Source organism: Fundulus heteroclitus, chromosome 13 (assembly GCF_011125445.2).
Source record: "Fundulus heteroclitus isolate FHET01 chromosome 13, MU-UCD_Fhet_4.1, whole genome shotgun sequence".
Classification (NCBI taxonomy): domain Eukaryota; kingdom Metazoa; phylum Chordata; class Actinopteri; order Cyprinodontiformes; family Fundulidae; genus Fundulus; species Fundulus heteroclitus.
The window spans coordinates 10933436-11004852 of NC_046373.1; the positions used below are offsets into that span (position 1 = coordinate 10933436).

At 39.7% G+C, this 71417-nt stretch overlaps 7 protein-coding genes across 9 annotated transcripts in view; 1 reads left to right on the plus strand and 6 right to left on the minus strand.

Annotated features, from left to right (window-relative positions):
- The window catches only part of cdca7b (cell division cycle associated 7b), a 10850-nt gene extending 7534 nt beyond the window's left edge, over positions 1-3316 (minus strand). Inside the window, exon 1 of the mRNA XM_012860050.3 lies at positions 3196-3316. Within this exon, the coding sequence (XP_012715504.2) occupies positions 3196-3213 (18 nt within the window). The 5' untranslated portion in view covers positions 3214-3316. The remainder of the gene's footprint in view (positions 1-3195) is intronic.
- Positions 3317-9159: 5843 nt separating this feature from the next.
- LOC105924109 (ladderlectin-like) lies at positions 9160-10436 on the minus strand. The gene has a single exon (XM_012860001.3). The coding sequence runs from the start codon at positions 10378-10380 to the stop codon at positions 9895-9897; it is 486 nt and encodes a 161-aa protein (XP_012715455.2). The 5' UTR covers positions 10381-10436; the 3' UTR covers positions 9160-9894.
- A 5075-nt stretch (positions 10437-15511) lies between these two features.
- Positions 15512-17080, minus strand: LOC105924098 (lactose-binding lectin l-2-like). The gene has a single exon (XM_012859993.3). The coding sequence runs from the start codon at positions 17012-17014 to the stop codon at positions 16532-16534; it is 483 nt and encodes a 160-aa protein (XP_012715447.1). The 5' UTR covers positions 17015-17080; the 3' UTR covers positions 15512-16531.
- A 10746-nt stretch (positions 17081-27826) lies between these two features.
- On the plus strand, positions 27827-35453 carry LOC105924032. Of its 3 annotated transcripts, XM_036145045.1 has the most exons (11): positions 27827-28068; positions 29856-29944; positions 30323-30472; positions 30738-30874; positions 31054-31190; positions 31325-31418; positions 31646-31757; positions 31966-32192; positions 32334-32508; positions 33958-34088; positions 34676-35453. In XM_036145045.1, exons 1-11 carry the CDS (start codon positions 28058-28060, stop codon positions 34991-34993), a joined length of 1581 nt encoding a protein of 526 aa, XP_036000938.1. In that variant the 5' UTR covers positions 27827-28057; the 3' UTR covers positions 34994-35453. The 3 variants fall into 3 exon arrangements, with proteins under 3 accessions (XP_036000938.1, XP_036000940.1, XP_036000939.1); XM_036145047.1 differs by lacking the exon at positions 29856-29944; XM_036145046.1 differs by lacking the exon at positions 27827-28068 and having other exon boundaries at positions 29889-29981.
- A 15776-nt stretch (positions 35454-51229) lies between these two features.
- LOC118565531 (lactose-binding lectin l-2-like) lies at positions 51230-52521 on the minus strand. The gene has a single exon (XM_036145947.1). The coding sequence runs from the start codon at positions 52444-52446 to the stop codon at positions 51964-51966; it is 483 nt and encodes a 160-aa protein (XP_036001840.1). The 5' UTR covers positions 52447-52521; the 3' UTR covers positions 51230-51963.
- A 4515-nt stretch (positions 52522-57036) lies between these two features.
- LOC118565427 (ladderlectin-like) lies at positions 57037-57559 on the minus strand. Its single transcript, XM_036145866.1, has one exon. The coding sequence runs from the start codon at positions 57520-57522 to the stop codon at positions 57037-57039; it is 486 nt and encodes a 161-aa protein (XP_036001759.1). The 5' UTR covers positions 57523-57559.
- A 3688-nt stretch (positions 57560-61247) lies between these two features.
- LOC105923161 (ladderlectin) lies at positions 61248-62358 on the minus strand. Its single transcript, XM_012859062.3, has one exon. The coding sequence runs from the start codon at positions 62356-62358 to the stop codon at positions 61873-61875; it is 486 nt and encodes a 161-aa protein (XP_012714516.2). The 3' UTR covers positions 61248-61872.
- Positions 62359-71417: the final 9059 nt, after the last annotated feature.

Below are 71417 nucleotides of genomic sequence, written 5' to 3' on the forward strand. Positions count from 1 at the left end.
TTGCTTTATAGAAAGACAAAAAGTCTTTCAAGTGTCAGATGGAGAAGATGGAGAACTGGGCTTTTAAGAAATGTTTTTTTTCGTCCGGCTTCTTCAAGATTGACCACGTTGAAAGCTTAATTAAAAAGGAGAGAAAATAAAATCCCCATCGGTTCTTGAACGTTACACCAGAGGGAGACAAAGTCCATCAGTTGGCATGATATATCCTCACCAGGATCAACACAAAGGAGGCTGGCTACCACCAAATAAAACTTATCTTGTGGACCTTGAACAAGCAGAAATCCAGCTAAAGACCAAAGAAATCTGTATCACTACAGGCGTCCGGCGCCCAAGCTTGGCAGGACAGATAAGACCAGTAACCAAACAAAGTGAAAAAGGATTACAAAAGACACTTAACCCCTTGTTTCATTCACTCACACTTCACTTCCCTCTTTATATGTAAGGTTTTGTGCTGTATGAATAAGTCATAACTCACTTAAGACATTTTCTGCTTTTCCTTTATGGTGTAAACTTTACCTCCAACAGGCCCAGGGAACATGTCATGGGCGTTCACAATTTATGAGCCACTGTAATTTACGAGCTACTGTAGATCATTATTAGGCTCTGTCAGGTAGCATCGTAGACATACAGCCCGCCACTACCCCTCATACAGCTTCACCCACTTAGTAACTAATGAAAGGATAGAAAGGAACTTTTTTATAAAAGTTCCATATTAACTTGGTACATCAGTGATGGGTAATTCTTTGTTTAACATATTTTTCGGACTATAAGGCGCACTTAAAATCCTCATTTTTGTCTCAAAAATTAATGGTGTGCCTTATATATGATTACCGTTGTGCTTACTGACCGATTGTATGTGGTACAATGTGCTGAAAAATCTGTTAAAATGTGAAAGTATGACTTTGGTTAGCAATGAAGCCGCTCTGCTCAATGGTTATTCGGAGCATTACGGTACACTGTGTCACTACCTGATCGGACCCCTGAGCTGTCTACAAGACTGCCTGACTGTAATGCTGAAACTAGAAGTGCATTCATGTAAGGCAGTCTGCACCCGGAGTACGCGCTAGCAACAATAAACCTAGTAAGTTAATTCAATATGAAAGTTATGTTTATTTTGGCCTTATGTTAGAAACAGGGTGGTGTAGTCCAACTACTCTGTCCTCCCAACAGAGATGGATAGCTGTCCCTCTCAGGAGAGAGCTGTGTTAGCAGGAAACACACCAGACGCGTTGTAAAGCGCGGCAGAGCAACATACGCGCGTCCTACGCTTAGGTTAGCTTTTCATTTTACATCAGTCAAATTTACACTAGAAGCAGAACGCTACACCTAAATTAGATTGAAGTTCTAATTTCGGACGCGTATACGCTCCTGTTTGGTAGAGAACAAACGGGAAAACATCCTGTTCACTTCCGGGGGTATCCTAAAATAACAGTCGTCGGAAATAAAGCCCCATGGATGATGTAGTTGTGACAAGCTAATAAACTAAAATATGCGATTTCTAATCAGATATGGTCAAGACACGGAGATCAAAACATAGGATGCATTACTGATAATTTAATACCTTACCCGTATATTACTGATAATTTGTCTTTCTTTAATCACTTACCCATGACGACAGTTCTTCTCTCGGCAGAATCACGCACCGGCGTACTTTGCAGCGTCTGGTGTAAATTTACGCTTTTAAAAACACCCGTAAGCTGCGGTGCTTACTTTACGCGGTCAGCGTATTTTCCCATCATGGTGACCAGATTTAATTTCACCAATGAAAACTGGGGACTTCTCTGATTTTTTTTAAGCATTTTGTCTGAAATGTCTGAAATTCACGATTTGCCTTATAATCCGGTTAGGAGAAAAAATGTTTCAGTAGCCGTCTCCCTCTGATGCAGTCATGCCTGGTGTTAAATGAGCCTCTCTGCAAAACGCATGGCTGACTGTAAATATAGTTTGCCACCTGTAGGACCATGGACAGCTCTTGTATTCATTTTGGTGTTTTGTGGTAAATCAAAATTTAAGATGAGCACCCACCCCTGCAAATAATGCAAAATTCAAAACTCAATTCCCAAAGAGTACGAGGTTGGGCTGGAAAAGATGGATTTTCCCTCACAAAAACATTCAGCAATCATTTAAAACCATGGGTTTATAAAAAAAGTCTGGTCAATATGTTCCATTAAGTCCAAATAACATTTCCTAGAGTACCATGCATAACAATGATCATCCAGCAGACACACTTATAATAAATCTGCTGTGAAACAGCCCTGCAGTACTTCCATCACTATCCCTCCAATCCACACCAGACAGAAGTAGTAAGGAAAGAAATCCTATTGCTAAGCAGTCAGAAAGAAAGGATTTGTAGGAGTAAGAGTGTATGCAGTGCAACTACACTGACAAATCACATAATTACTTGTGGGGGGGACAAAAGCATAATGTAACAGTTACAAAATGTATAAATGAATACACGCATTAAACCAATTAAATGAGAAAATTTGAATAGACATCGTCACGGGAGCATCCATCAAGGCTTAGCTGTTAATCAGTGGCAACTTCTCTTTTTTTATAGGATGAATGTGCGCCCCATTCGAATGCCGATCTGGGCATCTGCCCATTTAGCCCATACAAAAAAAAAAAAAAAAAAAAAAAAAAAAAAAAAAAAAAAACACAGACAAACAAGAAACCCCAATGGATTTAAGCTAGGCAGAAATCGTCGAAAACTTAATCCTCAAACTTGTTTACCAATACCTAGAGCCTCTTGTGACGTCATCACGTAGAAATCACACAAAGAAGATTGAGCAGGGGTCTTTTCCCCCCTCAGTTTATATTTGGTGAAATGTTGCAGTACGAATTCATAATGCATTAACTAGCCGTGCTTTTATTTCAGCTGTGGGTTAGACTGAACAAATGCAATGATAAGCAGTTGCTTTAAAGGTCCGTATTGAACTTCAAATGACTGAACAGACTCATCTGAGCGTTAACTAAAACGTAGCTAAATACAGACCACAGATAACCAGGTAACAGGGTGTAAGATACACGCTCTGAACAATTATTAGCTTATTTATAGGCATTACTGACAACTTTCAAGCCGCCTCGGACATGCATGGAGATATGGCGGTGGAAAACCCCATTAAAAACAACATACACATGCTTACATTTCGGTACAGGAGACAAAAATACATTTACATGGGCTGTTCGGGTACTTACATTCGACGTGAGCGTCATTTTTATTATCTGCCTGAGTTACGGTTTGCAAGAGAGAAAGTTTAAGCTCGCGAAACAGAATCAATGAGGATTTTTTTTAAAAAAAGACCAGTTGAAGAGACCCAGTAAGTTACAAAGGGGGGGGAGTCATGACTTTGAGGGAACGGCACATAAAACGTCCTTCATGTGATGTAATCATAAATAACCTGCCAACATATTAGATACCAAAAAAGTAAACAAAAATACAACTGCCTCTCAAATTCATGCATAACAGTTCCTCGTATATTTAGAAGAACTCTCTCTGGAGACTCCCCTACTGAACTTTGAATGGTACAGTCCAGATTTTCGCGCGGAAACAGCAGAGGGGCGTGTTCAAGTCTCAGCCTGGCCTAAACAACAGTGCCCTCAGGTCATCAGTTATGGAAGCGAATGTGTCCCAATATTTTAATAATAAAACATAAACAGTTTTTTTTTTTTTTTCATTTTCAAAATGCAGCTGCATTATTTGACTCATAAATAGAAATACCAAACAACATGAAGAACAACATCATATCTTGACTCATAAATAAAATTAACAATTGATCATCCAAGCTGCATTTTCACTTTCTTCCTCTGTACTGCTTAAATTGTAAATTAATTAAAATTATGAATAAAATAACATTTACCATTTCATTTTCAAAAGGTGTCCCAGAAAAAAGTGACAAAAAATAATTTTGAAATGAAAAATGCATTAGCAGAAATGCTTTTTCATTTCAAAGACTTAGCTGCATTTTTTTTACTCAAATAAAATTAAAAACAGATCATCCAAGTTGCATTTCATTCTCTTCTCTATTGCTGCTTAATCTGTAAATTAATTAAAATGAGTAAAAAAAAAAAAAAAAAAAAAAAAAAGGCAGACACCCTGTCTACTTTTAAGACTAATGTTAAAACTTTCCTTTTTGACAAAGCTTATAGTTAAAGTGGCTCACGTTACTCTGAGCTACATCTATAGTTATGCTGCTATAGGCTTAGGCTACTGGAGGACATCAGGGCCTATTTTTCTCACTCTACTGATTTCTACTGGTCTCCAGTTTTGCATTGCTTGTCGTCATCTCAGCTTTTAACTTTTTGTTCCCTCACTTTTTTTCTTCATAGTAGGTACACCTGGTCTAGCGTTCTGTTAGCTGTGACATCATCCAGGGAAGACAGATCACCTAATGTAGAACAGATTACTGGATCAATGTGTGCTTCTGTGCTTTTATGTCTGTCTTGTTGTGTCTCTGCTCTGTCTTCTCTAACCCCCAGTCGGTCGAGGCAGATGACCGTTCATACTGAGCCCGGTTCTGGTTCTGCTGGAGGTTTTTCCTTCCCGTCAATGGGGAGTTTTTCTTTCCACTGTCGCTTCATGCTTGCTCAGTATGAGGGATTGCTGCAAAGCCATGGACAATGCAGACGACTCTCCCTGTGGCTCTACACTTCTCCAGGAGTGAATGCTGCTTGTCGGGACTTTGATGCAATCAACCGGGTTCCCTTAAATAGGAAATTTTTGACCAATCTGTATAATCTGACCCAATCTGTATAATATGATTGAATTTGACTTTGTAAATTGCCTTGAGATGACATGTTTCATGAATTGGCGCTATATAAATAAAATTGAATTAAATTGAATTGAAAATAGCATTTAATATTTGATTTTCAAAAGCCATCCCAGCAAAAGTGACCAAAAATTATTATGTCATGTCAAATTTGAAAATTAAAATGCATCAGCAGAAATGCTTTTTCATTTCAAATTCAAAGCAGGATATTTTTGAGTCATTGAGAAAATGACCAATAAATCTTCTGAACTGCATTTCAAGACAACGCATTGTGTAACACAACTAAATACAAAACTAAGAGGAAATTGGTCTTTCTTTTTCATGCCCGTAAATTCCTACTGGCCCTGGTGGAATGGAGTCCAGATGCCACAGACACAAGAGAGGTTTGTTATCCTGTTGGCGGTGGCAAATAAGACATGAGCATTATTCATGTTTTTGTTGATGATTTCAGAAAAGAAAGATTCCCTTAAAATTTTCAGTTGTAAGTTCCATGTAGTGTTTCGTCAAGGGTCAGAAGGTCAGAAGACATTGTGAGGGAATGGATTGAACTGAAGACAAAAAAAATAGGATTTTAAACTGAATTTTTAACTGAACTCGGAGCCAATGGAGAGAGTAAAGAGCAGCAGTGATATGGGCATGCTTGTGGGTTTTGGGGGGGGGAGTAACATTAGCATCCAGATTTTAAAGGTTTAACAGTTTAGTGTTTATTGATCAGTTTTAAGACAAAATCAGGAGTAGAAAATGAACAGTTCAAAGGTCAACAAGACTTAAAAATCAAAACACTAAATAAAACTAAATCCCCAAAGTACTAATTCACATCCTAAAATCAGAGCTGTAGCCCAAAGCTCTTAACAAAACATTGACCAAAGTCCTAAGGCCAACCAAACCAAAAAGGCTAGAAACAAATAAAGAACAAACTAAACACAGGTAACTTCCAAACAGTCAAGCTACAAACAAACTCTAGTAGCACATTCAAAGTTTCAAAAGCCACAGCAAGTCAAAGCTATTAAGTTGCATTCACATTGGCATGACAATGTTGGCACTTTTCCTTGCTGACATTATTGCCGGCCATTCTCACAGCAAGCACAGTGAGAAGTCAGATATACAGCAGTACAATGGCGCCATCTAGTGACGCCTTCACTTAACATCCACTCCAGCCTCCTCTCTCTTCTCCAGGCTTGCTACTCTGGACTTGTCTCAATAGTAATAAATAATTGGTTGAGTCATACAATTTTGGCCGATTGCAGAACCGTCATTATTATCATGTCTTCAGTGTTGAACAAATACATCTTCGTCTCGACCTCAGTCCTTCACCCCACATCACAGCCACATCATGTCCCTGATTGGTTGTTGCAGCATGACAGGACACAAAAGTTTAGCTTTTTCAACTCCAACAACTGCTGCTTTGCATCCCTCACAGGTTTCATGTTGCTCTGGCTTCGCTTTAATCGCCAAATTGTGCATTTTGCATCGCTAGAATTAACTCTGTGACCTTGCTTAGCGTCACTTTTGCAACACATCGCTCCTGTGTGGCACCTGTGCATAGGGATATCATGTAAAGCAGGGATGGGCAACTTCCATGATAAAGAGGGCCAATTTTTTTTCAGCACGACCATTGGAGGGCCACATGACCACGCTCTTCAAATAATTGGATATGAAAGACGCTGCAAATTATTCTCAATAAGAACAAATTTTAGATGAATTTATATCTGTATGTTTACTGCACCAACATATAACTATTTTCTGCATATAAATGCATTTTAATATGTCCTTAAGCAAAAGACAAACCGTTTGCTTTAAAAAAAATTGCAAAAAAGGAATTTAAACTCCTCCATATCAATGCATTCAGGAGCATGGGACATTTCAAATTTACAAGGAAAGAGGCATAAAACGGAACTTAACTTAACTCAAACAATAATGTGTCTATCCAGAAACAATGTGGGCTTTCTTACAATACCGAATGCTCTATAATTGTATTTTTGTTATTTTTTTATTATGCACATCTGTTGGCTTTTTATTCTGAAAAATCTAATGTCCCATGCTCCTGAATGCATCGACGCTCACGAATGCATCACACTGGTCTGTGAACACGGTGCTGTGCAGATGCACATTTGATCCTCCGCTTAAGACAAAGCTTTTTTAAGACCTCTATCGGTCAAAAGTATAATTACAAGGTTTTTTAATTATTATTATTATTATTAAATTATTATTGAGCTATTCGCGGGCCGCACTGAGTGATGATGAGGGCCGTGTGCGGCCCACGGGCCGCCAGTTGCCCATCCCTGATGTAAAGCTATTGCTCAGCCTGACACATTCACGATCAATGTGAATGCGCCTTTAAAGTTATCAAAACACCCCATAAGGTCGCAAGCTGATCAGACAAAGACACAGCCACACCTTCTGTGAAGAACTGGAAGTTCAAATAGGGAGGATTTGCCACATTTAACATGGCGGACGCTTTGACGCATCGCAGCATAGGCAGACCCGCCCAACGACGCGTCTACGTATGTGATGTCTATGGAATCCACAGTGGAGCCAGCAGGCAGGAAGCTGCAACTACACAAAAGGGAGAAAATAGAAAAAAAAAGGCCTCTGGCCATAACTGTAAACAAGGCGCTCCAATAGTCCAAATGTGAACTGATGAAGGGCGTGAATGGCTTTTTCAAGATCGCTGAGAAAAGATTTAACTTTAGCGAATAGGTGAAGCTAGAAGCAGTTTGCCTTTACCACAGAATAATTTTGTTCGGTGAATTTGAAATTGCTATCAAAAGTCACTGCAAGATTTTTGATGGAAAGACTGAAGTGTGTGTCCAGAGTTGTGAAGTTCAGAGCTGCATTTGGTTGGTTAGTAGAATTAAAGAGTATGAATTCTGTTTTAGATTCATGATAACCATGTTTTGATATCATCAAGACATGCTTGAATGGACAGTGTATCTGGAGAGTTCGGAGACACAGGCAGATAGATTTGTAAATCATCTGCATAAAGATGGAAAGACATATAATGATAATTTATCACAGAACCTATAACGCTGCCATGTATAAAGAAAAAAGCACAGAGCCAAGTATAGAACCTAGGGGATGGCAAGCAAGAGACATCATCAACCATCACAGAGAACGTTCTACTAGTTAGATATAACCTAAACTACTGCAGTACGGGTCCCTCAAGCCCTACCTGTTGAGTCAGATAGGTCCAGAGGATGGAGTGATCCACTGTGTCAAATAATGCAATAAAGTCCAGCATAAACAACAGCACAGCTTTTTTAGCTTCCAAGGAGAGCAAGGTGTCATTTTGCACTTTCAGCAGTGCTGACTCTGTGCTCTGGTGCTCTCTAAAACCAGATTTAAATGTTTCAAATATTTGCATCTGATCCAGAAATAACTGCAGCTGTGGGAAAACAACCTTTTCCAGGGCTTTATAAAGAACAGGCAAATAGGATATCAGTCTGAAATTTAACTACTGGGTCGAGTTTTTTAGTTTTTTAATTAGTGGTTTGAAACAGTTCAAACGGACCCTAAACTCAAGTAGATGTTAAAGAAATGAAGGATATGGCCATGTGTCAAAAACCCATTTAAGTACCCTTGAAGAAATAATATTTAAAGGAGAGTTAGAAGGGTTCAGCTTCTGGACTACGTCAGAAAGCTGCGCGAGTAACACTGGCTCAAACACACTGAAAATCAAAAACATTGAATGAAACATGTTGGTCAAAAAATAAATTAGTATTTTAAATCTAAATCTCTAAATGTCATGAAGTATTCTTGCCTTATCTGTATCATTCCACTGACCATCAGTCTGTAGCCATGCACTGAAACCATCCACAAACCTGACTGAGTTAGAAATGCCATCCTGTAAGTGCTTCTTTCCTCACATCAATAAACTGGAAAGACATATCACAAAAATATGTCTCAGGACCTGAAATAATACTTTGAGAGACCTTTACTCTAAATATTACACTATTACAAGAAAGTCTGACTTATGTGATGATTTGTCAGGGTCTTGATTTCACCCTTTCATGTTAAAAGGGGACCTGTCCAAGGTTTACCCCGCCTCTCGCCCATTGATAGCGGCAGATAGGCACCAGCACTCCTTGCGACCCCAATTGGGATAAGCGTGTTAGAAAAATGGATGGAACGATGTTAAAATGGTTAAAATAACAACAACAACAACAATAATAATAATAATAATAATAATAATAATAATAATAATAATAATAATAATAATAATAATAATAATTATTATTATTATTATTATAATACACAAAACTGGAGGGAAAATTGGCTATTCCATTTAAAGAACAATATCATCTTACCAAAACAAATATTCCTAAATGTTCTTCTTAATGCCACAGTGCTGCCAGACTTCTAGTGTGTAAGATATCAGTCATTGGGTAGAATTGGTTTTCAGGTCTTATAGGGTCCAATAGGGTCTTATTTTTAACAACTTAGTATGACCTCAACAAACATATAGATAAAAACTCACTTTTCTTTGCCTCAAATTTCGTTGATACACTGGAAATAAACATCATTCAGTTTCACAAATTCACTAACCAAGGTGCTCACTGTTAAAAATTTAGCCTTAAAACTTACACGTGTATCCGACCATCAATGTATTTTTGTTAGTTTTACAATGTGTTACTTTATCATGTTTTGTACTCAACCATAAACCAGTAGTGAGGAACTCTTGAATATTGTCTTCCTGCTTTAAAACTTTATTGGTTATTTTCTATGTACCTCAGCAAGGTTCCTCACACAAATGTGGTATTACAGTCTTTCTACACATTGTGTTGGTTAAAATCTAAACTTATTTCAATTCATTTTTTCAAAGCTGAAATGTTTTTCATTTTATCAAAAAGAAAAACATCTTACAAACCTTATCTAAAGAAAATTTTGCACAAAAAGATGCACTTCAATATATTTTCTGATCAATATGTTGGAATAACAAACTTAGCAAACTGCAAGCTGTACAAACAAAGGGGGGTTTATAAAGAATGCTAAACAAAAATCAAACTTTACGAGAAAAACAAATAAAAGATATGCTCAGACTGTTTTACTCCTCACGTTCAGTTTGATCTTTTCTAATCAACACATTTAAAACCACTGAGTGGATTCAGAATCACATTCTGGACACATATTAACAAGCTGGACGAGCTTTACAAACAAAGGCATATTTCTCAGTGCACCGTTTATCGTTCCATTTCCTGGCTGGGCCCCAGTTGGTGTGAACACATGATTCAGATCCTCCTGAATTGTTTGGCTCTCCTGCATTCCAGTACCTAAAGTTGAATTTAGACCCGTCAGACCAGAAGAATGTCCCTTCCCTCTGAGCATCAAAGAGTCCAATCCAGTTAGGTGCTTGAGCGGGATCAAAGTTTCTGATCAGCCTTTTGACAAAGTTCTCTTCTCTCTGACTGTGGACGGACACCAGGTTTGCTCCTTGAGACAGACAGTGCAGCTCTGCATCAGCCCAGGTCATCAGTGTGGCCACGTATTTGTAGCAGCGGCCATCAAAGTTGTACCAGAACACGGGGCAGCCGCCACGCAGTAGCTTCATCTCCTGTCCGTCTGAAGGAGCCACAGCAGCCAGAGAAAGACCAAACAACAAGAAGAACATCATCATATTGGAGTCTGATGTCTATATATAAAGATTTAATTCTTTGCAGAAGTTTATCCTTAGGGACGGATGCAAAAGAGAGTCCTGGAGAGACAGAAGTCAACCAGCTCTTTTTATATTCCTCAGAAAGGGCGTCTACCCCATACCTGTTAATAAGTTACTCTAATTGTTGTTTTTAATTCCCATCAAAGCTTTCCTTTATAGGAAATGTCTATCAGTTTCCTTTTCATGGAATCATGTTATCTTTATGGTTGTGCAGATCTAGGTCAGGGTTTTGATCATTACTTTCTCATCTGAGGGAGACAAAACAAACTTGATCACTAAACAAATAAATCAAATATGTATAATAGTAGCATTGTGTTTCATCAATATTAGTTATTAAGGTTTTGATATTGTTTTGGAACTTCAACAACTTGTCTCTGCACATATTGCACATGTTGACATTTATCTTTTCTGCCTAATTCACATGTTTTTCACAAACTAAATTCCCGTTAAGTCCAGCAGATGCTGTTAGCATGTTTTTTTGGCATCCCAATTCCATCATAGCAGAAGCAGAAAGGGTCAGAAAATGTCCTGACATGATCAAGGCCTTCCTGAAAATTTTGAGAGTAACAACTGACTGTAACAGGGAGGAGTTGTGTTAATCATAAACTAATAAATATGGTTTCAAGCCCCGACTCCAGATTGTAAACAGCCAATGAATCATTCTCTTTAACTCATTCAAAGATAAAAAAGCAAAGACTGAAGATAAAGTAATATCATATTTAAACCAATGATTACATGTATTTATTGAACTAATCTAGGTAACCTCTTTTTTTAATCTTTCTCCCATTCTATTAGATTTATTTAATAGATGAAAATAAGGTGCTTGCTTGATGTAGCATTATGTTAGAAGTAAATCTTCCTTTACACGTAGTTTGAAAATTATAGACATGTCAGTTCTCATTTGTACACACCTAATACACAAATTACCTAAGGATATGTTGTTCTGAGTCATTTAAAATGAGGTTTTGTATGGTCCAACAGAAATAATCTGTTGTAAGGAAGATTTAAAAAAAAACATGAATATAAAATGTGATGTTATACAAGATAACATACCTTATATATAATTATGTGTAAAAACTTGGGATCTTCAGATCCAATGACTCACCAATGTATTTTTAAATAATCAGTCTAAGAGTTTGTGACTAAACTCATCTCATAATCCCTGTCATTGATTAACTGACTTAATTACCCCCAGCAAAGTCAAAACGTTTTCTGTAACATTCTTAACCCAGTTTACCCAAAAATGGAGCAGCATATGAGGCTTTCTGGCAGAAACTCCAGTTGAGATAAAATATCTCTCACCATCAAGAACAAAGGACTCAACGTCTTGAATGTCATTGGTGAACAAGCTTCATACAATGCTCTTACCAATAGAGCCCCTAATGATGATGGACCTGATTTTTTTTATCTTATATACATGGTGTTGTTTTATTAGAAGAACAATATACCCAACTTCATCCACAGAGACTGATAAAGTCTTACAATAAACATTCATGTCAAGTTGCAGCTGCCATAGCTGGCTCTGAAATAAATTATGAAATTTTTTTTCCCCCACATGAATGTACAGGTGCATCTAAATAAAATATCATTAAAATGTAATCTTTTTTTCTTTTCTTTTTGGAAACGGCAGAGTTAAAGCCCGTGCCCTGGATCTGTCTGTGTGGTGGTGGCGGCTCGTGGCAGGAGGATATTTCATCAACTTGCACTCTATTAGTAGGCCCTTTACTGTAAAGGCGCACGTGCTCATTGTTGTCATGTATGTTGGTGAAGTCATCCAGGTCAGATATGGTCACATGTTGTATGATTCAATGATTTGACAAAGGGAGGTGCTGATGATTAGTCTACATTCACTGTATATCAGGTATTTAAGTTTAATTTCCTTATTCAGAATTTTTGTGATACATCTTAATTTTCCAAATAAATTAAATAGCATTTTTAAACAATATCCACAGCTCCAGATAAAGAGCCCGGTGCAAACTATGCTTCTGAATGTTTACAGGCATCCTAAGTCCATGTCAAACTTTTTTAATGATCTTAGTGACCTCCTATCTGTGATGTGTTGATTATGACTGTTTAATTATTGTGTGAGACTTCAACTTTCACGTTGACAACCCTGAAGGCAGAAATGCAAAAGAACTGTGTGACACACTTAGACACTTTGGTTTAACTCAACATGTTAAACAGCCAACGCACAAACGGGGAGATATTTTAGACTGGATCACCACTAAAGGTCTAAAGATTTCTAACGTCAATGTAACTGATGTTGCCCTATCTGATCATTTTTCTGTTACCTTTGAAAGCATAATTTCCAGTGACTCATTTAGCCAAAGGGACATCGTAAGAAAACACACCTTTAAGGACAATGCCACGGAAAATTTATCCAAGCTTACTCTGCTACTTCAATCTTATGCTGCAACTCAGTAGATTAACTAGTAGATAACTTTCAGTCTAAAGTCTCAGACATCATTGACTGCATTGCTCCAGTTAAAGTGAAGTTTTTTTCCGGGAAGCAAAAATCTCCTTGGAGAAATGCTTCAGCAGTTAGAAGTGAAAAAAGGGAGTGTCGAAAAGCTGAACGCAGTTAGAGAAAGACTAAACTCTTGTGCTTTAGATCTTGTGCTGACATATGGCATTTATTGTGAAGAATTAACAGTAATTCCTCACAACCCTGTCCTATCTGACCATTTTTTTATTAACCTTTGAGTTTAATTTAACTGAGTTCTCCATCCCCAAAAGAGGGTTTCATTATAGTAGTATAGATTCTTCATAAATAAAATTGATTCCATTAAAAGTAAAATCATTAGCATCCTCCCAAACATGATTACCACGTCCTCAGTAAGTGAGGCAGCATTGGTGGAATCTTTAAAATCTGATCAGTGTTTGGACTGGTTAGCCCCAATATAACTTTCCGAGTTATCTAACATTTTAGCTTCATCTTAAATTTCAACTTGTATTTCAGACTCAACCCCAACCAAGTTATTTAAGGAGGTATTTGGGAACCCCTTTCATTCCTCACACAGACATTAAGTAGGACCATTTGTGTACACCCATTCATGGGCGTGCACAGTATGATATTACATACACCTTACACCACTCTCTCCTGTGAGCAGTGTTCCCTCTAAGCTGCACGCAATCTCACACGGCATCTTGGTTCAGCGCACAGCAAATCTATGCTGAGCAGAAAATAAAACCCAAGCTGAAATGTAAACAAAATAATAAACCAAGTTATTTTGTACCATTTAGCAACTCTGGTGAAATGGTTCCACGGCAGGTGATGATCGGAGCGCACCACTGATTGGTGGGTGGGGCAGACGCCTTTATAGTTGGGCAGGTTGCGTCTTTGTTCTGGACTCCGTTAAAGAAAAAATTACAGAGCTACGCTGATTAGGAAGCTGCTGCTCTGAGTAGTTCTTCCTCCCTCTGTCTGTCAGGATTTGTCTACGGATGAGCTCAGAGTTTCGAGAGACAGCTGCCAGGGTACAGAGCTTCACAGAGATAGCTGGCAGGACTAAGCTTAAATGAGAAAACAGAAAGCAGGGTTCCAAAGGCACACAGATGACTGGCATGGAGAGGGTGTTGAATGATGACGGACTGGCACTGGAGTGAAACAGAGGGAGGCTTAAATAGGAAGGCTAACAGGTGAAATGAGTCTGACTGATTGATTGACTAACTACCAACAGGTGTGACTGACTGCAAGGGGGAGTAAAGTGAAAGCTGAGTGGAAAGGGGAGGAGGAAACTGAAAACTAACAATAAATAAAGTCAAATCATAACTAAAACCCAAACAAGGTGGAAAAATAGAATACTGATGGTAAACAAAAGTCGAATCAAAACTAAACCATTACACTGTCATACCCGGGTTTTCGGTTTCAGAACAGGTGATATCAGCCAGGTAACTAGACACAGCGTCCAACCAACCATGACTTCAATGCGAGCACGAGCATGAAAGAAGCCCTGATCAATGGAACGCAGATAACGTGCTTTACCATGGCAACGACAGGAAATAAGCCTTAAAGGGCGCATTTCCAGTGAGTGGAATTAGAAAATTTTAATGAAGGCATATGGAGAATATATAACCATAAGAAATAATGCTGTTGCTGCTGAAAAAGCGAGTTGGCTCAATATGAGAGTTATTTGATGGAGAAATAAAGCTGTTTTATCACACTTCACTAATTCAACACAAAAGGGGGAAGTGGGGAGGGCGCATTGATTACAAAAAGCATTGAAAGGACATGGCAGCCAATCTTGATGAAGTTTAATCAGGTATGGTTAAGTTCTAAGTTTTCCTGTGTTTAAAGATACTCAACTAAATAATTAATTGGCTATATTCAACATATGCAATTAATATTGGGATGGTGTGAGTTATTGAATTACTGAGATGTTCATCTTTTTGCAAGCATTGGTCACCCATCCTTCTAAAAATTTGTTGACATTGTCTTGTAAGTGTTTGATTTGTGCCAACCTCACTTTATATTAATCATATAGGCTGTATGTATATTTCCAGCTGAAGTAAAGGTAATGTTATTTAAGCGAAGAAATGTGCAGTAGCCCAAACAGTGTTGGAGGGAAAATAGGTGAATGGAAACTAAAATATATGAATAGAAAAGTAGAAATGGAAGTGCCAAAATTTGACACAGAATAAATTATTGCTTTTATTCTGTAAAGTTCTGTTATTAATCTCGTGGGTCTCTGACTATGGAACAACTTTAAACTTTAAAGCTCGACATACAGCTGCCTCTGAAAGATTTTCTGCATCTCCTATGTTATTAAAAAGCTGTTGTTGGTATATATAAAAAAAGAGCAGCACAAATAAATTGTTCAGAACTGAGAGTGTTCCCTCGTTGTGTTAGAAAAGCGATGTGCGGCTGAGAATATTGAAATAAATCATCTGAGGACCCCAAAGTGCCTTACATTGGTCAATCATTCACCCATTCACACCCTGACGGTGGTGAGCTATGTTAGTAGCCACAGCTGTCCTGGAGCAGACTGATAGAAGAGAGGCTGCACAACACCACATGCTTGAGCTAAATCTCGCTGCAGAAAATGTAAATAATTTAATGGATAGAAGAGTGGAACTCTGAAAGATGTGCACACCTCTTAGTTCTTCCTTAGTAGGACCCCTACTGTGAAATAAAAATAAGCTATACAGCTATACAGCTCTTTAAAAAAATCCAAGAATTTTGTCTTTTTCTTGTAATCGGGCTAAATCAGATTGATCTAAACTAAATAACCTAAAAGAAATTATTGCTGTAACTTGATTCTTTTATTAAACCATGTAGCTTGATATAACCTCAGGTTTTGGACAGGCGTAATGTACCCTCAGTGTGCTCGTGTGATGTTGCTCGCAGAGGTCAGGTGAACGCTCAGGGAGTTTGTGTGTTTGCTCAGAAACAAAATGATTAAAAGTGCTGTACAGGAACAGAAAAACATTACAGGCAAAGAAAAAAAACATTACAGACATCGGAAAAACAAATACATTTTTGACAAGACTTCTTTAATACATCAACAAACATGCAAAAAGACTTAATTGTTTCTAATAATAATAAGAAATAAGCCAAGTATATTCTTTGGGATTTCTGATCTAAAGTAAGTAAAGTTTTTCTATTCATACTTTCCTCAAAGCTACAACTTAAGGTCTCTGAACTGACCTTTGTAAACCACAGCTAAAATGGAAGACTTGTTGTTATTCAGGATAAGGTTTAACTTGAACAAGCTTCATCACTAAAAATTCTAAGAAAGCTACAGCTTGAGGTCTCTGATCTGACCTAGTTGTATTTACTTGAAGGTTATTCAAAACAATACTATATCACATGAGAAAGAAGTAAACAAGTAGAAAAGAGTATGGTGAAATGTTAAGTACTTCTATTTTAAATCAGAATATATGGATCTTTAGTTTGGACTTGCAAAAATTTATCTATTACCAACAACTTTAAATCTATGTTGGGCCATTCTCAGGAAATTACATTATTTTAGTTAGTAGCTTTGCCATGATTTTAATGTAAACCAACAGAGATTTCCTTTTAAAGCGTAAAAGTGCCTGTTAAAGTCTTGATTGCAAAGGATTCAGTTTAGATCAACATAACTCTCTTACTTTGGATCAAACAAATAAATTATTAAACTATGCGAGAAGCACAAACAGAAGGAAAACGCATAGAGCATGAATCATCGTTCCAGTTCTTCTCCGGACCGTAGGTGGTGAGGCCACAGTGCTCATTTCCTTCAGAGTTGTCAGGTTGTCCCGCACTCCACAAAGCATATCTCGCCACAGTCCCATCAGACCACATCCATTTGCCTTCTTTGTGGATGTCAGACAGTCCAATCCAGGTGTCTCCCTGAGCTGGATCAAAGTTCTTGATCAGGAACTTGACAAAATTGTGTTCGTCCAGACTGTGGATGGACACCAGGTTGGCATTCTCTGACAGACAGTAGAGCTCTGCATCAGCCCAGGTCATGTCTGTGGCCATGTATTTGTAGCAGCGGCCATTGAAGCTGTACCAGAACATGGGGCAGTCGCCACGCAGTAGCTTCATCTCCTGTCCGTCTGAAGGAGCCACAGCAGCCAGAGAAAGACCAAACAAGAAGAAGAACAACATCATATTGGAGTCTGATGTTTATTATTCTGAGAGATTTTAATGCTTTACAGGAGTTCTGCAGAGGATCTGCAGAGAAGGATGCAGAAGAGATTCCTGGAGAGACAGAAGTCAACCTGCCATTTTTATATTCCTCAGAAGGGGCGTCTATCCCATACCTATTAATGAGTTACTTTAACTGTTATTCTGAATTTCCATCAAAGCTTTCCTTTATAGGACATTTCTATCTGTTTCCTTTTCATGGAATCATGTTGTTATCTTTATGGTTGTGCAGATTTCACTGAGTGCATAGTTATCTAGCTCAGGGTTTTGATAATTACTTTATCATCTGAGGGAGACAGAACAAACTTGATCACTGAAAAAATACAATCAAATATGTATAATAGCAGAATTGTGTTTCATCAATATTAGTTATTAAGGTTTTGATATTGTTTTGGAACTTCAACAACTTGTCTCTGCACATATTACACATGTTGACATTTATTTTTTCTGCATAATTCACATGTTTTTCACAAACTAAATTCCCGTTAAGTCCAGCGATGCTATTTGAACTTTTTTTGGCATCCCAGTTCTCCTGTCTTCAGATACCATCACAGCAGAAGCAGAAAGGGTCAAAGGGTCAGAAAATGTCCTGACATGATCAAGGCCTTCCTGAGAACTTTAAGAGCAACAACTGACTGTAACAGGGAGGAGTTGTGTTAATCACAAACTAATAAATATGGTTCCAAGCCACGACTCCAGATTGTAAACAACCATTGAATTATTCTCTTTAACTCATTCAAAGATAAAAAAGCAAAGACTGAAGATAAAGTAGTATCATAAACCAATTAATACATGTAATCTATCTATTTATTGAACTAATCTAGGTAACCTCTTTTTTTATCTTTCTTTCATTCTGTTAGATTTATTTAATAGATGAAAATAAGGTGCTTGCTTGATGTAACACTATGTTAGAAGTAAATCTTCCTTTACATGAAGTTTGAAAATTATAGACATGTGAGTTCTCATTTGTACACATTTAATACACAAATTGCCTAAGGATATGTTGTTCTAAGTCATTTAAAATGAGGTTTTGTATGGTCCAACAGAAATAATCTTGTAATGAATATTTTTTTTTAAAAACATGAATATAAAATATAATGCTTAACAAGATAACATACCAAGGACTCACCAATGCATTTTGTAAATAATCAGTCTAAGAGTTTGTGACTAAACTCATCTCATAATCCCTGTCATTGATTTACTGTCTTAATTACCCCCAGCAAAGTCAAAATGTTGTGTGTAACATTCTTAACTCAGTTTACCCAAAAATGAAGCAGCATATGAGGCTTTCTGGCAGAAACTCCAGTTGGGATAAAATATCTCTCACCATCAAGAACAAAGGACACCTCAAAAGCCAAAACAGTTATATCATGTGTGATATTTTTATTATTGGCCTAATCCTGCTTCGTTACGCAAGGCCCATTTTTACCCCGGTTTAAGATTTGACAATAAAATAAGGAATCATTGATCAGAGGTAGAACGGTTCAAATACATATTTAATTCTTAGAAATTAAATATGGAGACAGAGTACATACCATTACAAGATGTTATTCTCACCGGTGGATAAGTCTGTCTGTCTGAAGTAAGTTTTACCAAGACATTCCTTTTATCAACTTTAAAACTCCTCCTGCATGGCTCAGAGGGAGGATGACTGACCCCCTCTCCTGCTGACCACCCCCTCGGGACAATAAAACTCCATGTTTATCTTACGCTGAAGCAGGAAAGGACAGACCCAACTCTGCTTTCCTCAGTAACCCCAACTAAGATATATTTTTAATTCTCAACAACCCCTCTGTTTTGATCCCTCAAAGATCAAACCAATAACTAGGCTAAACTAAGTCTATGTCTTGAAACCCTTAAACAAAATGTAAATAGTAAGATGTAATATTGTAACCCACTGTCCCCTCTGTTGGCGACTTATGAAATCAAATGAAGTTTAAATGTTCCCTTTAAATGTAAACTAACCCAAGTATAAGCTAAAAAGCTACTAAACCTATCTGAATCTCTAACCTACTAGAATTAAGAAAAGTAAGCACCTTTATCCGAGAGGTGCAAGGCTAAGATAAATGTGCAACTACCAGAAACTATTATATGATCTAAATATGACTTTAAGAGTCCTAACCTAGATTAACAAAATGTCTTTTTAGAAATAAAGATAACCCATGAAAGCACTACACTCAGATCAAACCACAGAATAAAAAACAGATTTTCATGCAATGCAAAACCAAGATTCTAACGATACTAATATTGAACACCTTATGAATATGGAACTTATAAGACATATGCAGTGGTTACAAAACTCTCATTTTCTTTTTTCTTTGTTACACAATGCATTCAATTGTTGTCATGATGTCTTGCGTCTCGAAGATGTCTTCTTCTCGCCTTTAAAGAAGATGGTTTAAAGAGTCAGTGTTCCAACCGCGGTCTCCACAGAACTGTATGTTAATCTTTATTAAAAATAAAAAACGAAAACAAAATAAAATTCCAGCTGCCCCTCCGGTGCCCCTATGGGTGGCTCTGCGAGATAAGTTGTTCCGGTGATGTCTCCCTGGAACCCTCTGGTGGCTGGTACACATGGCTCTGGAATCTGATGGGCCCCTGACCTCTGGCCCACCACATCTGCTTGTCGATAACCTTAGCGTGCACTCCGTCGAAGTCGGGGGTGAGTGGACTCCCGTCACATTTCTCCTAATTATATGTCTCCTGAAACTTACACGACAACCGCTTAGATATCAAACGTTGTGTGCTACCTGTAATTCCGGAGGTTGACTTCGGTCCCGAAAAGCTCCTTTCAGTCATATGGAATCATATCCTGTAATGAAATTAACTGAACACTCCCACAAGAAAACACTTCACATCTTTTCCACCCCAATTTCAATGTAGTCTGTGCACAGAACTTTAACCAATTGTGTTTAGAATTCTCCCCATTAATCTGAACCAACCTTCTTGTTGTTTCTTCTCCATCCTATGAGAAACCTATTTTAGAAATGCAATAGTTAATGAGACATTTTATTGCAATTCCTCTTTCCTGACGCTGGGCCTCTGATTGTCCTGCAAAAGAATGCCTGCACAAAAACTTTATACCTCCGGTGGGAATCGCCATGTCTGTGGAATCCAAAATTAGTTAATTTAGTTTGAAATCAAAGTACATTTTCCTGTAAGAATGTCAGAATGTTCTCTGGATTAAAGATTAAAGATTACCATTCAGCACTCCACTCCACACAAAACCTTTCAGCAGTCACCACACCTCACTTCTGTACCATTTACTCAGATGTCTATGCTGTAAAAAAGTTCCTATTTTTAATCTGAGAGGAAAAGCAAACCCTCATTTTGTTTTATCCAGTTGTTACAAATCCTGATCCAGTTTACTGCAACAGATATACGTGGCTTTGAATCCTTAACAAACTACCTGACACACCAATGGTTTTAAAGTTGTAATGTTCTGTTGTGGTTTTGGTTATTTTCAGTTAGTCAACTTTTCTGTTTTAGGATTTATTTCTGTGTTGTGTTGTTTTGATTTGTGCTTTGTCTGTTTGTAGTCTCCTAGTCTTGGTTTTATTTGCTTAGTGGTTTTCTTTATTAGTCTGTAGGTTCCTTCTATTGCTTTCACCTGTTTTGGTTAATTAGTTCCGCCCTGTTCTCCTGTTCCACCTATTTAAGCCCGCCTTAGTTTTCTGTTCGTCGCCAGGATGTCTTGCTTTGCTTCCACTCACTCCGCCAGTGGTAAGAACAGTCCAGTATTTTTTGATCCGTCTGTTTACCTGTCTGTCACCTGTTTTGATCCATTTCTGTTATTTGAGTCTGCCCAAGATTTCCCGGTTTACTTGGATGCCAGCTCTGTATCTTTTTGTTTTTGCCTGGACTGCCCAGCTTCCACTTTAATAAATCTTTTGGCATCAGCTCCGTGTCTGGCTCTAATAGGATTCCTCACAGAACGTTACAGTACATCCTGGCCAGTCAAATGAATCCTAAGCCGACACGTTTTTTCCGTTCTGGAGGAGCTATGCTATCTCAGACAGACTCTCCACCCCCCCACCCCTGCCTCATAAGTCACTCACCGGAGTTCTCCGTTCGACCATCTTCACCGCGGTGCCTTCCAGATCCGGACGTCTTCCTGGAGGTCGACGCGGAGGTGATCCGGAAGCTCCGTCCGGATTTGTTTCTGGACTCGATCCCGTTCCCTTCTCTTGACGGTGAGGCGCATGAATCGCCGCGGGCGTCGGCGGTCCCGTCTCGTCAGGAGAGTTTGGAGTCCCCGCCAAGCCCGCCATCCCGCCACCGGAGGAGAAGACGGCGACCTGTTTACCAGTCCTCCAGCCGCTCGGAGCAGCGATCGGGCGTAGCTTCTCAGCTTCCGCCGGCTGCCCCGTCGGCGTCCTCGGCCGCTTCCTGTTCAGTGGACCGGGGTCCTCCACTTCCCTGTCCGAATCCGCCCACAGCTCCTCCTAGTGGCGCTGAAGAGGCTGATTACAAATCCTTGGAGGACAAGATAAGGACCTTTGCTCCCCTCATTAAACGCCTAAGGGAGGCTCTCTTCAGCCACTATTCGGAGGAGCTGGAGCAGAGATTAAAGGAGGTGGAGGGGCGTTATAGGTCAGCCCTCAGAACATTCTACTGCCGACCTAAGTCTGTTACCGAGGGACCGGCTGACGTCTCGGCTTCTGGGTCTGTCACCGAGGGACCGGCCGACGCCTCGGCTTCTGGTTCTGTCACCGAGGAAACGGCCGACGCCTCGGCTTCTGGTTCTGTCACCGAGGAAACGGCCGACGCCTCGGCTTCTGGGTCTGTCACCGAGGGACCGGCCGACGCCTCGGCTTCTGGTTCTGTCACCGAGGAAACGGCCGACGCCTCGGCTTCTGGTTCTCTCACCGAGGAAACGGCCGACGCCACGCCTTCTGGGTTTCTCACCGTGAGCCTGACCGACGCCTCGGCTCCTGTCAAGCCCTATGAGGGGGTCCAGGAGGACCTGATTCCTCTGGCCAGCGACAAGTTGACCCAGGAGGGTCCGTCGCCGACATGCGACGTAGGCACCCAGGAGGGTCCGTCGCCGACCTGCGACGTAGGAACCCAGAGGGGTCCGTCGCCGACCTGCGACGTGGGAACCCAAGGGGGTCCGTCGCTGACGTCCGACGTGGGAACCCAGAGGGGTCCGTCGCTGACGTCCGACGTGGGAACCCAGAGGGGTCCGTCACCGACCTGCGACGTGGGAACCCAAGGGGGTCCGTCGCTGACGTCCGACGTGGGAACCCAGAGGGGTCCGTCGCTGACGTCCGACGTGGGAACCCAGAGGGGTCAGTCGCGGACCTGCGACGTTGGTACCCAGAGGGGTCCGTCACAGACCTGCGACGTGGGAACCCAGGGGGATCCTTCGCTCTTCGGGCACCCAGGACCTCAGAAGGGGATTCAACAACCGGGACCCCCTGGAGACCAAGAGCCTCATGGTGTTATTTACAAGTCCAGACCCCAGATAGCCCTCATGAACAGTCAGCTCTGGGAGAGACTTTATTGGACGTCTCTTTCTGAGACCCTCCAGGAGTTGATTCTGAGACTCCTGGTGGCTAAGGGTCTGACTTTGGTGCCTGAAGCCTGCAGCCCGGGGCCTCCTGAAGCCTGCAGCCCGGGGTCTCCTGAAGCCTGCAGCCCGGGGTCTCCTGAAGCCTGCAGCCCGGGGTCTCCTGTAGTCTGTAGCCCTGTGGCCTCTGTAGTCTGTAGCCCTGTGGCCTCTGTAGTCTGTAGCCCTGTGGCCTCTGTAGCCTGTAGCCCTGTGGCCTCTGTAGCCTGTAGCCCTGTGGCCTCTGCAGCCTGTAGCCAGGCTCCCACCTTAGCAGCCTGTAGCCAGGCTCCCACCTTAGCAGCCTGTAGCCAGGCTCCCACCTTAGCAGCCTGTAACCAGGCTCCCACTATAGCAGCCTGTAGCCAGGCTCCCACTATAGCAGCCTGTAGCCAGACTCCCACGTTAGCAGCCTGTAGCCAGGCTCCCACGTTAGCAGCCTGTAGCCAGGCTCCCACCTTAGCAGCCTGTAGCCAGGCTCCCACCTCAGCAGCCTGTAGCCAGGCTCCCACTTTAGCAGCCTGTAGCCAGGCTCCCACGTTAGCTGCCTGTAGCCAGGCATTCCCTTCAGTCGCCTGTAGCCAGGCTCCCCTTTCAGTCGCCTGTAGTCAGGCTTCCCCTTCAGTCGCCTGTAGCCAGGCTTCCCCTTCAGTCGCCTGTAGCCAGGCTTCCCCTTCAGTCGCCTGTAGCCAGGCTTCCCCTTCAGTCGCCTGTAGCCAGGCTTCCCCTTCAGTCGCCTGTAGCCAGGCTTCCCCTTCAGTCGCCTGTAGCCAGGCTTCCCCTTCAGTCGCCTGTAGCCAGGCTTCCCCTTCAGTCGCCTGTAGCCAGGCTTCCCCTTCAGTCGCCTGTAGCCAGGCTCCTTCGTCGGTCGCCTGTCGCCAGGCTCTTTCCTCCGTCGCCTGTAGTCAGGCTCCTTCGTCTGTCGCCTGTAGTCAGGCTCCTTCGTCTGTCGCCTGTAGTCAGGCTCCTTCGTCTGTCGCCTGTAGTCAGGCTCCTTCGTCTGTCGCCTGTAGTCAGGCTCCCCCTTCGGTCGCCTGTAGTCAGGCTCCTTCGTCTGTCGCCTGTAGTCAGGCTCCTTCGTCTGTCGCCTGTAGTCAGGCTCCTTCGTCGGTCGCCTGTAGTCAGGCTCCTTCGTCGGTCGCCTGTAGTCAGGCTTCCCCTTCGGTCGCCTGTAGTCAGGCTCCCCCTTCGGTCGCCTGTAGTCAGGCTCCCCCTTCGGTCGCCTGTAGTCAGGCTTCCCCTTCGGTCGCCTGTAGTCAGGCTTCCCCTTCGGTCGCCTGTAGTCAGGCTCCTCCTTCGGTCGCCCGTAGTCAGGCTCCCCATTCGGTCGCCTGTAGTCAGGCTTCCCCTTCGGTCGCCTGTAGTCAGGCTTCCCCTTCGGTCGCCTGTAGTCAGGTTCCCCCTTCGGTCGCCTGTAGCCAGGCTCCTTCGTCCGTCGCCTGTAACCAGGCTCCTTCGTCCGTCGCCTGTAGCCAGGCTCCTTTTTCAGTCGCCTGTAGTCAGGCTCCCGCACCGGGAACCAGTGACCAGGCGCCGCCGCCTGTAGCCGCTAACCAGGCGCCGCCGTCTGTAGCCGCTAACCAGGCGCCGCCGTCTTTAGCCACTAACCAGGCGCCGCCGCCTGTAGCCACTAACCAGGCGCCGCCGCCTGTAGCCATTAACACGGCGCCGCCGCCTGTAGTCACTAACCAGGCGCCGCCGCCTGTAGCCACTAACCAGGCGCCGCCGCCTGTAGCCACTAACCAGACGCCGCCGCCTGCAGTCATTAACACGGCGCCGCCGCCTGTAGCCACTAACACGGCGCCGCCTCCCGTAGTCTTTAGTCTGGCGCCTCTTTCAGCCCGTAGTTCGGCGCCCTCCTCAGCCTATAGTCCGGTGCCTTCCGCATCCTTGAGTTTGACGCCTTCTCTACCCTGTAGTCCGGCGCCGGATTCTGTCTCCTCTCTCTCCAGACCTCGCCGCCGGCCTCCTAGATTCCTGCTCCGCCGCCGGCCTCCTAGATTCTTGCTCCGCCGCCGGTCTCCGAGGTTCCTGCTCCGTAGACGGCCTCCTGGACGTCCGCCGGAGAGCCTAGCATGCCGGGGCCATCCGCCAGAGAACCTGTCACGCCGGGGTCGTCCGCTAGAGAACCTGTCACGCCGGGGCAGTCCGCCGGAGAACCTGTCACGTCTGGGCCGTCCGCCGGGACGACCGCCGGAGAACCTGTCACGTCTGGGCCGTCCGCCGGGACGACCGCCGGAGAACCTGTCACGTCTGGGACGTCCGCCGGGACGTCCGCCGGAGAATCTGTCACGCCGGGGCCGTCCGCCGGAGAGCCTCTCACGCAGGGGCCCCCCGCCGGGAAGACCGCCAGACTTCCTGATTCGCTGGGGTCGTCCGCCGGGAAGACCACCGGACTCTCTGTTGGGGGAACTGTTTTGGAGATTTTCTGTTAGTTTGGATTCGCCCGATGTGGGTTGTTTTCTGTTTTGGACTCTTGTTTTGGTTGTTTTGTCTTTTTTCTGACCCTCCTGCCTGTAGCCCCCTCCACCCGCCCGGTCAGACTTTTATTTAGTTTTCTTGGTAGAGACGTAAAGGGCGTCTAGAATCCGCCCTTGAGGGGGGGGCTCTGTAATGTTCTGTTGTGGTTTTGGTTATTTTCAGTTAGTCAACTTTTCTGTTTTAGGATTTATTTCTGTGTTGTGTTGTTTTGATTTGTGCTTTGTCTGTTTGTAGTCTCCTAGTCTTGGTTTTATTTGCTTAGTGGTTTTCTTTATTAGTCTGTAGGTTCCTTCTATTGCTTTCACCTGTTTTGGTTAATTAGTTCCGCCCTGTTCTCCTGTTCCACCTATTTAAGCCCGCCTTAGTTTTCTGTTCGTCGCCAGGATGTCTTGCTTTGCTTCCACTCACTCCGCCAGTGGTAAGAACAGTCCAGTATTTTTTGATCCGTCTGTTTACCTGTCTGTCACCTGTTTTGATCCATTTCTGTTATTTGAGTCTGCCCAAGATTTCCCGGTTTACTTGGATGCCAGCTCTGTATCTTTTTGTTTTTGCCTGGACTGCCCAGCTTCCACTTTAATAAATCTTTTGGCATCAGCTCCGTGTCTGGCTCTAATAGGATTCCTCACAGAACGTTACAAAAGTAAACTAAATATGCAATAAGTTACCCTCTGTTTATCTCTGTTTTATCCATTTTTTGTAGTTTATGTAGTTTTTCTGTTTAATTTAACATTCACTTTATTGTCCTGCTTAAACTGTTTTAAGCCTTTATCCAAGAACCCCCTCATATAATCTATCTGTAGCCGATACGTGGTGTCTGACACTCCGCTAATTAAATCTAATTTATAGTTCTGTTTTGGGAGTCACTTAACAAACCTTCCGGAGAGCCATGGGTAAGGTCTTTTGTGGGGGTTTCTTTTTGTTTAAACAACCGTTATCTGATTTACAATGCAGTTACATACCTCTGTGGGGTCCTGCACAAGAATCCTTCTTTCAAATTACTTGTGCCAAGGGTTGATATAAAGTTTAAGATCTATATAACTTTACGATATAGTGTTATCATATAAATGTTTATGTCATATCCCTCTGCTTGGAACAAAATTAATTTTGTTACAAAACATTAACAAAGAATAGTATTAGTCATCACAGGGAATCAATTAACTGCAAATAATTATCTGAATTGAAGTATGAAAAACACTGCCCTATATCCCGGATTCAGATCAAAACTTAATGCAATTTCATAATCCCACAGATCTACAAGAAGTCCTCCAAAAAGATCAGTGTACCCATTGAAATAATGATTATTCTAATGTGCTCACAGCAAGTTGATGGTATGAAAATGCTGAATGTTCCAAGGTACTTACACACTGATAAAATATTGGGTTTTACCTGAATAAAACACCTGGTAACGGCAAAGTCTGGTGGAAATCTGATAAGTTTTAGCATGCAACAGTTATATTGTACAATAGAAAAATCTCAATACTTATGAGTTATCAAGAAATAGCCTAACAGATCCGTTTAACCTAAAAAGTGTATCTCTGCAATGAATAGGAAACAAAACGTCTCACCCAGATCACCCCTTTGCCTGCTAGTGAGAGGCCCCCTGCGTCATAGAAGCTGATAAGAACTTCCAGTCTGTAAATTTATGGCATGCAGCTGTGAGCATGCAGCATCACAGAACCCTAAATGTGAAAAATATCCCCACCCCAGTGGATTTGCTGCTAATAATTGTGATGGTAAAATACACCTTCTGCTGTCAATTATGAGCAATACGGTCCTGGACATAATAGAATTAAAACTCATGTTTAAAAGGAACATATCAGTTATATAGTAAAAAATTTAAGAGACAGTAGTATAGTTTTCAAAACCGCAAACCTGTAGTGTTCGTATCTGCCCAATCGGCTGCCTTAAGAAGTTATTACCTGCACCTTTGCCTAGAAGCTCAACAAAAAGTTGGAGACACAGAAAAAATATTAGAAATCACATTCCATAAAATTTGGTCAAAAGTATATTGGTAGAAATAGAAGTCTGAATTACCTTAACAAAAAGTCTGTTATCAGTCTGTGGTCCCTGAGATGGACTGGACTGACATGTACAGCAGATCAGGCAGAAAAGAGATTGGAGTTTAGACGTCGCACTCACAGCTTCCATGTATGGAACTCCACATTTCGTCCCCCACGTGTTGCAGTGATTCGCTGTCGATGCACCTCAGTGACAAAGTTCTGGTCCACGACTCAGAAACTGGATGAGACATTCAACTCCAGTGTATGCAGACAGTCATTTTTCCTTGACAGCTTAGGATCTGTGCTGTTCATAGGCGTTGGCCATTGTTCCAGGGTGAGGAAACATTGTTCATGGGAGCGTTATCCCTTAGATGGAGCACTGACCTTCTTGAAGGTGAGGTGGTATTAGGACTTCTTGCCAGGATTTAGTGATGTAAAACAGTCCTTGGCCCAGTGTCCAGCGTAAGCAACTGTCCCAGATGTGATGGGTGCCCCACGACACACATATCGGCTGTAAATGCTCTGTTTCATTCTTCCAACCCCAAATCGGCACTGATCTGCGTCTCATGTCAGACGTGTCCATACTCCAGAACGAACAGACCTATAACAAAATTAAGATAGAAAAAGAAAAACAGGGGGGAGGAAGCTCCCCCACCTTAAATTAAAATAGAGACAGTTCTCAATGGAATCAGCTGCCTACTGTCACTCCTTCCTATATTGTTTTCCAATAACTGTAATTTTACCACACAGGAAAAATTAGAGAGTACTTTTTTCAGAGTTACCATTATTTTCCTCTAAAAGAGTAATGTTTATTAATTTTGGAGTGTAATTACTTCCCGTGGTCACTAGAGTAGGAGAAAAAAAATAGAGTTAATTATTTTGGAGTAATATCAAGACCACGCCCCTTAATGCTCCTTAGGTTTCGTTTCTGCCGTCATTTGCAATCCCAGCAGTGAAAGGTCAAGGTGAAGACGGATGTTTGTCGGGTAAGTCAGCAAATTATTAAAATTGATTTTATTTAAGACAAAATGTCAGCAGCATTCTGTTAGCTTATTGGAAGGTAATACTTGTGAGTAGCATTGCAGCTTGCGAGTTTGTGGGTCTCACACACGGTATAACTGCAGTTATGTCGATGCTAATGTTAGCTTCAGCACAAACTATATTTTTAAATGTGAATTTAAACCGAACTTCACTGTTGTTAGCTTAATTTACCACGTGTGTTTTTACTGAGCTTAGTTTTTACTGGCCGTTTTATCAAAGGTTTACTCTCTATTGAGTTGTGCCCTCGGTTTGCAAATGTATTTAAATTTAAAATGTTTCATGTACCAGTCTATTATATGACCGCGGTGAAGTGGTCTGTTTTCTCTGCTGTTCGGGTAGCAAGGACTATCATGAGGTTTTACCAGACTTTGGTTAATAAGTGAGGTTTTGGTGTGCACCGTCCGTCAGCAAGCACGTGTATTTTACTCTGAATTGAGTCTTTACTTAGCTAGTGTGTGTTTGGACCGTTAGCAAGCACGTGTAAGGTTATTTTCTTTGAATTAAGGCATTTACACGATTGTTCTAATTGTTTTTCCGTTCTATGGTGGGTTTTTTCATGTGGACCGTTTTCACCTGGTATTTTGATAGCAAGCACGTGTATTTTACTCTGAATTGAGTCTTTACTTAGCTAGTGTGTGTTTGGACCGTTAGCAAGCACGTGTGTTTTACTCTGAATTGAGTCACGGAACAAACATGTCCTCAAGGACAGTTTTGGATAGTTTTCCCGCGTAGCAAAGAGTGGAAAGGAATTATGTGAGGTTTACAGAGGTGAGCTTAAATGAAACTGGTTGACACCAGCCTTTCTTTATTCACTCAGAGATGGTGTGTTGTGGTCTATGCTGGAGCGGCAGCACTGTAATGTGAATTTACTGGCCATTTTATTGAAGGTTTACATTGTAATAAGTTGTGCCCTCGGTTTGCAAATGTATTTAAATTTAAAATGTTTCATGTACCAGTCTATTATATGACCGCGGTGAAGTGGTCTGTTTTCTCTGCTGTTCGGGTAGCAAGGACTATCATGAGGTTTTACCAGACTTTGGTTAATAAGTGAGGTTTTGGTGTGCACCGTCAGCAAGCACATGTGTTTGACTCTGAATTGAGTCACTACTGAGCTAGTGTGTGTTTGGACCGTTAGCAAGCACGTGTAAGGTTATTTTCTTTGAATTAAGGCATTTACACGATTGTTTTAATTGTTTTTCCGTTCTATGGTGGGTTTTTTCATGTGGACCGTTTTCACCTGGTATTTTGATAGCAAGCACGTGTATTTTACTCTGAATTGAGTCTTTACTTAGCTAGTGTGTCTTTGGACCGTTAGCAAGCACGTGTGTTTTACTCTGAATTGAGTCATGGAACAAACATGTCCTCAAGGACAGTTTTGGATAGTTTTCTCGCGTAGCAAAGAGTGGAAAGGAATTATGTGAGGTTTACAGAGGTGAGCTCAAATGAAACTGGTTGACACCAGCCTTTCTTTATTCACTCAGAGATGGTGTGTTGTGGTCTATGCTGGAGCGGCAGCACTGTAATGTGAATTGAAAGCCATATAAACACACTGGAAGCAAACTGAGAAAAATAAGTACTTTACCCAGCTTTCAAACAGCATTTAATTAGATGCAAATGTAGAGTGATATCGAGTCTAATTGTAAATAGGGCTTTTGTAATACTTAAGCTAATTGTATCCTTCAGTGCATGAATTATATCATCTTAGTAACTTATTTTTTTACTTTCCATAAAGGATGCAGGCTGTAAGAGTGAAATACAGAGACCGCCAGAAATACATTTGTCATGAAGGGCAGCTGACCTTCAAATCATTTTTGGACTGTGGTGAGTGAAACATTGCACAACCTACTGGGTGTCATATGTAAGTAAGCGGTTCTGTCTTTTATTATTATTATTATTATTATTATTATTATCATTGTTGTTTTTTTCGAGGACCCTTAGAAAAGTATGTATTTGACTTTGGACCCCCTCTCTAAATCGTGTTTTGTGTACCCCGATAAAACGAATGATTTGAGTTAGAAATGTTCGCTGGAAAAGTATATTCACATATTAGAAAAAATCCATTTTTTTTTATAAAGTATGAAATCATTGTTTTAAGTGGTCCATATCTAAAGAGATCCCAAATGTGTGACCTTTTAATAAAATTTTTATAAATTGCACAACACAATATCAATCTTGTGCAATATTGTTTTGTCTTCACAGTTTCCAAGAAGTTTGAGATTCCTACCTTGGACTTAAAAGTCTATGATGATTTGAACACTGAAATTGACGAGGATGCATTTGCGTTTCTTGAAATGAAACCAGATCCGGGTGTGCTAGAGGTCCGTTTGCCCAAGGGTTCAGATTTTGAAGGTGAGTAACTTGTTAACTCAGTCTCATAATCCATGCAGTCCTGTCTAACTTTGTAATGCAACATAGTAAAAAGATGCTTATCCACATTGCATGACATTTTGAATAAACATGCCTCTTCAGACACTTAAGAAAGCATCTGAAGAATCACTAGCTCAGTGTGTGGATCTATCCTAATCTAACGGGGTCTTGTGCACTACTCTTATCACAGATGATCCTTTCTTTCTAATGACATATTATAACCACACCTGTTATATCAACATGCTAGATTCAGTCAGCCATTCTAGAAGCCACCCCCTTTGCACCAGCAACAGCTCCTTTGATGAAGGGGACTCTGATGACACCATCATTTTACAGTCTACTCCTGTCCAAAGAAACAGAGCTGACCTGACTCGTCTCGCTCAGGTAAGCTTTGCACATGGAGGGATCAAGATGGTAATTCTGATAAAAGGGTATGGGGGAAATGGTCAAGTAAATTTGAAGAGAAATATGGAACATGGTTTACATTTTTGTCACTGTAAATATAATTGGCCACCAAATCCTTATGTCCCTTCCCTCCCCTCATTTCCCCCCTTCACACTTAGCTCATTGAAAATATTCTGAGGAAGAAACCTGGAGGAGAGAGGATCTTTACAGAGTATGGTTGGACAAAAAGCTTAACAGATTCCAGAAGACGTGACATGGTGAAGATCTTGGTTGCACACATGGCGAGTGAACATGGGTATGTTGTCATGTAATTAATATCCAACCCTAACATTTACGGTTTTATTTGGTGCAGATCCAGTGCAGAAGGCATCGGCACAGCATGTTTAGCTCTCACATATGTGTGTGTGTGTGTGTGTGTGCGCACTGTAGGACAAGTCCTTCAAAGCGTGTGAAAGAGGACTACGCAAAAGGTATCACAGCCTTGTTTCCATACCTGGCTGATCCCCAGGGAACTTTGGGCTATGTAAGTACATAAAACAACTCTTAACTCATTACTTTTGTTACAGATCAAAAAAACAAATGATATTTCAATTAGATATCAACATTTCTGTATGCTGACCCTTTCTCCTAACCTCGACAAGTTAAACACAGCAGACGTCAAACTGGCTGACCTGGATTTTAGCAACTGTCTATACAAGTACATGTTAGTGTTTTAAGGATGAAAAATGTAAATACTTTCTTGTTTTTTAGGAGCAGTATTACAATCCAGTTGATGGGAGTGGATTTCTTGCATGGAGAGTGAAAACGCTTCAGAAAGAAGCCTCAGAGGGACAAAAGAAAAGAAGCCCTCAGCCGCTGACAGGTACATGAATTTGAGTGTAGTTATATTTTTTTTATGAGAATTCACACATTAAATTCATTATTAATGTGCATAGTGATTTTTGTTACAGTAGTGGGCATTGCAGGGGTTTAGAAAAAAGACAAGTGGCCCGCTATGTAAGGGGTGAAAGTGGCTCAAGTTGTTTTGGGAAGTAAAAGTATTGCATCATTAAGTGGTTTCACTGTTACAGGCGGTCCGGTTTCTGGTGAGAGAACCCCATTCTGTAAGGAAGACCAACTGGCCACAGAAACCCAGTGTTGTGAGGCCATTGCACTGATGAAGTATACAACTGATGAAGCAATTATCAGGGAGAAGATGAAACAGACCTTCACCCATCGCCAAGCAATGGTTAATGACCCAGTAAAGTCCTCTGAAATATTTACCACCTTTCCAAGATTTCTTGACATCAAGGGAATGGTAGGTCGCTCTTAAACTACCTTGCACTGAAATCGAGCTGAGATGAAAAATTACTTTAAACAGATGACATCCCTGGTAAGCCCTGGTGCACCTATTAATGATGTATGCCATGTTGTTTTCTGTATTCCATCTTGACTGCAGATAGAGCAGGATTTCAGTCTGATGTTTGGTGATGACATTTCCGCAAGGTTCCTGGAGAAGTGGCCTACTCACTACAGGCAGAAAGTCCTTGAACAAAGTCGTGGCCTCACCCAGACAAGCGACCTTGAAGATCTCCTTCATAACGCAGAATCCACAACAGAAGAACTGAAAGATGGTACACTCGAATAAAAGAGATATATATATATGTGTGTGTGTGTATGTACGTGTGTGTGTATGTATGTACGTGTATTAGGGCTGGGCGATAATTCAATAACAATATATATCGATCGATAGACGTGTGGCGTGATAGGAAAAAATAGGGTTGATAAAAAGTTCGATAGACAGTTTTCCTTCCTTGCTACAGTCGGCACGCCGTCACTAAGCGCCGCCCTCTCAAACCAAAACACAGAGCATGTGAATATGTAGCTGCAAGGAGCGGCGGAGGAAATGGTCGCAAAACGGGGTTTTACTAGTTCGCCAGCCTGATAGAAATAAACCACAGGGATTTGTAAAACTTGCAAGGAACCGGTAAAAACAGAGTCTGGTAACGCAACCCACCAGTATTCATCACGTAAGCCGCTCAGCCGCTCACACCCGCAGCAGCGCGAGCTGTGCAGCCCCGCGTGACTGCGCGTTGTCGGAGGAATTTTCTGGAAGTTCTTCCACAACAAAGTAGGTACAGCAGCTAAACTGGGCTCCCTTCTTTGTGATAAAATGACAAAGCGTCCAAGCGGCATAGGACATAACGCATGCAGTAACGTGCTTCATAGTGATGGATATGTCTGCTGTTCTCTGCAGCTGAAAAACCTGGCTTCAAACAATAACCTGCCACTCTTGATCCGCGATATAAAGTTGTTATTTTTTTTTTAAAAAATTCTGTTATGGTTAAAAAAGTTGGTTAAATAAAGATTTAATTGGAATTCTGTGTTTGTGTTCTTTATTTAAATCAAATCATTTAGCAATATCATAAAATTTCCATGCAGAGCTGCACATAAAATATGGTTTTAAATATTTTCAATAATTATCGATATCGATCAATATGCATTTTTTTTATCGATAAGCTTTTTTTCTATATCGCGAAGCCCTAACGTGTATGTATGTGTGTGTGTATGTATGTATGTATGTATGTATGTATGTATGTACGTGTGTATGTATGTATGTATGTATGTATGTACGTGTGTATGTATGTATGTATGTACGTGTGTATGTATGTATGTATGTACGTGTGTATGTATGTATGTATGTGTGTATGTACGTGTGTATGTACGTATGTACGTGTGTATGTACGTATGTACGTGTGTATGTACGTATGTACGTGTGTATGTACATGTATGTACGTGTGTGTGTACGTGTATGTATGTGTGTGTGTATGTACATGTATGTACGTGTGTATGTACATGTATGTACGTGTGTTTGTACATGTATGTACGTGTGTATGTACATGTATGTACGTGTGTTTGTACATGTATGTACGTGTGTATGTACATGTATGTACGTGTGTATGTACATGTATGTACGTGTGTATGTACATGTATGTGTGTGTGTATGTACATACGTACGTGTGTGTGTACGTGTGTATGTATAGACATTTTAGTAAAAATGTCTACATTTCCTTTATTTTCAGGATGGGACAGTGAAATGTCATCCATCTTGCTCCTTATCCACCTCATGCCACCATCACCTCATGGCCGCAACAAAAGACCAGGAAAGCTCTCTGCCAGACAAGCCATTGACCACCTTGTGAAATTTATCAAGGTAATGTTACAGTTTATTTAAAGCTTAAGAAGGCTAACTGTTCTGTTTGTAACATTATAATAAACCCTGTGAAATTTATCTGATTTGGCTCCCCACAAATCTATCATCGTCAGCCTCATATACGCTGATATGATTAAACTGAAAAACGGGAGCTAAAAGTAAGTAAAATCTTAAAATTTGTAACTTTTTCCTTGATTTGAGCAGCTAAATAAGATTATTTGCCATGGAATGATAATTTCTAAACCTAAAATAAGATAATTAGCTAAACTGCACTTGAAATAAGATGATAGAGATGAATTTTTATTTTAAGTACAAAAATCTTATTCCATTGGCAAATAGTCTGATTTACCAGCTCAAATCAAAGAAAAATACACTAATTATAAGATTATTTTACCAACTTTTAGTTCCCCTTTTGCAGTGTAAATCTTTTATTTCTTTTACATTTAGAAGAATAAAAAATATAAGGCTGAAAATGTTATGGTTCAATTGCATTTTGTGGCAATAAGTGATTGTGGTTGTGACGATGGGGCCTTAAACTGCAACAGATTAATTTTAATAGCAAGACTAATTAAATTTTCTTGTCACAGACTGGGACCAGTGTTGAGGGTCATCTGGACAGCATCACAGAGAGCCGTCAACCCTATCTGCTGGCTGTGGGGACCCAGAGGAGCGCCATACAAAAATACTTCATTGTGATTGACAAACATGCAATCCCATGTCAGTCACCAGATGCGCTTGCCTCTTTTGATGAACTTTTCAAAGCTCATTTCGTCTTCGCTACCTCATACAACAGGGATCTGGCCAATGTCTACCACTTCTTGCAAACCGCTGTTTACCAGATTGATGCTGCTACAACTAAGATGAATCCCAGGGTCAAAGAGATGAGAGCTCGGATGCTGCACTGATTCTGACACTTTAAGATGCTTTGGTTTGGAGGGTTCTGATGCTGAACTGATTTATTTATTTTTTTTGTTTTATACTGAACAAATATTTTCATTTGAGGGCTCTGATTTTGTACTGATTTACATTTTTTGGCTGGGGTGAACTCTATTGCAATATTCTACCGCCGTATCTGCAGCAGGTGGTGTAGTAATTGTGTGAATATTCTACTTAATTTTATTATATTATATTTTAAGTATTATGTGTATCCCCAAAATCCTTTTTTTCCTCCTTCATATTGATTACTCTGCCCATGGAGCTTTATTCATGGAGATTTTTGTTGCAAACTTTTAAACCATTTAAATTTTCATGTCTCATATAATGCTGTCATATTACAACAGCCAAACTGTATTGACATGTATATGTTGAGTGCACTTGCATCTATTATGCATTTAAGAATAATACAAGTTCATTGTTGAATATTAATTTCTGGTCTTTTTTTATTATTTCAAACATTTTACAATTCATTTTAAGTGAAATTTAGTGAATTTGTAGAATAAGGCCTCTATTTTGAGGCAGTTACTGCTCTGTATAGAGTAAAATTCAACTCAAATAATATTAGAAATGGACCTCTATTTTGAGGCAGTTACTGCTCTGTATAGAGTAAAATTCAACTCAAATAATATTAGAAATGGACCTCTATTTTGAGACAGTTACTGCTCTGTATAGAGTAAAATTCAACTCAAATAATATTAGAAATGGACCTCTATTTTGAGGCAGTTACTGCTCTGTATAGAGTAAAATTCAACTCAAATAATATTAGAAATGGACCTCTATTTTGAGACAGTTACTGCTCTGTATAGAGTAAAATTCAACTCAAATAATATTAGAAATGGACCTTTATTTTGAGGCAGTTACTGCTTTACAGAGTAAAATACAACTCTGTATTGAGTGAAATGGTGTTGGAGTTGTTTTCACTTTATGCTAAATTGAGTAAATTTTAGTCTTGTGGAGTAAAACATGAACTCTAGATAGAGTAGAAATAACTCTGAAAATTTAACTCTATGATGGGAGTAAATTTCACTCTTTTTGGACTGGGACCAAATATTGTCTTTTTGGGAGTAAAATTTTCCTCAAATTGAGTAAATTTTACTCTTCAAAATTTACTGTGCAACTTTTAGTAATTAACAAACTCAAGCATTGTGTATCACCCTTCCTTTGAGTCTCAGGCAAATGGTGTATCAAATATTGTCTGAGCGAGCGTATCAAGATTAAAATCATCAGCTGAGATATTAAAGAGGACACGTTTTTTTTGTTGTTGTAACACTATTACTCTAAATAATTCCCCTAAATTGGACTGATTTATTTAGGATCCACACCTGTGTGTTAGATCCCATCCTACTGATTTTTTTCAGAAGATATCAAGAGTCCCAGTCAAACTCAGGAACCTTCTGCTAAAGTGTATAAAGAAAATGCTGTGTAACTCCATCTATCAAGGAAAAAAAAATATATAAAAAACACCAAAGGTACATTTTAAAACAGCTCTAAAATCAGTTATGCGCCTGTGTTTAGTAAATTGTTAAGTCAAATACTGCCGGCCACAAACAATCACCAGCAACTGATGTTGAAAAGTTCATTCACCAGAATTTGCACATTACCAAATGAACAAAGAAAAAAGATTCCTCGGGCTCTAAATTACTGTGTAACAAGGGCATCTGCATTTTGTGGGACTATGAAAATGTGATTACATATAATGAATAATTTGGGGACCGTCCTGTGATGATCCCGTAATATTGTCTATTTCTACTAGGTTTTGGCGCTCTGCAATATCAGTATCTATAATAAAACAATGCAAACCAATAACATTAGTCATAAATTCCTCAATTTTAATTGGTTCATTTGAGGATCACTTCAAAACTGACTCATGACTAAATGCAGTGTTAACAAAATCGATCAAATCAACCGCAATATCCGGTTGCACACACTATTAAGGTACAGTTTAACCTTAACTCCTAACTCTGTGTAGTTCTGCTTACTTGTGTTTTTTTTTTCCCCAGACCTGCAAGCGAGCAAAAGTTTATAGGGTGGCCATTTTCTGCTCCCTATTAATCAGCCAGATTTAAGTCTGATGAATTATATTTATTTATTTATCTATTATAACTAGGGCTATCAAACAATGAAAACCATTTAATCACTATTTAATCGCAAATTATATTTCATGTCTGAAAGTATATATATTCATTAGGCATTTTAAAACGCTATTTTGCAATAGATAATGCTAGTTAAAATTACACTCTAACATAAGGCATGTTCCCTTTTTTGTGTTTTCCCAATTTATAATGCCTCAAACAGATGTTCAATGTTCTGCCAAATTTTCAACAACTTTTCCAAACTTCTAACCACTTTCTAACTTTTAGGCTACAGTTCAAAATAAAAAGTTTTCTCCAGAACTCACCAAAATGCAGCTGTTCATGCTCTCCAATGCAACTCACCCATACAGCTTGCAGCCAATACCTCAAACGTTTTACTGCATTGAAAGTTCTCCTGCACTTCAACAAACATTATTAATGCATCAACCCTTTTTCCAATGATTTCCAAATTCCCCTTAGTTTTTCACCCATATTTTTACTTACCACTTTTACTTAACAAAATTAAACTGCTCCCCAGTCATTGCTCTAATCTTGAGGCCCATGCACGCGGAGAAATTCACACCCTCATGAAGACACACACACACACACACACACCCCCACTCTCCGCTGAGTTGCAAGGTACAACCAATCTCTCCTTCTCTCAAAACCATGGATCCCATATTACCGAGACATTCAAAACATCAGACAAGACATAACAAATATAACATTTAAGACAGACAGCCTTGCGCGCGCAGAGGGTCTTCTCCTTTTAATACCCTTCCACTCGACGAAACGTTTCCTTATGTTAAAATCTTCTCGTCTGATCGTCGTGTTCTCGAAAAACCCCGTTTTTCGAGAACTAGAAAACAAACTTCTATTGCTTCCCTGGGGCCCCTTTTTTAATCTCTTATCTTCTATAACAGCTCACTCTTAAGGTCTTGCTGCTCTTAGCCTCAACTTAAAGATGTTACGTATTCTCGGCCGTCCTATCGCTACGTTTCTGTGGAGAGTCCCCTTTCTCCGAGGTAACGTTCCACCCCAGTCTTAAAATTCACCAAACTCGTCAGTCATGGGGGGGGAGCGACCAACTTCCTGAGACTATTTTTTATTCTTTATATTTTATCTTTTTTATTTGATTTTAAATAAGTTTTTTGCAATCTCAACATTTAAGTTTCTCAATTGTTATTCTTTAAAGTCTCAACAATTAAGTTTCTTGGCTGTTATTTCTATTTTCCTTCCCATACAGCCTCACCATCTAAGATTACTTGCCATTTAATTTTCTATCTAATTTTACGTTTTTCTGACGCAAACAAACACATAAATCCCATTCAATCATTTCTCGGTTTCAACATAAATTCCATTCAAACCTAGTTATACCGTTCAGCCTCTGATATTTTGAGAAGAAAGCGTCTCACTTACAGCAACACTTGATTTAGCCTACATCTAATCTTTAGCCAATAGGAGAATCAAAATCTCCTTACTTTTTTTCGGGTCGACCCTGTTTTGCTGTAAGTGATTACTTCTTCGTGCCCAAATTCAAAATGTTCCTCCATTTTAATGTCAAAATCCGGGTCACGGCTGACCAAATTGTGATATTTTTATTATTGGCCTAATCCTGCTTCGCTACGCAAGGCCCATTTTTACCCCGGTTTAAGATTTGACAATAAAATAAGGAATCATTGATCAGAGGTAGAACGGTTCAAATACATATTTAATTCTTAGAAATTAAATATGGAGACAGAGTACATACCATTACAAGATGTTATTCTCACCGGTGGATAAGTCTGTCTGTCTGAAGTAAGTTTTACCAAGACATTCCTTTTATCAACTTTAAAACTCCTCCTGCATGGCTCAGAGGGAGGATGACTGACCCCCTCTCCTGCTGACCACCCCCTCGGGACAATAAAACTCCATGTTTATCTTACGCTGAAGCAGGAAAGGACAGACCCAACTCTGCTTTCCTCAGTAACCCCAACTAAGATATATTTTTAATTCTCAACACATGTCATAAAGTAGAGGCATAAATCCTCCTAAATTGTATTAAGTGGCTGAAACTGGGCCTCCTGTAGCAATTTTTAAAAAACTGTGTAGTAACAGCATCCTGCCACTAGATGTCAGTTTTCCCACAATACATTAAAACAACCCAGTAATATCCAAAAAGAGAAAAAGTGATGCAGAATGATGAGATTTTAAAGTGTAACTCACCCCAATATCAACTTTCTTTACAGATAAACTGTATAACAGGGCCTCAGTGTGCTCCTTTTATGTTAATGTGCATTTTTTTATATTTCTATATGAACTGAAATTAAATTGTGAAGTCAAACGTATCATCTATACATGTGCAACCGGCCCTTTTGATGATTTCATGATGCGAAAGTGGCCCAATATAGAAATCAATGTGACACCCCTGTATTGAACCATTTTAGGTGCTAATGGCTGGCTTTGTGGATTGCAAAAAACAAATGGGTATTAGGTAGAACAAGGGTTGTCATTCCATTTATACTGATTATAGTTGGTGTGTACACAGTCTTCAACTCCATTAGAGTTGTTTGGCTGCAAGGGACTCCAAGAGAATAATCTCACTGCAGAACAATCTGATGACATCCATCTGCCGTCATAATGCAGATTGCATGGATTGAGTCCAATTCATGTGAATCCATCAACAGTGTCAACGTTCTTGATCAAAGATTTAACAAAATCATCTTCTGCAGAGCTGTGAACAGACCAGGTTGGCTCCTTGTGACACACAGTGGAGCTCTGCCTGAGCCCAGGTAATCTGTGTGGAGATGTACTTGTAGTAATGGCCGTTGAAGCTGTACCAGAACATGGTGCAGTCGCCACTGAGTAGTTTCATTTCCTGGCCACCTGAAGTTAACACTCCACCCAGAGCTAAACCATGCAGGAACAAGATCTTGTTTTGTTTTTCAATAATTTCTGCTCTGGTTGGTAGGACTGTAATGTGAAAAGTAACAGGCTGCTGTCTTTCAAATCCTTCCAAAAGTTGATCTGCTGGTGTAATCTGATTGGTCAAACATGTTTAGCAATTATTTGGTCCTGGGAACAAATACACCTAACATAAAGTATGTAACATATGTAAGAAACTAAATACCTTTGAATCACTTTAAAACATGTTATAAAAACTTTATTTTGCTAAAGTATTTTTCCTATTAATGTTTTTTATTTAAAACACACTATTGGTATGCATTTATAAATCAAAGGTGGCAGAAAGCACATTGAACATGGTGTTTATACCACTTGAACTTTTTATTTTACAATTCATCACAGCCAGTTTTTATATGGCAGAACATGAAAAAATGTGCCCTAATAACAAGCAAAATTATACACAGTTTTTCTTTTTGATAAAATGAAAAACATTGCAGCGTTGAAAAAAGGTCTTTAACAAAAAACTGAAAAGTGTGGTTTATTTTTGTGATTATTTCCCTGAGTCAAAACTTTATATAACTACCTTTTTTTCTGCAGTTACAGCTTGACCGTCTTTTAAAGTATCACTACCAGCTTCTGACTAAACCTTTATCCATTATTTAAAAAAATAAAAGTGGAAAATTTAATGGAAAATATTAGAAACAAATTCATAAAATTATGAGAATGTAGTGGCAATTTTATGAGAACTTGGAATGTTCTTTATTCTTGTACACCCAAAATGATGACTTTATTCTCATAATGTGGATATTTTCTGATTTTAATACTCATAGATTTACAGAACTAATCATTTTCCACTATTAAAAGCATACATTTTCTATGTCAAAACAAATATATCTCTGACTTTGTAAAGTCAGGAATTTGGATCATCATTTAAATCATCTCGTGACCCCCACATGTCTCCAACTGTGGGAACCCCTATTTTAGACAGTACCAGCGTAAACTAATAAACCATTGCACCTCTTTAGATTGGTGTCCACCGTTTTCTGAGGAGGCTGGTCTAGTCCACCTGTCAGAGTTATTTTCACAGACACAGAAAAAAAAAATCAGTGAGAACAACCAAATTTGTTCAGCTGTGTCACTTAACAACTAAAAAGATATGTGCTGGAATTTTTACCAGGAGAGACCAGCTGGATGGTTGTCATTACCGCTACAGCCCCTCTGGTGAAATGGAATAGTAACAGTTGTTATGATTGTTTATTATTTGAAGTCCAAAATACGATTTTATCTGCAATAACGATATGACTTAATAACTTCATTCATTTATGGTTTTATTTACTTCAGGGTTCTTCAGAACAATACAGTATTGCATGAGAATGAAGTAAACACATGAAACACCAGTGTGGTGAAAAAGCATTAAGTTTTTCTGTTGTATCACAGAGCAAATGGATCTTTGGTTTTCACTGGCACAAATGTATCTAATTACATTCACTTCATATTGAACCATTCTCAATGATTAGTAAGGGAAATGACTTACACACATGAAAGCAGGATTTAGAGTCTCCATTGCCAATTATTACATTTAGATCAACATAATTTTCTTACATTGGATCAAACATTTAAACTGTTAAGCTATGCGTGAAGCACAAACAAAGGAATGAACCCTTTGAACATGTGAATGGATAAAGGAATGCTGACCTCAAGTGGAAATAAAATGCAAAGCCCTTCCTAAATTTTAATGTTGATCTGCTGCATTTTGCGTCTTCTTGTTCCTCCTACAGCAGGTGTGCCAAACATATGGCCCGCCGAACAATTTAGTCCGGCCTGGTGGCTAAATGCATTTCAATCTGAAAAACTCACACAGAAAGAAAAGGCAATTAAAATAATTTTATTGATACAATATTTTAAGAGTTTGGCGCTCAGACCTCGGCAGGAAAAATTCACGCTGAATTATACTTGAACACGCATAAGCAGGCGTATGAGAATAGGGATATTTCCCCCCAGGCCTGAAACTGGTGGTGGAGTGGAGATAAATAAAGTTTGTTCAGTCCATATGCTGAATTGTTTGAGCTAGATGTCCAACTTGGATAAACACGGGTTTGCATGAACTATCCATGATGAGCAAGCATGAAGCGACTGTGAAGAGGAAAAACTCCACTTTGAGAAGAAACCTCTGGCAGAACCAGGCTCAACATGGCGGTCTTCTGCCGGACGGTTTTAAGGAGTGACCGGGAATTCCATGAGAGTCCAGGAGGAATTACTCTCTGATAGGGACGAGGTTGAAGGAGGACCGTAGGAAAGCCAGGCGGAGCTTGCTACGATGGTGGAGAAGGGGATGGAGGTGGGTTGAATCCGGCCATCAGAGTCCAAACCAGACACGGCGCAGCCACCGCTTGCTCGCTAAGGAGAAGGCCGAGACGAGGATGTGGAGTTCTTTTAAGATGAACCCAGGATGCTGATTGGCTTCTAGGAGGAGCAGTTCAAAGCTGATTGGCTTGCGTCGGAGGCGGATGAGTCTCTGATTGATGGAAGTAGGCAATAGAGTTTCCTCAGTTTGAATTTTCGCTTAAGCTCCATTATCATTATTCAACAATGATTTTTTCCCCCCAGTGTCCTGTCTGGCAATGTGGCAATAAGAATTGTTGTCTTAATGCCAAAAAGAGCTCATCAGATTTGACTTTCACAAGTGGAGCAGTACTGCTTTTGCCATAGTGCTCCGCTTGATTTATGAACGTGAATAGTTTTATTATGATTCATGCGGGTAATATCTCAAATGATATGGACACTACAATGGGAAAGTAGGAGAGGAAAGGAAGAACAAGAAGAAAAAAGAAAAGGTCAAAGAAAGATGAAGAGAGTAAGAGAATGATATAATTATTGAAAAAAACATGTACTTCGTTTAATTGAAAATCTGCAGTTCCTGTGTTTCAGATGTGGAAAATTGATTTTAAATCATTTCTTAATTTTTATCTGTTTGATTTATTTTGTCATGCAGGACAGTGTTTTTAAGTTCCAAAAATGTGAATACATGTTTTTCAACATTGTACAATCACTGTGATCAGTTCTTATGCATAATGCACTTAAGTAAATGTTTAACTGAGTAAAAGTATTGTTGAAATTGCACATACTTTTCTTAAAAACGCTGAGGTTATTCATAATATATTGTGTAAAAGTGAAATTCATTTCATATAAAAATCAACAACAAGTTCACTTTTATTAGTTCTATTTAATATTGCAATGAGTTTACTCGTGTGGCCCTCTTGAGATCAGATTAAGCTGTATGCGGCCCCTAAACCAAAATGAGTTTGACACCCTGTCCTGCAGAAACCTAAAGTCCATCCTATCCATTGTGGCACCCTGGGGAAAGTAATATATAGCGCCTCTATTTATTTGTGGTTTTCAAAGCTTACAGAAGAAATTGAACAACATTGTTTTTATCACTGTCCAATTGACATGCTTAACAATATCTGAAAAATATATATCCAAACCAAAACTACCCCCACCCCCATAAATATTTATATATAATTTATTCACTATAATAATGTTATTAAATTATAAATACAATTATCAACACAGAAAACCAAATGTAAATGTACGTACAGTTTGCAGCCAGTAACTTCAGAAAGCCAAGTGCAAAGCTTGAAACTTAGTTTTTGGTTTGGAAGAGAGAAAGTTTAATTTTTGAGTAAAAACAGCACACAGGTGTGTTCAAATCCCCGACCTAAACATCAGCTCCCCCTCCCTCTGAGTCCTGGAGAAACAAAACCCAAATCATGACAGTTGGTATGCAACTTGCAACTACTTGCTGTACCAAATTGCTCCCTGAGGAGAACAATTCTCTTTGTAGAGCCCACTTCCTGTTTTAATTTAGAAATAGATACCTTGGAAACAGTCTTCTATTTAGTCTTCATTTTCCTTAATGAAAGTGTGCCTCATTTTTGTCACTAGAACATTTGATGTAAATGGCAAAGTGCACATGGCAAGGGAGTTTGTGTCAAAGCTTGGCCCCTGCCATGGAAAAAGACCACATGTCTGCCTCAAATGACCGCTTTCTGTGTTCTGGCCTTGGTCTGTTTATCATTCCCTGTATTGGTCTTTCTTTATCACTCATTCCTCTCAGTAGTTTTCCACCCCATTGCTTTCCAAACAGCTGCACCTTGTTGTTAGATTCACACGTTTACTACAAATAAATACTGTATATATGAAACACAATAGTGTTAACTGCATGAATATAACCATTAAAAAACAAATTGTCCAGCTAAAACAGTTTCAATTTTTATTTTTGTTCAGGTTGTAGTCATGCCTGTCGTGGAATGTTTTAAAAATCTCACAATTGTTTGTGGTTCCTGTGAAATTTCCATGTGAACAGCGTGGTGTTGGCTGCTGAGCATTGTGCAAGCACAAACGGTGACAGTGGCTTCACTGCGCTTCACCGCGTTGTCAAATATTATGAGTTTCTTTCCGCTTGTCTGTTCAACTCAACAAGGCGGACCAGGATTTTACCAAGCAAGTCACAGTACTGTATTTAATGGGGAAAGGTGAACTATGGTACGGGGGTCCCTGCATGCAGGTCCACCAGATCCTACAGAGATGCTACCAATTTGGGGAGTCAAGGAGCCATGACAGGATCATGGTAACTTCCTGCGGTGATTTTGTCTGTCCAGGATCTGAAACTGTTATCCCACTTCAGGGATCACCCATACAACAGGTAAAGACAGCGGGAGAACAGAGAAAGAGGGCTGGCAGAGAGATCCAGACCTGGCCGCAGAAGGGGCTGCTGGCTGGACCAGTTCTGTAGCTATGAGAGGACGATTAATGAATGATTTTACAACGCTTTGAAGGACTAAATTAAAACAGTTTTTTTCAAAGCCACCCATAAACTTTATAAAAGCATTTCTTACTTTATCCCTTGTTCTCTTTATGGTTGTGCAGATATCACTGGTTGAGTCATACAATTTTGGCCGATGGCAGAAACGCCATTACTACCTTGTCTTCAGTGTTGAACAAAAACATCTTTGTCTCCACTGCTGTCCTTCACCCCCAGTTACAGCCACATCATGTCCCTGATTGGTTGTTGCAGCACAACAAGACACAAAAGTTCAGCTTTTTCAACTCCAACAACTGCCACTTTGCATCCCTCACAGGTTTCGTGTCTCTCTGACTTCGATTGAATCGCCAAATTGTGCATTTTGCATCGCTAGAATTAACTCTGTGGCCTTGCTTAGCATCGCTTTTGCAACACATCGCTCCTGTGTGGCACCTGTGCATAGGGATATCATGTAAATCTATTGCTCAGGCTGACACATTCACGATCAATATGAACGCACCTTTAACGTTATCAAAACACCCCACAAAGTGGCAAGCTGATCAAACATAGACACAGCCACACCTTCTGTGAAGAACTGGAAGTTCAAATAGGGAGGCCTTGTCAGGGATTGGTGGAGCAATTAAGTGATCAGACAAAAAGATCTGCGATAGACCTCAGACAGGAAGTGGCACTGAAGGAGGAGATCTGCAAGCAGGAAGCCGCAACCGTAGACATAATATAAGAGTAGACCCCGCATCGACCGCTTTCGCCTATGTGCGCTGACGGGATTTGGGGGCGCCAACTTGGGGCGGTCGACAGCTCCTTTGGGTTGATCCATGCCAAGCTGAAACTGGAAATATACATAGTGGAGCTTTCTTTTACAAACTTAAGAGTTTTGTTTTTGGGGTTTTTAGAAAAATGTGAAGTATTTTAAGTCTGGTTCAGCAATAAGGTTCTGAAAGGTTTTAATACAATTCTTTGTTGAGACTTAGTGTGTTAAATGAGTTGAGATGAACCTTGACACAGTAGCCATGAAACAGAAACTGCACAGCACTGATGAGTCTCCATCTGGGTCTCAACAGGAGATCCAGTTAGTGGAACCAGGGGACTGGGTGCTGATCAAAAGCATTAAGAGGAAACACTGGGATTCAACCAAGTGGGAAGGACCTTAATCCTGAATCCTCCGATCAATACATAGATCCTCCTTGTCATGTATTAATGCTTTGTATTTGGAGAGAACATGAACAGGACCGTTGTGTTCATTTAGGATTTTGTCCTAATGTAACCGCCTTCAATGTAAACAAAATTAATTACAAAATCTCGGAAGAAGGAACACTCACACAGGGACCCAAAACAGATTCAGAGATGGTACCCTTATTAATTAACAGCCCCCTCACTACCAATGAATGGTTTTAGGTCAAACCAGGAGTCTCAGGACAACCAAACAACTGGCTGTTTATGGTAGAGCAAGTTGCTAACATGTCTGGGCAAAGCTGTGTAGTGTGTATGGGTCCCAGGCCGCTACTCCAAGTTTTTCCAGCAGTAATGGATGCTGGATGTTTACTCAACGACTAGGAAATTGGACACAGAGTGGTTTTGAAGCAGTACATGGACAACTGGCTGTGACTTCACACATGGCTTTTCAGAATAGAATTGCTCTAGACATGTTACTGGCAGAAAAAGGAGAATACTGTGCAATTTTTGGTGAGCAATGTTGTACTTTTTTTTCAAACAACACAGCCTCAAACGGCAGTCTCACTGTCGCCCTCGAAGGCTTACGATCACTGAATAGTAAAATGAAGGAGCATTCCGGCGTGGACACGTCCATGTGGGACTCATGGTCGGAGGTTTCTGGAAAATACCACACCCTTATTTCATCAGTGCTTGTGTCCACAGCTGTGTCTGCCGCCATCTTGACCTTTTGTGGGTCCTGGTGCATCCCATGTCTTCGAGGTTTAACGCAGCAGTTAATAACTACTGCAATAGCTCCTCCGCAGGAACAGACAATTGGAACAGAAAATGTTATTTGTCGACCATGTGTGAACTCACAACCCCTCCGAGTGTACGTGGTAATGTTGCTGTTACTCCAAGATCTAGCAGCCGAAAATCATCGATGAAGTGTCTGTTTAGTGAAAATTGTAATGGTATTTTTCATCTGACATTATACACCATAAAGAGGGGGGAAATGTTATATGTAATGTTAATACTTCATTAACCGATTATTCTTGTTATGATGTAGTTATGTAAGCTTCTGATATAATCATATTACTCACATCATAGCTTAATCATGTCTGTGCGAAGAAACAGAAGACACTCTGTTTCTTCCCATCCTGAAACAAGAAGACTCAGCTACAAGATTATGTGCTGACTGGACGTGATTGCTCAGCTGTGTATCTTTGTTGGCAACTGAGGCTGTAACTATATGTTCCCCCACCCTTCAGTACAGCCTCAGTCCTGTAACTAGGGAAACGCCCCAAACTTAATAAAACCAAGGAGAACGCTGAGACCGGCAGAGTGGGTTGGAGATTGTAACTGTACGGTCTCTTCCTACTCTCCTCGCGAGCCAAACCAAACTAATTGTCTTTGTGCCTTTCTTTCCCTGTGTTGTATGATGTTTTAGGTATTTAGACCTGACATCAGTGTAATGTGTTGACCAGGCACAGAATCAATTTTAATCAACTATAACTTGTTGAATATTGAACTAATTTCCAACATTTTTTATTTGCTTAAAACTTTAAAACTATTGCTATGGTCAAATGGTCAAGTGCGTTTAAATAATCTTAGTGGGGTTAAAAGTAGTAGAATATTCTGACAGGATGTATGTATGTTTCAAAACACAGCCACTCATACATTTGTAAGTTTTTTATTACTATATAAACAAACACATTTGTACATGTACACACACACACACACATATATATATATATATATATATATATATATATATATATATATATATATATACATTCCAAAAAGAATTAATTTGATCATCAATACCACCTCAATGCTTCAAATTGTGAGGACCCGAGTCATTGGATTAGAACGGTAGAAATTGAAAAATTATTATGGAAAAAAATACAAAGTACAGTAGGACAAACAGTGACTGACGTGTATTTCACTGCTCTTCTGACTGAGCCGCTGCATCCTGACTCCGCCGTGTAGCGTTTCTTTCTTCTAAAGCACACGGTGCAGGTGTGTTTTTTTTCGGGAGAAGAACATAGTTATCGGTAGTTGTTGTCGCTCTTTTTCTTATGGGCAAAAATATTCTTATAAATCGACATGCCACCATCGACTATGTTTAAGAACTGTTATGAACGGCGAAGCAGCGAGACCGTGGAAGGTGAACCGCGATATAGCAAGGGTTCACTGTTTAATATATATATATATATATATATATATATATATATATATATATATATATATATATATATATATGCTGTTTATTCACTGGAGAGAATAAATCACAAAGACTTGGACGTGTAGACCTGTATCTCTCTACCTAATATTAGAAAACTCACATTCTAATCAAAGATATAAACAATATCTTTTCATCTTACTTGTGAAAAGTTATCTCTCGAGCCCTGACGTAGATAGTACCTCGATTTAAACAAAAATGAACCGCAGTGCTGAAGCATCATTAGTGTGTTCAGCTTGAATCAGCAGGATTGGGTAGCAGGTCGACCGCCCCAAGATGGCGATTGTAATTCCTGCGCAGCGACAGTCAATGCGGGCCTACTCTTATATTATGTCTATGGCTGCAATTACACAGATGGGAGAAAAGCAAAAAGAGAAGAAAAAACAAACAAACATAAAAGGCTTCTGGCTGTAACTGTTCAGTAAAAAAGGCACTCCAATCATCCAAATGTGAATCGATGAAGGGTGTGAAATATGGCAAGCCGTTTTAACATAAATTCGGTTTTCCGCCCTTACATTCGAGATATCTCAAATTGTTTTATGACTAGACGTTTTAGCAATTTAAGATATCTCTAATTGTATTTTGACTAGTCAAAATACCTATTCCAGATATCTCTAATTACATTCTGACTAGTCGAAATGACATCAGATTTTCCATTGAGTTGTATGGAAACGTCAATTCAAGATATCTCAAATGAATTACTGACTATCTGAAATACCCATTTCAGATATCTACAATTAAATTACGACTAGTCAAAATTACAATTCAAGATATCTTAAATTTAGTTTTCCAATTAAAGATATCTCAAATGCCACCGTAATTCAATATATCTTAAGTGTATTTTTGGATAGGCGAAATGTAGTTTTGACTAGTAAAAACTAAATTTAAGATATCTTGAATTGTAATTTTGACTAGTCAAAATTCCTTTTAAGATATCTTCAATTGTAATTTTGACTAGTCAAAATTCCTTTTAAGATATCTCTAAATTAATTAGAGATATCTTGAATTATTCAGCTTTTCCATTTAAGATATCTTAAATTGACATTCAGACTAGTCAAAATGACGTTACTAATATCTTGAATTACGAAACGGCTTGCCATATTTCATCACACAGGAACCGGAGGTGTGCGCTTTTGTTTTCAGAGAAGCTAAAGGAGGGTGCTGTAATGCCTTATGCCATCTAGCATGTCAAAATCAAGAGCTAGCTGGCTTTACCATAATTTCCGAAGAGGCAGGTAGCTTTACCACAGTGTAAAAACTGCACCTGGTTATGAACTGAACTGGCCCGGGCTGAGGAATATTCCTTATTTCCAGCTTGGACATGAGTCGATAGTAGCGCTTTCAGCTACTCTTTTTTCAGTGCATTGTGTGTGTCGGCAGCAAGTAAATCCGAAATTCTTTGCAAATTTCTTAAGCATTCTTCAAGTATGCTATTTCCGCCCTCTCTGCATATCCCGTACTGAAAAAGCTCTTTCTATATTGTGGCATTTTCTTACAATTATGTCGAAAACAGCCAGCGCCATTGAATGTTCAGGCAGCTTTGGGAAGTTTACAGCCAATAAGGGGCTTACACGCAATGTCTTATTTCAGATATCTTAAATTGTAATTCTGACTAGTCATAATTACGTTCGAGATATCTTAAATTACAATTACGGATGTGTGATGCTTTCAATGACGAATGCAGTGACGTAATTTGAGATATCTTAAAAGGAATTTTGACTAGTCAAAATGTAATTGAAGATATCTTGAATTATTATTCTTCCTAGTCAGAATGTAAATAAAGATATCTTAAATTACCATTCTGGATAGTCAAAATGTAGTTTTGTCTAGTCAAAATGCATTTTAAGATATCTGGAACGTAATTACGGATAGTCAGACGAAACCGAATTTATGTTAAAACGGCTTGCCATATCTGAATAGCTTTTTCAAGATTGCTGTGAAAAGATTTAACTTTAGCGAATAGGTGAAGCTGGAAGCAGCTTGCTTTTACCACAGAATATTTTGTTTATAGAATTTTAAATTGCTGTCAAAAGTCTCTGCAAAATTTTTCTGACGAAAAGACTGAAGTGTGTTTAGAAAGTTGTGAGGGTCGATAAGCAGTGCTAAGTCTGTGCTATGGCACACTCTAAAACCAGATTTAAATGTTTCAAATATTTGATTCTGATTCAGAAATGACAATAGCTGTGGGAAAACAACCTTTTCCAGGACTTTAGAAAGAAGAGACAAATGAGATAGTGGTCTGAAATTTGACACAACTACTGGGTCAAGTTTGGATTTTTTAATGAGCGGTCTGACCACAGTATGCTTAAAACAGTTCAAACAGACACTAAACTCAAGTAGATGTTAAATAAACGAAGAAAACATAGCCCAGATGTGCCAAAAACCCATTTAGGTAGCCTTGAAGGAATAATATTTTAAAGAGTTGGTAGGTTTTGGCTGCTGGAGTACATAGGAGAGCTGCGAGAATAACACTGGCTAAAACACGCTGGGGAAAAAAAGTTGTAAAAAAGAAAAGTCTTTTAAATCTAAATCTCTGAGTGTCATGAAGTATCCTTGGCTTTTCTGTATCATTCCATTGACCTTCAGTCTGTAGCCATGCACTGAAACCATCCACAGACTTTACTGATTTAGAAATACCATCCTGTAAGTGCTTCTTTTCTCGCATCAATAGACTGGAAAGACATATCACAAAAAATGTCTCAGGACCTGAAATAATACTTTGAGAGACCTTTACTCTAAATATTATTCTACTACAAGAAAAGATTTGTGAAGATTTGTCAGGGTCTTGCATGAATTAAGTAATCATTGCGAAGGGCATTCTTGCAAAAGGGATGCTTGATCTTAATTACACCCTTCCATGAAAAAGGGATTAAATAATAATAATAATAATAATAATAATAATAATAATAATAATAATAATAATAATAATAATAATAATAATAATAATAATACAGAAATTGGAGGGAAAATTGTCTGTTCCATTTAAAGTACAATATAATTTTACCAAAGCAAATGTTCATGAATGTTCTACTTTCTTAAACCTAAAATCCAGAAATTTTTTAAACTTGCCAGACTTCTAGCATGTAAGATTTCAGTTGTTGGGTAGAATTGGGTTTCAGGTCTTGTGCTCCAATAGAGTCTTATTTTTACCAATCTATGACCTCAACAAACATATGAATAGTAAAACACTTTAATTTGCCTCAAATATCTTTAACACACAGAAAGTAAACATCTCTGCTTAAAACTTACACGTGTATCAGACCACTAATGTATTTTTGTTAGTTTTATAATGTGTTACATTATCATGTTTTGCACTTAACCAAAAACAAGTAGTGAGGAACTCTTGAATATTGTCTTCCTGCTTTTATTTTGTAGGTTATTTTCTATGTCGCTTAGCAAGGTTTCTCACACAAATGTGGTTAAAATCTAAACTTATTTCAATTCATTTTTTCAAAGTTGTAATGTTTTTCATTTTATCAAAAAGGAAAACATCTTACAAACCTTATCTAGAGAAAATTTAGTACAAAAAAATGCACTTCAATATATTTTATGATCACTATGTTTAAAGAGTAACAAACTTATCAAACTGCAAGCTTTAAAATCAAAGGGAAGTTTATAAAGAATGCTAAACAAAAATCTAAATTTAGGAGAAAAACAAATACCAGATATGCTTAGCCTGTTTTAACACCAATGTTGGGTTGGATCTTTTCTAATCAACACATTTAAAATCACTGAGTGGATCCAGAATCACATTCTGGTTGCCTATTAACAAGCTGGGCGAGCTTTACAAACAAAGGCAAATTTATCAGTGCATGGGGCATCGTTCCATTTCTTGGCTGGGCCACTGTTGGTGTGAACACAGGGTTCAGGTCCTTCAAAGTCGTTTGGCTCTCCTTCCTCCCAGAAGGTAAAGGAGAGTTTAGATCCGTCAGACCAGAAGAATGTCCCGTCCTTCTGAGCATCAGAGAGTCCAATCCAGTTTGGTGCTTGAGCGGGATCAAAGTTTCTGATCAGCCTTTTGACAAAGTTCTCTTCATCCAGACTGTGGATGGACACCAGGTTTGCTCCTTGAGACAGGCAGTGCTGCTCTGCATCAGCCCAGGTCATGTCTGTGGCCACGTATTTGTAGCAGCGGCCATCGAAGTTGTACCAGAACATGGGGCAGTCGCCACGCAGTAGCTTCATCTCCTGTCCGTCCGAAGGAGCAACAGCAGCCAGAGAAAGACCAAACAACAAGAAGAACATCATATTGGAGTCTGATGTCTATTGTTCTGAGAGATTTTAATGCTTTACAGAATTCTGCAGAGGATCTACAAAGAAGGATACAGAAGAGATTCCTGGAGAGACAGAAGTAAACCTGCCATTTTTATATTTCTCAGAAAGGGGCGTCTATCCCATACCTGTTAATAAGTTACTTTAACTGTTATTCTGAATTCCCATGAAAGCTTTCCTTTATAGGACATTTCTATCAGTTTCCTTTTCATGGAATCATGTTGTTATCTTCATGGTTGTGCAGATATCACCAAGTGCATAGTTGTTTAGCTCATGGTTTTGATAATTACTTTCTCATCTGAGGGAGACAGAAAAAACTTGATCACTGAAAAACACAATCAAATATGCATAACAGCAGCGTTGTGTTTCATCAATATTAGTTATTAAGGTTTTGATATTGTTTTGGGAACTTCAACAACTTGTCTGTGCACATATTACACACGTTGACATTTATTTTTTCTGCCTAATTCACATGTTTTTCACAATTTAAATTCCAATTAAGTCAAGCAGATGCTGTTTGCACTTTTTTTTGGCATCCCAGTTCTCCTGTCTTCAGACACCATCACAGCAGAAGCAAAAAGGGTCAGAAAATGTCCTGAAATGATCAAGGGCTTACTGAAAACTTTAAGAGCAAGAACTGACTGTAATAGGGAGGAGTTGTGTTAATCACAAACTAATAAATATGGTTTCAAGCCACGACTCCAGATTGTAAACAACCGTTGAATTATTCTTTTTCACTCACTCAAAGATAAAATAGCAAAGACTAAATATAAGGTAGTATCATATTTAAACCAGTGATTACATGTAATCTATCTATTTATTGAATTAATCTACGTAACCTCTTTTTTATCTTTCTCCCATTCTGTTAGATTTATTTAATAGATGAAAAGAAGGTGCATGCTTGATGTAGCACTATATTAGAAGTAAATCTTCCTTTACACATAGTTTGAAAATTATAGACATGTGAGTTCTCATTTGTACACATTTAATACACACATTGCCTTAGGATATGTTATCCTAAGTCATTTAAAATGAGGTTTTGTATGGTCCAACAGAAAAAATCTTGTAATGAAGATAAAAAAAACATGAATATAAAATGTAATGTTTAACAAGATAACATACCTTATATATAATTATGTGTATAAATTTGACATTTTCAGATCCAAGGACTCACCAATGTATCCCTGTCATTGATTTACTGCCTTAATTACCCCCAGCAAAGTCAGAACGTTTTCTGTAACATTTTTAACTCAGTTTACCCAAAAATTGAGCAGCATATGAGGCTTTCTGGCAGAAACTCCAGTTGGGATAAAATATCTCTCACCATCAAGAACAAAGGCCCTCAAAAGCCAAAACAGGCATATCATGTCATAAAGTAGAGGCATAAATCCTCTTAAATTGTATTAAGTGGCTGAAACTGTGTCTCCTGTAGCAGATTTTTTAAAATTGTGTAGTAACAGCATCCTGTCACTAGATGTCAGTTTTCCCACAATACATTAAAACAACCCAGTAATGTCCAAAAAGAGAAAAAGTGATGCAGAATGATGAGATCTTAAAGTGTAACTCACCCCAATATCAACTTTCTTTGCAGATAAACTGTATAACAGGGCCTCAGTGTGCTCCTTTTATGTTAATGTGCATTTTTTTATATTTCTATATGAACTGAAATTAAATTGTGAAGTCAAAAGTATCATCTGTACACGTGCAACCGGCCCTTTTAATGATTTCATGATGCGAAAGTGGCCCAATATAGAAATCAATGTGACACCCCTGTATTGAACCATTTTAGGTGCTAATGGCTGGCTTTGTGGATTGCAAAAAACAAATGGGTATTAAGTAGAACAAAGGTTGTCATTCCATTTATCCTGATTATAGTTGGTGTGTACACAGTCTTCAACTCCATTAGAGTTGTCTGGCTGCAAGGGACTTCAAGAGAAGAATCTCACTGCAGAACCACTGAGTAGTTTCATCACCTGGCCACCTGAAGTTAACACTCCACCCAGAACTAAACCACGCAGGAACAAGATCTTGTTTTGTTTTTCAATAATTTCTGCTCTGTTTGGTAGGACTGTAATGTGAAAGGTAACAGGCTGCTGTCTTTCAAATCCTTCCAAAAGTTGATCTGCTGGTGTAATCTGATTGGTCAAACATGTTTTGCAATTATTTGGTTCTGGGAACAAATACACTGAACATAGAGTATGTAACATACATAATAAACTAAATACCTTTGAATCACTTGCTGTTTTAATTTAGAAATAGATACCTTGGGCACAGTCTTCTATTTAGTCTTCATTTTCCTTAATGAAAGTGTGCCTCATTTTTGTCACTAGAACATTTGATGTAAATGGCAAAGTGCACATGACAAGGGAGTTTGTGTCAAAGCTTGGCCCCTGCCATGGAAAAAGACTACATGTCTGCTACAAATGACCGCTTTCTGTGTTCTGGCCTTGGTCTGTTTATGATTCCCTGTATTGGTCTTTTTTTATCACTCATTCCTCTCAGTAGTTTTCCACCCCATTGCTTTCCAAACAGCTGCACCTTGTTGTTAGATTCACACGTTTACTACAAATAAATATATATGAAACACAATAGTGTTAACTGCATGAATATAACCATTAAAAAACAAATTGTCCAGCTAAAACAGTTTCAATTTTTATTTTTGTTCAGGTTGTAGTCATGCCTGTCGTGGAATGTTTTAAAAATCTCACTTGAACATGTGGTTCCTGCGAAATTTCCATGTGAACAGCGTGGTGTTGGCTGCTGAGCATTGTGCAAGCACAAACGATGACAGCGGCTTCACTGCGCTTCACCGCGTTGTCAAATATTATGAGTTTCTTTCCGCTTGTCTGTTCAACTCAACAAGCCGGACCAGGATTTTACCAAGCAAGTCACAGTACTGTATTTAATGGGGAAAGGTGAACTATGGTACGGGCGTCCCTGCATGCAGGTCCGCCAGATCCTACAGAGATGCTACCAATTTGGGGAGTCAAGGAGCCATGACAGGATCATGGTAACTTCCTGCGGTGATTTTGTCTGTCCAGGATCCGAAACTGTTATCCCACTTCAGGGACGGATCACCCATACAACAGGTAAAGACAGCGGGAGAACAGAGAAGACCGCAGAAGGGGCTGCTGGCTGGGCCAGTTCTGTAGCTATGAGAGGACGATTAATGAATGATTTAACAACGCTATGAAGGGCTAAATTAAAACAGCTTTTTTCAAAGCCACCCATAAACTTCTAAAAGCATTTCTTACTTTATCCCTTGTTCTCTTTATGGTTGTGCTGATATCACTGGTTGAGTCATACAATTTTGGCCGATGGCAGAACCGCCATTATTATCTTGTCCTAAGTGTTGAACAAAAACATCTTCGTCTCCACTGCAGTCCTTCACCCCACGTTACAGCTACATCATGTCCCTGATTGGTTGTTGCAGCATGGCAGGACACAAAAGTTTAGCTTTTTCAACTCCAACAATTGCTGCTTTGCATCCCTCACAGGTTTCGTGTCGCTCTGGCTTCACTTTAATCGCCAAATTGCACATTTTGCATCGCTAGAATTAACTCTGTGGCCTTACTTAGCGTCGCTTTTGCAACACATCGCTCCTGTGTGGCACCTGTGCATAGGGATATCATGTAAAGCTAATGCTCAGCCTGACACATTCATAATCAATGTGAACGCACCTTTAAATTTATCAAAACACCCCACAAAGTGGCAAGCTAATCAAACAAAGACACAGCCACACCTTCTGTGAAGAACTGGAAGTTCAAATAGGGAGGCCTTGTCAAGGATTGGTGGAGCAATTAAGTGATGAGCCAATGTTCCTGAATGTTCTACTTAATGCCACAGTGTTGCCAGACTTCTAGTAGGTTAGATATCAGTCATTGGGTAGAATTGGGTTTCAGGTCTTGTGCTCCAATAGGATCTTATTTTTACCAATCTATGACCTCAACAAACATATGAATAGAAAAAACACTTTAATTTGCCTCAAATTTCTTTAACACACAGAAAGTAAACAACTCTGCTTAAAACTTACACGTGTATCAGACCACTAATGTATTTTTGATAGTTTTACAATGTGTTACATTTTTATGTTTTGCACTCAACCAAAAACAAGTAGTGAGGAACTCTTGAATATTGTCTTCCTGCTTTTATTTTGTTGGTTATTTTCTAGTTCGCTCAGCAAGGTTTCTCACACAAATGTGGTATAACAGTCTTTCTACACATTGTGTTGGTTAAAATCTAAACTTATTTCAATTAATTTTTTCAAAGCTGTAATGTTTTTCATTTTATCAAAAAGAAAAACAAACCTTATCTAAAGAAAATTTAGTACAAAAAGATGCACTTCGATTTGTTTTCTGATCACTATGTTTAAAGAGTAACAAACTTATCAAACTGCAAGCTTTAAAATCAAAGGAAAGTTTATAAAGAATGCTAAACAAAAATCTAAATTTAGGAGAAAACAAATACCAGATATGCTTAGCCGGTTTTAACCCTTATGTTGGGTTCGATCTTTTCTAATCAACACATTTAAAACCACTGAGTGGATTCTCATATTCTGGGCACCGATTAACAAGCTGGCCGAGCTTTACAAACAAAGGACAATTCCCAATTGCACGGCAGATCGTTCCATTTCTTGGTTGTTTCCTTGTTGGTGTGAACACAGTGTTCAGGTCCTTTAAAGTTGTTTGGCTCATCTGCACTCCAGTAGGTAAAGGAGAGTTTAGACCCGTCAGACCAGAAGAATGTCCCGTCCTTCTGAGCATCAGAGAGTCCAATCCAGTTGGGTCCCTGAGCCGGATCAAAGTTGCTGATCAGCATTTTGACAAAGTTCTCTTCTTCCAGACTGTGGATGGACACCAGGTTTGCTCCTTGGGACACGCAGTGCTGCTCTGCATCACCCCAGGTCATCAGTGTGGCCACGTATTTGTAGCAGCGGCCATCGAAGCTGTACCAGAACACGGGGCAGCCGCCACGCAGTAGCTTCATCTCCTGTCCATCCAAAGGAGCCACAGCAGCCAGAGAAAGACCAAACAATAATAAGAAGAACATCATATTGGAGTCTGATGTCTATTACTCTGAGAGATTTAATTCTTTGCAGAAGTTTATCTTTAGGGACGGATGCAGAAGAGAGTCCTGGAGAGACAGAAGTCAACCTGCTATTTTTATATTCATCAAAAAGGGCATCTACCCCATACCTGATAATGATTTACTCTAATTGTTGTTTTTAATTCCCATCAAAGCTTTCCTTTATAGGAAATGTCTATCAGTTTCCTTTTCATGGAATCATGTTATCTTTATGGTTGTGCAGATATCACTGAGTGCATAGTTGTCTAGTTCATGTTTTTGATCATTACTTTCTCATCTGAAGGAGACAAAACAAACGTGATCACTGAATAAACCAATCAAATATGTATAACAGTAGCGTTGTGTTTCATCAATATTAGTTATTAAGGTTTAAGCACTAGGAGTCAGAGGGCGTGTTGGGACGCCCTCTGACTCCTAGTGCTTAGATTTCGTGTTCCCGGCGTGTTAGGACGCCCTCTGGTTCCTGGTATTTTAGAAATTCCTCTCAAGCCCCGGCAATTTCTTCCCTTGTGCCCCGGCGTTTTCCTCACGCCCCGGCGATCCCTCTTCCCTAGCGCCCTGGCGTTTCCCTCATGCCCTGGCGATCTTTCCCTAGCGCCCCGGCGTTTCCCTCACGCCCCGGCGAGTTTCTCCCTTGCGCCCCGGCGTTTGCCTCACGCCCTGGCGAACTTCTCCCTAGCGCCCCGGCGTTTCCCTCACGCCCCGGCGAGTTTCTCCCTTGGGCCCCAGCGTTTCCCTCACGCTCCGGCGGTGTCTTCCCTTGGCGTTTCCACACGCCCGTTCCTCTCCCTTGGCGTTTCCACATGCCCGTTCTTTCCCCCGGCGTTTCTGTAGGTTAGTTGTGCCCCAGCGTTTCCTTGCGCTGTTGAGCCCTAACGTATCAGTCCGCCTGTCCTTTTCCCCTTGGCATTTCCATACGCCTGTTCCTTCCCTTTGGCGTTTCCATACGCCCGTTCCTTCCCTTTGGCGTTTCCATATGCCCGTTCCTTCCCTTTGGCGTTGTGTACGCCCGTTCCTTCCCTTTGGCGCCCGTTCCTTCCCTTTGGCGTTGTGTACGCCCGTTCCTTCCCTTTGGCGTTGTTTACGCCCGTTCCTTCCCTTTGGCGTTGTGTACGCCCGTTCCTTTCCTTTGGCGTTGTGTATGCCCGTTCCTTCCCTTTGGCGCCCGTTCCTTCCCTTTGGCGTTGTGTACGCCCGTTCCTTCCCTAGGCGTTTCTGTACGCCCGTTACTTTCCTTTAGCGCTGCCGTTGGCCCGTTCCTTCCCTTTTGGCGCTGTCATGCGCCCGTTCCTTCCCTTTGGCGTTATGTGCGCCCGTTCCTTCCCTTTGGCGCTGTGTGCGCCCGTTCCTTCCCTTTGGCGCTGCGTTGCGCCCGTTCCTTCCCTTTAGCGCTGTGTTGCGCTCGCTCTTTCCCCTGGCGCTGTCAAGCGCCCGTACCTTTCCCTGATGTGCCACGCCCTGGTTGTGCTCTGGCACGTCTGTGTTCTCTGGCCCCTTTGGTTCCTCCGTGTCTCTTGGCCCCTTTGGTTCCCCAGAGTTCTCTAGCCCCTTTGGTTCCCCAGTGTTCTCTAGCCCCTTGGTTCCCCAGTGTTATCTAGCCCCTTGGTTCCCCAGTGTTCTCTAGCCCCTTGGTTCCCCAGTGTTCTCTAGCCCCTTGGTTCCCCAGTGTTCTCTAGCCCTTTTGGTTCCCCGAGTTTTCAGCCTTAGATTCCCCATGTTCTCTAGCCTTCGGTTCCCCGTGTTCGCTGGCTTTTTGGTCCCCAGTGTTCAGCCTGATTCTTGCCCACCTTCCTGGGCCCCCTCCGCCCACCCAGCGTGGGAGGTTCTGGGCCGTCCGGTGTCCGGCCTTGTGGGGGGGGGGGGTACTGTCAGGATGCAGCTTGTAGGCTGCAGTCTGTGCCTCGCTGCCTCTCTCCCTTCCCTGCTCAGAATAATTAAATCCACCTGTCAGGCTGCAATCAACCTTCAACTGCTCTCACCCGGTTCCACTCTTATTTAAACTCACCTCATTCTGCTCTCGTCGCCGGTCCGTAGTGTTCACTCCTGCTCAGTTCCTGCCAGTATCCAGTGTCAGCTCCGTTTTTGTTGCAGTCAACCTGAAGACGTTACTTCAACTTGGTTTTTGTTCAAGTCATTCCCCAAGTCTCTGCTCAGCTCTGCTCCGCTCAAGTTCTCAAGTTTCCCCAGCTGCTCCACGTTCTCAAGATCCAGCAAGTTCAGTTCCATGGTCTCACGTTCTCCAGCAGTTCCTCGTTCTCAAGTTAAGTTCCACGGTCTCACGTTCTCCAGCAGTTCCTCGTTCTCAAGTTAAGTTCCACGGCCTCACGTTCTCCAGCAGTTCCTCGGTCTCAAGTACTGTTCCACGGTCTCACGTTCTCCAGCAGTTCCTCGGGCTCAAGTACAGTTCCACGGTCTCAAGTTCACTTCCACGGTCTCAAGTTCTGTTCCACGGTCTCAAGTTCTGTTCCACGGTCTCAGGTTCCCACAGCTGTTCCACGGTCTCAAGCTCCCGGTTCTGTTATTCTGGTCTCAAGTGCTCCACCCCGGTCTCAAGTCTTCAGCTCCGGTGTTCCTCCCTGGTCAGTCTCCCCGCGCTCCTCCTGTCAGCCAGCTTCTGCACCCTTCATCTCCGTCCATAAAGACTCTGGGTCCTCTGGTCATTAACCATCCAATCTGTACAATAAAACTCACTTCAAGAACTAGCTCTGTGTGTGCGTGCTGTGTCCGGGTTCATCCAAAGACAAATCATGACAATGTTATTATTGAATAAATAATAAATGTTACAATGAAAATTCAAAGATAATTATATGAAAGGCCCCAGAAAACAATTCAAATTCTAACCTAAAATGTTTGATGTTAAGGTTGAAGCATACATGAAAAGAGACTTTGCTTCAAAATTTGGGCCCTGCTATGGAAAATTAAAAATCACCCCTTTGCATCAAGTGGCTGCTTCCTGTGTTCTGGTCTTGGTCTGTGTTTGATTCTCTGCATTTGTCTGTGTTTATCGCTAATTCCTCAGTAGTTTTCCACTCCATTGCTTTCCAAACAGCTGCACCGAGTTGTTAGATTCACACGTTTTACAATAAATTATCACCATTTCAGTATACAGAGCACCAGTGCCTGTATTCACAAAGATGATCTGAGTCCTCTCAGAGAGTTCCTATCTACCAGAAAAAACTGTCCCAGGACCTGAAATAATACTTTGACAGACCTTTACTATAAATATTAAAGTACTACAAGCAAAGATTTGTGAAGATTTGTCAGGGTCTTGCATGGATTCAGCAAACAATGGGAAGGGCATTCTTGCAAAATAGATGCTTGATCATAATTATGCCCTTCCATGTTCCAAGGGGTTAAATAATAATAATTATTATTATACTAATATCGCTCCGGGTACTCTGGCTTCCTCCCACAGTCCAAAAACATGACTGTTAGGTTAATTGGCCTCTATAAATTGTCCTTAGGTGTGAGTGTGTGCGTGAATGGTTGTTTGTCCTGTCTGCCTCTTTGCTGCCCTGCGACAGACTGGCAACCTGCCCAGGATGTACCCCGCCTCTCACCCATTGACAGCTGGGGATAGGCATCAGCACCCCTTGCAACCCCAGTAGGGATAAAGCATGTAGGAAAATTTTGTGCTCCAGCAGCAACCTATTTTTTCTAATCTACAAACATTAATAAAAAAAACACTTTTATTTGCCTTAAATCTTTTTAATACACAGGAAATAAACATATCTATTTCATGAATTCAATCACCAAGGTGCTCACTGTCACAAATTGAGCCTTAAAAGTGTATCAGACCGCTAATGTATTTTTGGTAGTTTTATAATGTGTTACATTGTCATGTTTTGCACTCAACCAAAACAAGTAGTTATGTGCTCTTGAATATTTTCTTCCTGCTTATATTTTCTAGGTTATGTTTTATGTACATCAGCAAGGTTCCTCACACAAATTTGGTATTAGTCTTTCTACACATTGTGTTGGTTAAAATCTAAACTTAATTCAGTTTTTCAAAGCTGTAATGTTTTCATTTTCTCAAAAAGAAAAACAACTTACAAACCTTATCTAAAACAAATCTTGTACAAAAAGATGCACTTGAAGATATTTTCTGATCAATATGTTAAAGAATAATAATCTTAGCAAACTGCGAGCTGTACAAACAAAGGGGAGTTTATAAATGCTAAACAAAAATCCAACTTGTGTAGAAAAACAAATAACAGATACACTTAGCCTGTTTAAACCCTCACGTTCGGTTTGATCTTTTCTAATCAACACATTTAAAACCACTGAGTGGATCCAGAATCACATTCTGGGCACCTATTAACAAGCTGGGCGTGCTTTACAAACAAAGGTATATTTCTTATTGCATGGTACATCGTTCCATTTCCTGGCTGGGCCCCAGTTGGTGTGAACACATGATTCAGATCCTCCATTATTATTTGGCTCTCTTGCATTCCAGTTGGTTAAGGAGAGTTTTGATCCGTCAGACCAGAAGAATGCCCCGTCCTTCTGAGCGTCAGAAAGTCCGATCCAGTTTAATCCCTGAGCGGGATCAAAGTTGCTGATCAGCATTTTTACAAAGTTCTCTTCTTCCAGACTGTGGACGGACACCAGGTTTGCTCCTTGAGACAGGCAGTGCTGCTCTGCATCACCCCAGGTCATCAGTGTGGCCACGTATTTGTAGCAGCGGCCATCAAAGCTGTACCAGAACATGGGGCAGTCGCCACGCAGTAGCTTCATCTCCTGTCCGTCCGAAGGAGCAACATCAGCCAGAGAAAGACCAAACAAGAAGAAGAACATCATCATATTGGAGTCTGATGTCTATTGTTCTGAGAGATTTTAATGCTTTACAGAAGGATACAGAAGAGATTCCTGGAGAGACAGAAGTCAACCTGCTATTTTTATATTCCTCAGAAAGGGGCGTCTATCCCATACCTGTTAATAAGTTACTTTAACTGTTATTCTGAATTCCCATGAAAGCTTTCCTTTATAGGACATTTCTATCTGTTTCCTTTTCATGGAATCATGTTGTTATCTTTATGGTTGTGCAGATATCACCGAGTGCATAGTTGTCTAGCTCAGGGTTTTGATAATTACTTTCTCATCTGAGGGAGACAGAAAAAACTTGATCACTGAAAAACAAAATCAAATATGTATAATAGCAGAATTGTGTTTCATCAATATTAGTTATTAAGGTTTTGATATTGTTTCAGGAACTTCAACAACTTGTCTCTGCACATATTGCACATGTTGGCATTTATCTTTTCTGCCTAATTCAAATGTTTTTCACAAACTAAATTCCCGTTAAGTCCAGCAGATGCTGTTTGCACTTTTTTTTGGCATCCCAGTTCTCCTGTCTTCAGACACCATCACAGCAGAAGCAGAAAGGGTCAAAGGGTCAGAAAATGTCATGATCAAGGCCTTCCTGAAAACTTTAAGAGAAAGAACTGACTGTAACAGGGAGGAGTTGTGTTAATCATAAACTAATAAATATGGTTTCAAGCCACGACTCCAGATTGTAAACAACTGTTGAATTATTCTTTTTTATTCACTCAAAGATAAAAAAGCAAAGACTAAAGATAAGGTAGTATCATATTTAAACCAGTGATTACATGTAATCTATCTATTTATTGAACTAATCTAGGTAACCTCTTTTTTACCTTTCTCCCGTTCTGTTAGATTTATTTAATAGATGAAAATAAGGTGCATGCTTGATGTAGCACTATGTTAGAAGTAAATTTTCCTTCATGTGAAGTTTGAAAATTATAGACATGTCAGTTCTCATTTGTACACATTTAATACACACATTGCCTTAGGATATGTTATCCTAAGTCATTTAAAAAAAACATGAATATAAAATGTAATGTTTAACAAGATAACATACCTTATATATAATTATGTGTATAAATTTGACATTTTCAGATCCAAGGACTCACCAATGTGTTTTTAAATAATCAGTCTAAGAGTTTGTGACTAAACTCATCTCATAATCCCTGTAATTAATTTACTGTCTTAATTACCCCCAGCAAAGTCAGAACGTTTTCTGTAACATTCTTAACTCAGTTTACCCAAAAATGGAGCAGCATATGAGGCTTTCTGGCAGAAACTCCAGTTGGGATAAAATATCTCTCACCATCAAGAACAAAGGCCCTCAAAAGCCAAAACAGGCATATCATGTCATAAAGTAGAGGCATAAATCCTCTTAAATTGTATTAAGTGGCTGAAACTGTGCCTCCTGTAGCAGATTTTTTTTAAACTGTGTCGTAACATTCACTTGCTGACATCTAGTGGGAAAACTGCCACTATGTCAGTTTTCTCAAAATACATTGAAACAACACAGTAATGTCCAAAAAGAGAAAAAGTGATGCAGAATGATGAGATTTTAAAGTGTAACTCACCCCAATATCAACTTTCTTTGCAGATAAATTGTATAAACTGGGCCTCAGTGGGCTACTTTTATGTTACTGTGCATTTTTTTTATATTTCTATGTGAACTGAAATTAAATTGTGAAGTTAAAAGTATTGTGACAAAATGGTTTAGTTTGTGTTCACCATTTGTCCCTTATTCTTATTTCTGATTCATTTACTTTCTGTAGATGGCCATATTGCTTAAATTTAAACATTAGTTTGCAGCTCTGCTCCACTTACTATCCCGGGTTTGTTTGTGTTAGCATTAGGTTGCAGTTTCCATCTATATGTTTAGGTTAAAGCTACTCCTGGATTATTGGTTGAATTTGTTTTATTTGGTTTCAAAGTATATTTATATTTGTTTTCCTTTTTACTCACCATTGTTTGTCCTTGTAGATCTGCAGGAGTATGGGAGGGGCCGGCCCAGTACTTCCTGCTTAAGTGACTGAGTGATGTCACTGATTGTCTGGCTGGGTTCTACCAATTAGAGGGTTTCTTTAGGAGTATTGCTTTGTTTTTCTTTAAAGTAACTTGACTTCTTTGGTATTATCTGGTTTATTTTTCAGATCATTTTATTATATAGAGGAGTTTGTAAATCAGATTAATAATTGTATTTTTGTTTTTCTGTTTAGTTTTCATGTGTTTTTTTCCTTTTTTCCCTGTTTAATTGTGGTTTGGTCCACTCAAGTGCAGGTGTGTTTCTCCTTGATTATAAAACAGAGCTGTTGGAAGCTCAGAGAAAGAGGAGTGTTGTGAATCCTGTTGAAAATAAAAAAGTCATCAGAAGCCTGAACTGTTGACTGAGGCTGTTTCTTTGGTTCACCTTGCTGACCCTTGACCTCACTACCTTACAAGTATCATCTGTACACATGCAACCGGCCCTTTTAATGATTTCATGATGCCAAAGTGGCCCAATATAGAAATCAGTGTGACACCCGTGTATTGAACCATTTTAGGTGCTAATGGCAGGCTTTGTGGATTGGAAAAAACAAATGGGTATTAGGTAGAACAAGGGTTGTCATTCCATTTATACTGATTATAGTTGGTGTGTACACAGTCTTCAACTCCATTAGAGTTGTTTGGCTGCAAAGGACTCCAAGAGAAGAATCTCACTGCAGAACAATCTGGTGACATCCATCTGCCGTCATAATGCAGATTGCATGGATTGAGTCCAATTCATGTGAATCCATCAACAGTGTCAACGTTTTTGACTAAAGATTTAACAAAATCATCTTCTGCAGAGCTGTGAACAGACACCAGGTTGGCTCCTTGTGACACACAGTGGAGCTCTGCCTGAGCCCAGGTAATCTGTGTGGTGATGTACTTGTAGTAGTGGCCGTTGAAGCTGTACCAGAACATGGTGCAGTCGCCACTGAGTAGGTTCATTTCCTGGCCACCTGAAGTTAACACTCCACCCAGAGCTAAACCACGCAGGAACAAGATCTTGTTTTGTTTTTCAATAATTTCTGCTCTAGTTGGTAGGACTCTAATGTGAAAGGTAACAGGCTGCTATCTTTCAAATCCTTCCAAAAGTTTATCTGCTGGTGTAATCTGATTGGTTAAACATGTTTAGCGATTATTTGGTCCTGGGAACAAATACACCTAACATAAAGTATGTAACATACGTAAGAAACTAAATACCTTTGAATCACTTTAAACATGTTATACAAACTTTATTTTGATAAAGTATTTTTCTTATTTATGTTTTTTATTTAAAACACACGATTGAAGAGATAATAGGGTATATGTTCTGTCACTTTTTAATCCGATTTTGATGGATTAAAAGTGGGCGGGGCGATTAAAAAGGGGCGGGGCTTATTTTTTAATTGACCTTTTAGGTGATCACATGATCGTCATGTGGCCCTGCTCGTGACCCTCATGTGACACCCTATCATTGACCCCTACCGTGACCTCCATATGACCCCACCACGTGACCCCTCATGTGACACCCCCCACATTAATCATTATTAAATTAATTATTCTTTTATTAATTGTATTATTATTATTTTCATTTATATTCATATCATTAATAATATTATTACTACTATCATTGATATTATTGTAATTATTTAATTCTGTTACGCATACCCAACCTTATTTAGTAGTATTATTGTAATCATTTAAAGTTATTTATAATTATTTAACTCCGGTATACATACTCAATCTTTTTATTAGTATTATTATGATTATTTTGAATTATTTAATTCCGTTACGCGCACCCAATCTTTAAGGTGGGAGGAAATCAGTCTTTGTTTCAGCCGTAAAAGCAGTCAGACTCTGAATACTTAAAGTTTCAAAATAAAGATTAAAAATAAAACTATAGAAATCGTTTAGACGCATAAGCTTCCCCATCCGGAATCTGTAAATAAAAAGCTCAGGGTTCTCGCTCAGCCAGAATCCAGCGATGCAACCCCTCAGCTCTCCCTGTAAACAGCAAGCGTTTAACCTCAGTTACTGACTGCTTACCAGTTGCAGCTTAGAACATAATAAATCCATACACTCTACAGGTCACTGTCAGTTTGAGGGTCATAAGTTCACTCGGTCAGTAAGCAGTTAAAATAATACTCAACCTGTTCGAAGCGCCGCGCGGGAGGAGACACAAGGGGGGAGATCTCGCTTTCTCTCAATCATCTGACCCCTCAACACAAAAACTGTGTCTTTCTCTACAACCCTCGCGCTGTCATGCTTAGTATTTATAAATAGCGGACACCCTGTCACAAAAAAAAAATCGACAGGATGTTGTATTTCACGCCTTTACGTATCCTAAAAATCCCCATCACGCGGACAAACACAATGCCTGTATTATCAATAATGTATATATAAGGCCCCCTTCCCCTCCCACCTAATCGAAGGCATATACGGTGACTCCTCCGAAAAATGTCAAATGACATTTATGTGTGAAATGTTTGTCTCCCCTTTATTATAACTTTTTCTTGCATTGTTACCATCAAGGCTCGGTATAAAATTAAGCATTGTAAAAATGAAAAATGATTGAACTTTTTGGTGCTTACTGCTGTTTCTTGTTCTTCATTCAATTTTGCACAAATATCCTATTTCTCAATAAACTATACATTAAAAAGGTGGCTCAAGATTGTGGAAGTGAGTTTCTGTTATTACAAGTTAATCTCTGTCCTGCAGTATCAACCAAATACACTTTATTTGTAAAGCTCCTTTCAGTTCTGCCTCACATAGGTTAAAAACAAAACAGAGAAAAGGGTTATATGGATGAAAGTAATTTATGAGGAATGGCTGAAAAACAGTTGTGGAGTTTAATGAAGAAACTGCATTAAATATGAAAACTTAACACAACCTATGATCATGGAAAAGTTAAATGTTTTAACAGGGTCTGCTGTAAATGTCACAATTGAAAAGACATAATACAAGATGCTAATAAAAAATGATGTCTAATGATGTGTTAGTTGATTATGTCAACTTTCCATGAAGTTGAACTTATCTGCTGCAGATATCAGGGGCTTCTCATTTTACCTCACTGTTGATTAATATAGCACTTCACATACTAAAACACAGTTTTCTTGTTTAACAGAATTCTTTGTGAATTTTTACAACATTTTTTGAGTAAAACGTTTAACCCTGGCTGAACACAAGTTGGGTCTTATTATCGATATGTCCATAAATTCTAAAACAAGACGATGATAAAACTGGTGCAGTTTCAAAAGCTTTTACAGTTGGATTTGTCTTTGTCTTTGAAACCCAGTTTGTAAAGTTTAGTACACCTTGTTTTTCAAACCTAAAGTTTTAGTGCTCTGTTAAACTAAAAGGCACAAATTACTAAAATGCCCCATTTCTTAATTCTATAGCGTAGTCTTTGCTGTTCCAATATGTTATATGTGTGCATAACCTGCAACAAGAATTATTCTCCTCTTTATAAATAAAACGTTTTGCTTTGGACGTCATGGATATTAGTGTTACTGCAGCATGCAGCAGCATGCAGCAGCATGCAGCTTTGAGTAAGCTCAGACAAGCTTTCTGCCCTTCCTCCGTGAATGTTGTTGCGTTTCACAGGCAAATCTTTTTACCATATTCCATTTTACACGTCTAATTCTGCGACTCATAGACATTTTCCACATTGTGGTGTGGGCTTGGATCAACTCGCCGTTCATTCTGGTAATGCAAATCTTCAAATAATTGGAACGTGTTTAAGATATTTTTAGTTTGTAAATGTTTTGTTTGCTCTTTGACATGATATGTTTTTACTGCACATTATGCACAAATATTTCCAGACAAGTAAAATGTACAGAAAAAAATGACGACTCACTGTCCTCGACATATGTTATTTAGTTTAAAATGTGACAAACCCTGGCTCAATGACCAAATGCTTTCAGGAGGAGGAAGGGGTGCAACACACAGCATACACACGGCATACACACAGCATACACACAGCGACGTTGGCTTTTCGATCATTAAAATTTGTCTTCAAAACAACATTCAATTACATCTTTTCAACATTGGCTAGAACTGGATGATTGGTTGATCCACCATCAATCGTCGACCTTAACCAAAAGTTAATCTTTTTGACCCTAATTCCACATTGAATTGACATCTTTTGCTATCTGGGAAGATATAATTTACAGGAGACTGGTTTTGGTAAAACAAAACAAAAACATATTTACAAACACAATAACAAAACAAACACTTAAAGGATTTAAATCACATTAAATAAGAAAAAATATGACCTAAAAACAAGAACAAGTTTCATGGCAAGATTTATTTTTTATTTCTGAATATAAGCTTAAATTCTCCCAGAGGAATCAACATGGATATTTTCATATCCTGTTGTAGAGTGCTCCACGTTGATAGGACAGAGTTCCTGTTTTTACTAATTGAGCACTGAAAGTGATAAAGTCCTGGGAACTAAGTCTTTTGCTGGACTAAATGACATATAACGGGATAAATAACACAGGATCAGACAGCTTTAAAGATGAAAATGTACCAATGCATGAGTTTATGGGTTGATGATGATGGCCGGTTGAAATTTAAAGGAATATAAAGTACAGTGAGGTGTGAGAGATGTTGGTATGAACCGTAATTCTCCATGATAGACAGCATCTAATGCAGAGAGGTGGCAGGTGCATTATAAGAAACATCACAGTAATCTAGGTCACTGAGACAGGATGCTAACTTGCACTAAAGTAAATTATATTATTTAGTTAATGACAGGGGAAACCCTGAGCAATGAGAGCCTTAACAGCTTGGTATAATTTCTTTAGGTTATTTACGCATTTCACAATAATCGTGTTTTACTTTCGTTAAGGTAGCAGCCAGCAGATTTTTTAATTGATGGAAATGTAACCCATCAACTTCAGAATCATTTCTTCTTTGTGACTTCCCGGAGCTGATTTCTCCTTTCCAGGAGACCTGCTAATTCAGTGTTGAACCAGGAAATGACTCAACCCTTAACTCTCAGCTGATGAAACAGAGCACATTTGTCAATACAATAGTTAAAAATATCAAACAAATAGTCCCAGGAAAAATGTATGTCATCAAGCAGATAAATGAACTTCCAATTGTAATGAAATATACCATGAAGAAAAGCCTGTTCTCTAAAATGCTTCATAGTTCTTTTTTACACAAGAACAAGCTCAAAATGGAGGATTTTAGTGTTTCAAACTGCACCAACTAGACAATGATCACTTAGATTATTTACAAAAATTGCATTGAGGATGAAAAGATGGAAATTAGGTTTAGTAGCACCGTCAATAATTTGAGAAACATTAAAAGCAAGACGGTGTGTCTTAAAACCCTCTAACAGGGAAACAGTAAACCAGTCTCTCTTCTTGAACATTTTAATCAGACAAACATTAGGAAAATTAGAAGAAACTGTCAACAATCGCTGAAGGAGTTCTGTAACAAGCAACAACAGCTAAAAGCTATCCGCCGCACAAGTCAATCTTCAAAGCTGAAAGTTCAAACTGCTTAGGAAGAGATTTAGAAACGAGAATCTAGACTGTAAGGCAGGATCTAACAAATAAAGCTACACCACCTCCTTTTCTTGGGTGGTGTGAAGAATAAGTTATGTTCGCTTCAATGCCATTATTTCCTTTACTGAACACCTGCATGACCATCTGGATATGAACATTTTAATGTTTTATATACAGTCTACTAGTACCTCCAATTATCCTGTGGGGCAGAGCAGAGGAGGCAGCTTCGCCTTCTGGTGAGAAATCACTAATTGCTCCTTTAAGGAACTCATAATGCTGCAGCAAACCAAGAAATCTTTGGATAATTTAATGCTCCAAACTTTTTGGGACCAATTTAGGGATGGCACCTTTCCTGTTTCAAAAGGACGGCACACCAGTGCACAAAGTAAACCCAGTGCAGGTTTTGGTGGGACGAATTGTACTGGCATACATGGTCGGTTCTGACCTCTGGAGAGCACAGATTAAATGGAGCAGAGAATGTGAGCCATGAGTTCTCCTTAGAGTCAGACCTCATACATGATCTTTTAGTCCATTGTAATTAATTCACATAGGCAGACTCTAAATGTTATAGAGACCCTCACCATGTTGTGACAGTAGTGTTGTAAACTTTTAGCCACAACAAGACAATAGTCTCCAGAAAGAATTTAAAACCATTTCTGCGTCCATCCATATTCTAGGTGCCATCTTTGGCCCTCACCATTGTTTTCCTTCAATTTTTTTGTTTAAATGAAAAAGGGAGCTTCAGGAGAAAGTCTAATTCTACTGAGTTTCAAAAATGTTATACGTTTACATTCATAAGTTTTTCCTGGTAAGAAAAAGCAACAAAAACTGAACTGATACAAAATTGTCTTTAAAGTTTCAAATTGTATAATGATGCATAATGACGATAAATTCTTTGGTGTTTTTTTTTTCTTTCAGAAACTAACAAGATGTGTGAATAGTGCAGTCCCAGTCCGTCTGTTCATTTATTCAGTAAAAGTATTCATGCTCCAGGCTATACTATCACAACCTTGTCTACTTCTGAAAGTGTGAAGCATGTTTAGTGTTCTTGGTTTTTCCAAGTAACTAAATTATTCTACTTCAGTTGGGGTTAAAGAAGCATCTGATGTTGTTATCTAAACTTAATTGAATTTTACCCTATAAACGCTGGTACATACATTGTTGTACTCTGTGAAGTCTCAGGGTTCAGAGTTACCAGAAGTACATTCTTAGCAGCCTAAACAGTAGAAACTTCTTCAGATATTGTTGGTTTAAGTATACCGGAGTTGGCTGTCGCACTTTTTATATTTAACAGACTTTTAAAGTCAGTCCTGTGAAAAATATTTGCCCCGATAACCCCCCTTTCTTTTCTTTTTTTCCACACTTAACTGTCTGTCATTAAACAAAGTTGAATATTAGACAATGATAACCAGCGTAAATACAAAATGCTGTTTTCAAATGATGATTTCATGTATTGAGGGATATATAAAGATACAGCATAGACTACTGCTCATAACTGTCAAGTTTCTTTTATTTAAC

What these genes read in the sequence shown, in the direction of transcription:
- LOC105924109 (XM_012860001.3), bottom strand. Translation starts at nt 10,380, where the DNA reads ATGATGATGTTCTTCTTGTTGTTTGGTCTTTCTCTGGCTGCTGTGGCT.
- LOC105924098 (XM_012859993.3), bottom strand. Translation starts at nt 17,014, where the DNA reads ATGATGTTGTTCTTCTTCTTGTTTGGTCTTTCTCTGGCTGCTGTGGCT.
- LOC105924032 (XM_036145045.1), top strand. An exon ending in CAAGGGTTCAGATTTTGAAG is followed by an intron (nt 30,473 to 30,737) that starts GTGAGTAACTTG and finishes TCAACATGCTAG; the next exon opens with ATTCAGTCAGCCATTCTAGA. An exon ending in TTCTTGACATCAAGGGAATG is followed by an intron (nt 32,193 to 32,333) that starts GTAGGTCGCTCT and finishes TCTTGACTGCAG; the next exon opens with ATAGAGCAGGATTTCAGTCT.
- LOC118565531 (XM_036145947.1), bottom strand. Translation starts at nt 52,446, where the DNA reads ATGATGTTCTTCTTGTTGTTTGGTCTTTCTCTGGCTGCTGTTGCTCCT.
- LOC118565427 (XM_036145866.1), bottom strand. Translation starts at nt 57,522, where the DNA reads ATGATGTTCTTCTTATTATTGTTTGGTCTTTCTCTGGCTGCTGTGGCT.
- LOC105923161 (XM_012859062.3), bottom strand. Translation starts at nt 62,358, where the DNA reads ATGATGATGTTCTTCTTCTTGTTTGGTCTTTCTCTGGCTGATGTTGCT.